General features: G+C 39.6%; 2 protein-coding genes and 1 long non-coding RNA gene across 4 annotated transcripts; 2 read left to right on the forward strand and 1 right to left on the reverse strand.

The window, feature by feature from the left end:
* Positions 1-9,646: 9,646 nt before the first annotated feature.
* Positions 9,647-11,153, forward strand: LOC134219827 (uncharacterized). The gene is made up of 4 exons (XM_062698697.1): positions 9,647-9,764; positions 9,822-9,915; positions 10,809-10,893; positions 10,952-11,153. The coding sequence occupies exons 1-4, from the start codon at positions 9,731-9,733 to the stop codon at positions 11,045-11,047; spliced, it is 309 nt and encodes a 102-aa protein (XP_062554681.1). The 5' UTR covers positions 9,647-9,730; the 3' UTR covers positions 11,048-11,153.
* Positions 11,154-18,746: 7,593 nt separating this feature from the next.
* LOC134219510 (uncharacterized) lies at positions 18,747-20,072 on the reverse strand. Of its 2 annotated transcripts, none has more exons than XR_009981590.1 (4): positions 19,828-20,072; positions 19,618-19,774; positions 19,413-19,517; positions 18,747-19,336 (listed from the first exon to the last, which is right to left on the reverse strand). It is a non-coding gene; the product is annotated as an uncharacterized LOC134219510 (long non-coding RNA). The 2 variants fall into 2 exon arrangements; XR_009981591.1 differs by having other exon boundaries at positions 19,413-19,520.
* Positions 20,073-20,240: 168 nt separating this feature from the next.
* On the forward strand, positions 20,241-20,992 carry LOC134219511 (perlucin-like). The gene is made up of 2 exons (XM_062698253.1): positions 20,241-20,366; positions 20,617-20,992. The coding sequence occupies exons 1-2, from the start codon at positions 20,283-20,285 to the stop codon at positions 20,989-20,991; spliced, it is 459 nt and encodes a 152-aa protein (XP_062554237.1). The 5' UTR covers positions 20,241-20,282; the 3' UTR covers position 20,992.
* Positions 20,993-72,089: the final 51,097 nt, after the last annotated feature.

The raw sequence follows: 72,089 nt of genomic DNA on the forward strand, positions 1-72,089 counted from the left end.
ACAGAACAAACACTTCGACATGTACATCTACCCGTTCACCACCATCACAATAATCGGCCGAAGCAAAGGAGGGGCCAAGTATCATCAGAAGGTACTGCGCGACAAAAGCCAGAGCATCACCAACCAACCATCCGTTGGCGGACTCGCTGTTGAAGGCTCTACGAAGAAACCTGCGGTGTGCTGAGTGTTCCAGGAAAATGTTATCCGGGACGCTATCACCTACACGAAGCACTTCAAGAGCAGAATGATCATCGCCATGGATGTCGTCTACGCACTGAAGTTGAGTGCGCAGGTTTACACCACCCAACAATAATCCAAAGGCCCTTTTTACGGCCACCAAAAACGTACCAAAGAAAAAAGAGGAGAAAGAGTGGGGGATGGGAGCCGTAGATATATTGCTACCAGATCAGGCCGATACTGATGTCATAATTTCACTACCGACGCAAAGCTATTATATTTGGTACTTTGAAAGATAATCTCAGAATATTGCTAGAACATTTCACTGGACGCCAAGAATTTACCGATCACTAGCGGTTGCATTTTTGGAAACTCTCTTCCCTATGTAATGATGGTCCTCAAAAGAACCGATTTATTATCAATGTCTCCAATCACCACTATTAGCAACCATCACAGCTTCACCATCGATGATGCCACCAATCGCTGCGGCAGCCGTTGTCACTGGAACCGTAGCATAACCGGACGAAAGTTTCACTTGATTATTCTGCCGTTCCGACCGCCGCTCCCCATCCTTGACTGCCTTCAACGACATTGCTATGGCAGCCGTTATCGCACTCGATGCATGCCATGTTCGACTCTCCGCCGTAGTGTGAGAGACAGATCAAACACATCCACCCATCCACCACCATTACAATAACCGGTCGTAGCAAGGGACTCGACAAAGAGGGGCCAAGCATAATTCCGGACTCATCTACTAGGAAACTTGCGGTATGCTGAATTGTGTTCCTGGGAAATATTGAACGGGACGCTGTCACCTACACGGAGCACTCCAAGCGCAGAATGATCACCGTCATGGATGTTGCTAAGCACTGAAATGCTAGGGTCGCACGCTGTACGGCTCCGGAGGTGAAGCGCGTCCGTCCACACCGACAATAATGCCACCATCACAATAATGATCGAGAGAAAAAGAGGGAGAGAAATGTTAGCCTTAGGTTTATCGTGGTTTTATAGCATAAAATTGTACAAATTTTCTGCAGCTACCACCTGCCAATGACCGCCGCTTGAACCGATACCGGGGCAGAAGCCATGAATAGAATTGCAAAACATGATATGGAATTGATTGATATAAGAGATAAAATAACAGGCAACAGTATCGAAAATTTGCACCGAAATATGATTTAAATATCAAAATGTGCTATGGATAAGAACAAGCTAATAGCACATGATATTAATCACTTCTTATAAATAACATAACTTGATCTCTTCATGATATTTTAGTGCAAAAAATACTGATATTATGGTCTGATCTTTCATCTCTTATATCAATCATATCCATATCTAACTTTGCTGTCTAATCAAGATTTGATATTATTGGGCTATTATCGTTTGCTCGAGTACGAACGCCGTGATTTCTTTACCCACGCCAAACGATTATGTTTGGTACCACTTTGAAAGCTGTTCGTCTCGGGTCAATTTTCCTTTGATAATATTATATAATTTTTCAAAAATATGCTTTTTAAATTACTAATAGCACATCCAAACTCAAATCATGCTAGAAACTTTTACTGGACTCCAAGAATTTCTCGGTCACTAGCGGTTGGTCTTTTGAAAAATCCTTTACGTCAAAAATATTTGCCGCGCTATCGTCTGTACCCATTCATCAGTATAAAGATCAATCTTTTCGGAAATTCAAGCATCAAATGGAAACACGGCAAATCAAACCTTTCTCTTTGCAAAGTAAATGGTCCAAGGGACCGATTTTTGAAATTGTGCTCCTTTGCAATTACTAACAGCATGTGAGCAACGAATTCACTCGAGTGATGTTCTTACTGACGACGAGTTTCCTTTTTTGGCCGCCATTGTTGTATGAAATTTCACTTTGATGGACATTTTCGGTAAACCAAATTCTCTACTGTATATAAGGGATCGTACACTTATTACGTAAGCACTTTTTCTGAGTTTTCGACCCTCCCTCCCCCCATGTAAGATTTTTTTCATACAAAAGATTTTTTATTTATATGGTGCATAAGAAAACGATAGACCCCCCTCCCCCCATAACTGCTTACGTAATATGTGTACGGCCCCTAACGGTGGTCCTAACAAAAGACCGATTAATTTTATTTGTACCATAACTGCCGTCCTATGATTCGTTGTTACGGACGCCGAATAGTACAACTGTGAATGATGCGCTGCTGCTGCTGCCACGATGGCCAAATACACCACCAAACGTCATTGCCACCGAGCCGTTGTTACCAGACAACTACCAGACAGTCCACGCTATAATGACACGACTCTTTTTATGTACAGAGAAAATGAAGAGGTGGGCCAAAAGGTCCGTACGTTACAGCAATCTGTTGTCCATGTTGGGGATGCATGTACGGAATTGGTTGATTCTGAAATTTTTCACCAAACGTAAAAGAAATAAAATTTTCAATAGTTTGTCGTTGATAATGAATAGTTTTAATACAACTAGCAAATTGGTGGAAAGTTTCCGAATTTATTAATAAGAAAATCTCGAAAATCCGTCGAAAGATAAAGTCATATAATCATATATGATTTGGAAATTTTCATTTTGCACCCTGCATCCGAGGCTTCCCCTTAGACGCAGTTTACGTCAAAAGATAGGCGTATTCTGATTGTCTCTCTTGGATTCATTTTCAAGTTCGACGATCGAACAAGTTGGCGCCAATTTCTGTGGCTTGATTTCGAAATTGCCATGTTCTTTTCCGAATTCAGATCGGACATATTTTTGTAACAAATCATTTTTCACAGGTGATCTCCGAATGAGAACTACTACGGCTCGTACCTTGCGGTAGCGTGAACGTCGTCAACGATGCTTACTTGTGCAAGAGTTCATTCATGCGCGTATTCAAATGCTGTAAGTGTTTTTTTGTACAGTGAATCTTAAGATGATATATATAGGTGAAAATTATTCGAGATTTTTTTATAGTGACAGCACAATTGGAAATACTGAAAATGCTGATATTTTCCGTCCCTAATACCGGTATTAACATACTTGATACTTGATGGGCAACAGCTCTTCGATGAACCTATGCCGAACGGAGTATCCTTCTCCACTGGACTCGATCCTGTGCCAATCGCTTCCAGCCGCCCTGAACATTGAGCGCCCTCAGGCCCTCTTCAACTGCAAAAAGCCAGCCTGTACGCGGCCTTCCACGAAGCCTGCGGCATCTTCCGGTTTCTCTACTAAATATTATCTTTGCTTGAAGTTCTTCCGGCATATGAACAACGTGACCAGTCCACCCTAGTCTGCCGTGTTGTGTACTCTTAATAATATCCAGGCATTTATACACCTGGTACAACTCGTGATTCATGCGACTCCGCCAGATACCGTTCTCCTGCTCACCGCCGAGTATTGTCCGCAGCACTTTACGCTCAAACACTCCAAAAGTTCTCCGATCAGCCTCCTTCAACGTTCATGTTTCACGGCCGTATAAAGCCACCGGAAGAATCAGAGTAGTATACAGCGCGAGTTTTGATTTCATTTGCAGACTACGGGACTTAAGCTGGTTACGAAGACCGTAATAAGCCCTATTTGCAGCTGCAATACATCTCACACCTCAAAATTTTCCCATCCAGCACCATTTCGCTACCATCACCACTAATGAACCCACGTTGATTGCCTCCCTCTTAAAAGGCACAAAAGCAACGACCTCGATAACAGAAATTGGAATAAACTAGCCTTGCATAAGAGGTAAAATACCGAAAAATAATACCAGAAACTTATATCCAGAATACTTGAGGCATAACATGGTTAGGTATTTCAATACCAAACATATAATAATTGATTATGCATTTGGTATTGAAATAGAATCTAAAAACAGAGTATGCATACATGTAGAGTATAACTTTTTGGTATTATTCCTTTGGTATTCTACCTCTTATGTAGGGCGAGTTCATAACAGAGTATGGATTCAATAACAGAATTAGGTATTATTTGGCCAATTTCTCTTGCTTGGGTCATTCCGTTTCACTGAAGCGTACGCCGCCTTGAAATGAATTAACAGATGATGTGTCTGCAAGTTGTACTCCCGGAATTTATCATGGATTTATCTCAGGGTAAACATTTGATCCCTCGTTGATCGGCTCTCACGAAAACCTGCTTGGTATTCGCCGACGAATGACTCTTCAAGCGGTCTCAATCTGTTCAACAGAATACGGAACATAATTGTGTACGCCGAATTAAGAAGGGTTATTCCTCGGTAATTGGCGCACTCCAGTCTGTGCCCTTTCTTAAAGAGAGGGCAAATGAGGCCGTCCAACCAGCTAGCAGGCATTTCCTCGTTTTCCCACATTTTCGACATAATATGGTGCAGCACTTCATAACGCTGCTCACTGCCATGTTTGAGAAGTTCAGCCGGGAGCTGGTCCTTCCTCGCAGCCTTATTGTTTTTCAGCTCTTAAACAGCTTTCTAACCTCATCTAGTGTGGGCGAATTCCACAGCTTGTCCATCGTCGCTAATATTTATTCTGCTCACCAATGCACCATCACTTTCACTATTCAACAACGTCTCGAAGTGTTGCTTCCACCTGGCAGCCACTTCGGTTTTATCTGTCAGGAAATTCCCTTCTTGATCGATATACGTGACGGGAGATGGCACTGTCTTTCTCCGCACGCCATTGACAGTCTCATCAAACCTCCGCATATCGTTCTGCTCCATTTTTTCCTGCGCCTCGCTAATCACTTGTTCTTTATATTCTTTCTTCTTCCTGCGGTGGCTTCGTTTTTCGGCTGCTCTTGCTTCCTTGTACCAATCTCTATTCGATCGGGTACCCGGCACCAACATCCGGCTTCTAGCAACGCTCTTCTCGTCTGTCACTCTCTGACACTCCACATCGAACCAACCCGTCCTGGGTCGCCTCTGTGCAGTGCCTACCACTTCTCGTGCTGTTGTGCTCACCGCTCCATGGATCGACTCCCATAGTTCGTCGATGTTGTCGCTAACGTTGATTGCACTTATCCGTTCGTCGAGCTTCTGGCGGTACTCAGCCGATACTCCTTCCGCCAATCGCTGGATATTGTAACGCATCGTTCGATGTGATCTTTCGTTCGATACAGTTGACAACCGTGATCGAATTTTACTGACAACGAGGTAGTGATCAGAGTCAATGTTCGGACCTCTGAATGTCCGCACATCGAAACTCTGAAAAATCATCTGAGAAGTGGCGCCCATCCACCAAAACATGGTCTATCTGGTTGCAAGTTTCACCATTTGAATGTCTCCAGGTGTGCTTTCGGATATTCCTCCATGCCAAATAGGTGCTACCGATGGCCAACCCAGTGGCAGCATCGAAATTTACTAGCCGTAGGCCGTTGTCATTGGTAGCGTTAGTAGCGGAGTGAAGGTTCTCCCTACCAATTATGGGACGAAAAAGTCCTCTCTTCCGACCTGAGCGTTAGCGCCTCCGATAACAATGCTTTATCAAGACTTTCATAAAACGTGTCCTTCACGTCGTCGGATTTATCGTTTGTTGGTGCGTAAACGTTGATGAGGCTGTAATTGAAGTATTTGCCCCGTATCCTCAACACACAGATTCGTTCGCTAATGGGTTTCCACCGCATCACTCGCTTCATCTGCTTGCCCATCACTACGAAGCCAAATCCATGCTCTGCTTTTCCGCCGCCGATATGATAGATGTTGTACTTGAATGCAGTGTTGGTCGTGGGGTCCACGGCTCGGAATTCACGTTCTCCGGATCTAGGCCATCGGACTTCTTGAATAGCGGCCACGTTCACTCGAACCTTTTACAGTTCACGAACCAGAAGGCTCACTCATCCAGGTTCATTTAGGTCCTGACATTCCAGGTACCGAGTTTCCAATCATAGTACTTATTTCGTTGTCGGGTCAGTTGCCAAAATTAACGTTCTCTTTTTCCTCTGTCTCAATTTTTCGTGGTATTTGAGAGGCTGCAGTAAGCTACCTTACCGGGGTCGCGTTACCTACATCGCGATGATGGGGCTGCCACTTTAGGTATAGCTGACGCGATACAGCATTTCGTTAATCAGCCGCTGGGTACCAGGCAGACGCTGTTTGAGCCGAACCTCCTGATGAACAGACGCTCGAGGGATACCTCCTGAAAAAAAAACAAAATCTTCATAAATAAATCAATGTTAGCAATAAAAAAAATTTCCAAAAAAAGATAAAAATTGTCCACGAAAAAAATTAAAAAAGAGCAATAAAAAAGTTTTTTTTTACAAAGAAATATGGAAAAGCAATAAAACTGAGCATTTTACAATAGAAGACCCCTTCTTTAAAAGCGTTCAAAGTTCCTGGAAAATTTTATTACTTTTTTATATATTTTTTCAAATATTTTTCAATTTTTTATGGAAAAAAAATTGTGGAAAACTTTGTAATTAAGCAAATATTTAAAACAAATTATGTCTACCCCACCTTCCCCCTTCCCCTGGACCTTTCGGAGAGCAGTGGAACAAACTTTTCAATTAAATATTTCTAAAGACCTTATTTATTGCTAATGTTGATTTATTTATGATAATTGTGTATTTTTTTCGTGGAATATTTTGATTTCTTTATGGATTTTGTAAAGGGCTAATTCATTTTTGTTTTGTGGAAAATTCTTAATTGTTTATGGAAATGCTGCATTATTTGTGGAAATTTAACATTTATTTATTGCCCATTCCTTGATTTCCTTACTGGCAAAGTCCTAATTTTCATGGGAAATTTTTTATTCCTCATGGAAATTTTATTTTTCTGCCGCAGGGTTTTGTCTTGTTGGTGCTAACAGGTGGTAGGATATAGTCCTACTTAGTGATTTACCTCCTAACACACCACGACAATGTGATGTATCCGGTAGACGGTAGCGCAATTTCTTCATCACATTTTGGACATTCTAGAAAATTTCCCTACTAATTGCTTCCTCGACTAATCTCCTGTTATACGAATAAAAAATAGCTTTTTATCCACGCAATATGTTCCGTTGTATCCCGCCACGTAGCTAATTAACGGCCTGTTCGTGGTAGTTAACGGTTGGAATGTTAGTGCATTATCCCAACCAGCAGCGCGTCGGATGTAGAGGAAATAAGGAAAAAGCTCACTTTGTTCATCGCTCTCCAGGGCAAAGCTGCGTGCTCTTTCTGGTGCGTCCTCGTCGATTCAAGTGTACTCAGTCAGATGAGAGCGAAAGTAATTACATCATCCCTTTACAGAATTACCTTCCCTAATCCTTCAGAGGAAATTGCTTTCTGTTGCCACCCACACAAGAGGCCCACACTCAGCCACATCTGCGGGTGGCTGTTGGAAGAATATGAAGAAACTTTACCAAACCGTCGTCGGTCGAAAATTTTCCAAACCTCCAGCACCACCGAAGGCATTCCGGTCCAACAAGTGCACCAGGGCGGCTGCAGTCGTAAATGATGACGAGTACAACAACGATGATGCAACCAACTGATACAATTAACACATTAAATTTACTCTCCACTAGAGTGTGTGGGCTTTGTGTGCGGTGCCGTGTGTATGAAAATGTAAAGAACAAGATATACATAAGCTATGCCTCGAAGTTGATGTTGCAGTTGAGGGCAGTAGTGCTTGTGTTTTATAGCTTTTCATGCTCCTTCTGTCACCCGTGTTACTCTGTCCGAAGGGGAAGTCAAACGTTTGTTGTTGGTCGCTTCGTTAGAGTGATCCAGTGCATCCAAATAGTTGCATAAACATTCACGCATTAGTATTCGCATATCATTATTTATTTAATTCAGTTTATTATGACCTTCCAGTTCTTTGAAATGATGAGTCGACCCAACGAATAATAACACAAATAACGAAGGAAAATGAATTAATGTTTGCAAAATTGTGCTAATTGATGTATACTGAGAAATTAATGAAATCAATCGACGTCGATAAAAAGCGACCCAACCAAACATTTTTCACAGGCACAACTTCCACAAAATGTCTGGAAAAATCAATTAGGCGATCACAAATGGTTTTACTTGAGTGTATTCCCTTATTTTCAAAGCTATTGATTTCATACATCAAACTCACCAACCGTCTTATATTCATACTTTCCCGAACCGATCCAGCCTATGAATGGTCGTTCCGCGACCAGCCAGCCCTTGGGGTGTTATGTGTGTGGTGCTTTCATTCGGACATAGTTTTGTCATGCTCAGTGTTGCTGCTTTCCTTACCAAACCTCCCTTATTAAACTATGAATGGAGGTCCTTCTAAGCAGCTGGCTTTTCGTTTCACATTTTTAGCAGGCTTTCCATGTTGAATAGTGGTCATTGCTCATGAGCAGAATATGACCACAGGAATATATGAGAATATGTAAAGGACCTACAGCTTGCATGATTGAGTTTAGAGCTTATGGCTATGCCAACACTGGTTATGTTCTGCGCTTTTTGGTAGCCAGCTTTTATATGCAGCTGGGCGTGTGTCCTTCCTGACAGTGCGGTAGAATGCTCAATGCAAAAGTTTATCATGGCTTTCTGACGACACCGACAGTAACAAAGACTTGAAGAGTGAAAACGAGTTTTAGTGTAGGGAGTGAGTGCATCAAAAACTTGTATTTTTATTATGACATCAAAAGAATGCCAGCAAATCCCGTAGGGCATTCCGAAAGAGTTGGAAACAATTTTGACAAACCAATTTTTGTAACTCAATGTCATTTGGTTGGTTTTGGAAACAATTGGATGAAATACACTAACAGTACTCAATCGCCTAAGACGAGTTAAGTAAGTTAAGTATTTCGACCACAACTGTGTGGTCGTCTTTAGTGTCTCGTACTTGACTCCACTAACTAACAGTACTGTTCTCGTGATGAATATTATAGAGTAATTTATCAAATATGTATCCATTTGGTTTCCTCGTACATCAAGGTGTAACTTGAAGGCTAGATCTTTACTTTATGAATATTTTTTAATATTTGATTCTCCTTGGGGCAGACTGGTTGTGTTTTTTTTATTCTTTATTAATGTGAATCCATTTGTTTTGTTCGTTTTGGTAATGGTTTGGTCGTTGTCTTTGCCACTTTTGCTGTTGAATAACATTCGAAATAATTTTCCATATACTTTGTATATAATCAGTCTGTGTTAATCCGCATAAAGCATCAAGTTCAGGGCTGATAGCGATCAATGCCGCTCAAAATAGTGACTTAAGTGACCAACGTTGACGAAAAAAGAGACCAAATAGACGAATTTCGCGCCAACCCTTCTATGTGGCTGGCAGCACCATCTCTGAATCGAATGAAACTTGGTGGGCATAAAGATATGGTATTTCTAAGCCACTCTGCATACTTAGGCTTTGTTCCAATTGGAGAATTAAACCAAAATTGCACTTAAAACTGACACTTCGAAAAAATTTTCCCCTCTATTTTCGAACTGTCAAAAATAAGTCTGCTGCAGAGGAGACTTATTTTTGACACCTAAAATCGATCAGCAGGCTGCTGGTTTTCACAAACTGTGTCGCTCGTTCTTGCATGAACAATTTTCGTATTTTTCTTCTAATTTTCCTAAAGTTGAAGTAAGGTTTCAAAGATTGCAAATTATATATCTGCGGGATACATCAAACAAATTTGACCTGCAATGAATCTGGAACAGAAAACCAAATCCAAGAAAAGTAAGTAGAATTTCAATACATATTCATTTATTATGGCGGAAATGCATTTCTTTGCAGTGACCACAGAACAAGTGAAGGAACTGATTGCAGCTCGTGTGCATTTCAATAACCTTTTCACCAGGAAATTTTTCGATAAAAAAGCGGCCTGGAGGTAAATACGCATTTAGTCTTATGATTTCATTTGAAATGTTCTTACAAGATTTTACCACACGCTGGGTTACAAAACCGTTTTCACTGCTTTATTTGCCTGATTTTCGTTTTCACTACACTATCCTTCAGCCTCGGATTTTTGGAAGATATGTCACCGTTTCCATTTCTTATTTTCCTAATACATACCTCTAGCATTACTATGAAACTCTCGGAAATGTAATCAGGAAATTTTTATATAAAAGTGCTGTCCAATGAGCAGCTCGAAGTAGCTCGAAGTTGTTCCCGCCCTGCTCGTTCTTTTTTGTCAACAAATGGGCATGAGCAGGACAGGGAGAAACTTCGAGCTACTTCAAGCTATCATTTGATAACACCCAGGACAGCACTATAGTATATTCAACTGTGTGGATATGTGATCTAGTAGCGATGGGTGAGCCATCCACAATGTAGTTTCACGGAAAGTGGGGGGGGGGGGGGTTTGCTTAAAATGTCTTCTTAAATTCCTCCTGAGGTTCGATGCCCACGTAGCGTCTTTTCAACGCTGCGTAAACTCAGCGTTAAAATAACGGAGGTGTGCATCGGCGCGGTGACGCTGCGTTAACGCTTTTTTTTATACACACCTGCGTCTTTTTAACTCCGTGTGCGCGCAGAGTTGAAAAGACGCTATGTGGACATCGAGCTCTACATTCCATCAGGATTCCTTCAGGAATCTTTTAATGTCCAGGACATTTGTTTTAATAGCTCCAAGTATTACTCCTCTAGTTGTTGATGCTATATTTCCGTCGGGTCGAAATTAGTACTAGACTGCTTTCGGTGAAAACGGTTAAAATCTGTTTGAAATTCCATGTCTACTATTTATAGCTCTTAGTTCCATTCAAATATTAATTCTATTTACAGGACTATACAAGACCATACGGGACTGTTCGAATTTACAGTGGAGCAGCTTAAAATAAAATGGGCTAACTTGACCAGGAAGTACAAGGTATTATGAAATTATGAAAATATACAAACGGAGAAACGAATGTTTTGTTTAATTTCAGCTACTTATCACCCCGCCCACTGGAGGTGCCACGGAGAATGGTGAGACAACACCAGGCGATTGGGAATATTTCGATCTACTCCACGAAAAAAAGTAGAATTAACTTCAAAAGCGTTCAGCTGTTCAACGAAAACAAACAAGTCAATATGTCACACCTTTCCCAGAATAAGGGCGTAGGTTACAAAGAGAATTTTTATCGTAATGTAAATAATCGTCTCTAGACATTTAGATCCCCTATCCTTGCCAGCAAAAGATGTTCCGGACAGCGACGAGAGCGACAATCTTTATCTGGTAACTAAAATATCTTTTGAACGTAGTCTAAAGCATAAATAAATCTTGTGTATTTAAAGGGAGATCTCTTGTGATTTACGCTCTTGTTCCTACAAAAGCTTGATATCTGAAGCGTTATTTGAATTGAATTGGACCTCGAAAAAAATAATTTTGACAGCTCGTTGATTTTTTGGAGGGGAAATTTTTTTCGAAGTGTCAGATTTAAGTGCAATTTTGGTTTAATTCTCCAATTGGAACAAAGCCTTAGTATTTCAAAAATTGTCAATAGTAACATTTGATAAGGATTTATTTTTTTTTTCATTGATTTTTAAAAAATCGATATAACTCTAAAATGACAAGACCTACAAAAAAGTGTTGTATGGCGGGCTGTCGTGAAATTCCCTGAAGTTTTTTTGGAAAAATATCCAAAAAATACAAAACCGATTTCTACACTGAAAAAAAATAGTTTAAAAAATTAAAATCAATATTACAAAAAAACCTCATCTCAGAAATCGGTGAAATTTTTTCTGCAGGTAGATATTTCAAATATCTAACTTTACTGGGAATAATGTTTTTGTTACATATTTAAGGAAAAAAAGTTTTTCTAACAAAAACTTTTTCCATGTCCATATTGAGTGAAAATTTATCAGCGTGTTTTATGCCTACAGCGCCAAATATAGGTTCAGCAGCCTATCATAAACCAACGACACATTTTGGACGTATACAAATTTGTTTAGGAAGCAATTTAGCATAATCTAACATATTTGTGGACCAACATTTGAAAAGGGTTTATATTTTCTTTGACTTTTTGTATCGAAGTAACTTAAAAACAATTGAGTTTACAAAAAAAAATAATTGCTTTGAAAACGGGCAAATGTTGCCGAAACGAAATTGAAGTGATATTTGATTGTAATACAAGTCGGACTCGATTATCCGGAGTATCGATTTTATTTTCACTCCGGATAATCGAATCCTCCGGATAACCGAATCACCAAAAAAAAATCAATTTTGCAATTAAATAACAAAAAACTTATGTTTTATTTTATTTGCAGAATTTATTTGAGAAAACATTGATTAATCTACCTAGCGGTATCGGTGACCTTCTGGTGTAAAATGGAAAAATAGTATTTTTGACAAAACTTTTGAGTCTATAGTCCGATTCAGTCTTGATGCATTGCAACTTGATGGTTGAGAATAGGTGCCAAGAAAATAGCTAGACTATTTAAGTTTTTGTGCAAAAAATGTTATGTTTGCCTTTATTTCTTTTGAGTCCATTATCCGATAAATGAAACTATCAATACAAAACAATATGCTTCAATAGGAAACAGGATTTCCCATTAAATGCAACCAGTTGGAAGCAAATAAGGATAAGGATGAGTACCGCAAAATGGGTTAGATTTTGTGCACTCAAAATCACAGACATCACCTCAATTCACCGATCATAGTCGGTCGGTATGTAATATTATGCATCTCCGAGCCATCTAAAATAATATTAAAAATATTAAAAATTTGAAATTATCTGAATGTTAAAAATTTAAAGATAATTTGGGAGATTTCCTCTGAAAGCTATACGGGGTCGCCGTGGTTACTACTAACAATTTGGTTTTGCTGAAGTTGTTAACTAAATCTAAACTCTGCTTACCTAAATGAACATCCATGAATTACATAAGTGTGACAATCCATACACAATTTTAAAATGATTGATATAAAAAGTTTGAAGGAGGGTTGGAGGAGAGGGTTGAAAATGGTCGATTTTTGCGTTACGAAATTAATGTGTAATTTCAATTCAAAACATGGCTTAGAAGCAGAATGGCACTTTTTTGCAACATCGCACGGAAAAGGCCCTTGCGAAGCTATTGGTGGCTCTCTCAAACGAATGGCAAAACGAGCAAGTCTTGCCAAAGATTATGGAAATACTATTAAGACTCCTCGGGAGTTGTACGAATGGGCAGTTACACAATCAGACAAAAATATCTCTATAAATTACATTTCTGTTATATCTCGAATGAGCAATACTCAACAATGGCAGAAGAGTTTGATGAACTATTCAAAAAAGTAAAAACTATAACTGGCACACAAAAGTTTCATTATTTTATACCAATCACTCATAATAAAATCCAGTCTAAAAAAAACTTAGTTGAAGACCCAAATGTCTTCAAATTGTTCGAGTAAATTTACAAATTAATGGATTTTTTTTTTGCTAAACCAATTTTAATCTTTACATTCATTGATTTATTTTCTCGGTGACCGAAACGCTTTTTTATGTTTTAGATTTTGCAGTTCAGACAAATTTACAATAGCCCATTGCCACCTAAAGTGTTTAATTTCCAGTGCCATAGTGATAATCAAGCCAAAGCCATCTTAAAGATATGAAGGAAGATATGAAGTGATCCAATCGGCGCATTTAAGAAGCATTCGGAACAAACTGACAGGACGCATCTGGTGCATTGTTGCTGTATCTTGGGCGCATACGTTTGGCATCATTGATGACTGCTTCTTCAGGATTCTAGTTGCTGAGTTGCTGCATTCGAAAGCGTTATTCGGGAGGATCAATGTGAAAGCACTATCAATTTTGATGAACTGAACCTGTTTAACTGCGGAAGCGAACCATTAATAGCTACCGAAACAGCTACGAACCCCACGAAAACCTTCGCAACTGCAAAATTGGTCACACAGGAGAAGAAGTGCCGTTGAAACTATGTCGTTTTCTCGGATATTCCTGATACGTCTCGAACAAAACTGGAACTATTTTGATAGTGGATGACCTCAACTGGTGAGCACGTTCCAATACATTCCTTCTTTCTTCCACTGATTTATGAATTTAAAAAAGTTAAAATTGAACACTAAATACGTACAGGGCATCGTTTGCTGCTATTGCCGCGGATACTGTGGGAGTCCCAGGTATCCGGTTCACGCTTTAGTCGGCAACGGTGGCTCTTCTCGACCTTCTATTCCCTGAGTAGTTAGTACGAATGAGGGCGTCCTTGTGAAGTTTTGCTGTACCTGTTAAGAACAACTAGTACATCCCGTTCCCTACACTTCCGGAAGAAACCTTTCTTGCTTCAGGAGTGATTCCTTTTTGTAGTACTAGTGTTCATAACAAAAAGGGCACCATTACGGAGCATGAGATATGATCAAATTATTCGTACTACTACTTGACCAACACCCCCAGCTGGGTGAGGGGTAGAGGATGACACACACACACAGACAAATTTACAATAGTCCATCAAACATCACAATTTAGTAAATCTGGTCATTTGTGTGTAGCATTGATATAAGAAATTTGGGAAAATATACGCCCTTTTCAAATGTTGGTCCACATTAATGTTAGAAATTGCTTCCTAAACAAATTTTTATACGTCCAAAATGTGTCGTTTGTTGATGATAGGCTGCTGAACCTATATTTGGCGCTGTATGCATAAAACACGCTGATAAATTTTCACTCAATATGGACATGAAAAAAGTTTTGTTAGAAAAACTTTTTTTTTCTTAAATATGTTACAGGAATATTATTCCCAGAAAAGTTAGATATTTGAAATACCTACCTGCAGTAAAAATTTCACCGATTTCTGAGATGAGGTTTTTTTTGTAATATCGATTTTAATTTTTAAAACTAATTTTGTTCAGTGTAGAAATCGTTTTTTTTATTTTTTGGATATTTTTCCAAAAAACTTCTGAGAATTTCACGACAGTCCGCCATACAACACTTTTTTTGTAGATCTTGTCATTTTAGAGTTATATCGATTTTTTAAAAATCAATGAAAAAAAATCCTAATCAAATGTTACTCTTGACAATTTTTGAAATACTAAGTATGCAGAGAAGCTTAGAAATACCATATCTTTATGCCCACCAAGTTTCATTCGATTCTGAGATGGAGCTGCCAACCGCTGGTCGAGTTGGCGCGAAATTCGTCAATAATGACTTCCAGTCAGTGTTGAGACAAATTCAAAATCTCAAATCGCAGTACGATTTGAATCAAGCACGAAATCGTGCGTTATCTTGACTAACCGTATTTTTTTTCTGTAAATGGGTGAAAACAGGTGATTTCGCAGGAAAAACTCAAGCGCGGTACTTTCCTTCAAATCAGTTTCCTCGGACGCATGGATTTGATGAATTTTTAAAATGATTTTTCCAATGACATTACTTTCAGTTGTAGAAAAGTAAGAACCAATTTGTAAAAGTAGAACCAATTTGTTTTCTAGATAAATTATGTACGCAAAAATTGTATCAGAAAAATGACAAGCTCGGGTGTCTAGTGACTACCGCTTCTGCCTTATGACCAGGAGCTCGTGGGTTCAATTCCAGGCTCGTTCCTTTCCTGCTTTATAATTCTATCTTAGTTTTTTTCTGTTTTTCACGTTCTATCAAAACGATTCCTACAGTTATAACCTTTCCACATAATCCCAAAACCTCTCGTGGCACCTATGAGAGGTCGTAGAGTTCTCTGCATCTTTCTTAAGTAGGTGTCCAACTAACCATCCTTCCACAGCATTCGCAAGGACGTGGTCAGAACAGATCGGAGAGTGCATTGCTTCAATCTAAGAGATAGTGATTAGTCCCGTACTGGTATGTACCACAAACAGCATCAATTCATCGGCGCAGGGCCTCGCATCAATAAGATTCCTCTAAACCTTTGATGGCATCCTCCGGTGTACCCTTGCTACTACCTCCACAAGCACCAAAGTTTAAGAAGTTTTACGTGAATCCGTTCGACCCTGCTACCACGGCTAAAGACCTCACCAATTATATCTGCAGCAGAACTGGTTGGAATCTAGGGGACTTCTCCTGTGATCGCCTAACCTCGGACTCCAATAGTCGTCGAAGAGTATTTGTCCCATTCAGAGTAACAACTATTGACATCCCCAGCTTTACTGAAATGATTAGGGATAAGTCTTTCTGGCCAGGTTTCGTAAGTATTGTGCCATTCAAGCCTAAGCATCGCAAGTAACTATTTGATTTAGCCGAGGGCGAATCTAGTTGTCTCTGTACCCAAAGTTGGCCTCCTCTGCATTCTAATGCAGAATCATCTAATGTGACAAAGGGTAATGTTCCCGATTCTCCACGCATTCTGATTTACCATCAATGGAAATGGATTAAATTTCTCTACATCGGACTACAAGTTGACATGTAGTGCTGCGTGCTACGATGTTTACGCTTTCACGGAAACATGGCTGAATTAAAGCACTCTTGAGCAAATGTGGGTGGCGGTCAGCTCGGGCAACTTTGCCAATAAGAAGAAGAAGGTTTAATGCATCTAAATGTTCAGTAATTTCATTCAGACGGAAACGATCACTTCACCATCATAACTATCGTTTGGAAGGAACCAATTTGAAACAGGAAACAACTATAAAAGACTTGGGTGTTATGATGGATTTCAAACTAACCTTCAAGGATCCCATCGCTTATATATTGTATCGAAGGCGTCATCACAGCTCGGTTTTATATTCCGTTTAGCAAAAAAGTTTAAGGATATTTACTGCCTGAAATCCTTTTTTTGTTCACTGGTATGCCCGATCCTTGAATACTGTGGCGTCGTTTGGGCTCCGTTCTACCAGAACGAAACCCAGCGAATAGAAGCAATCCAACGCAAGTTTATTCGTTTTGCCTTACGGCATCTAGGTTGGCGAGATCCGTTCAATCTTCCAAGCTATGTTAGTCGGTGCAAGCTCATCAATCTGCAGCAGCTTCAAACAAGAAGGGACATCGCCAAAGCCTGTTTTATTGCTGACCTCCTCCAATGTCACATTGATTGTTCTGCTTTCCAGCTGCGCCTAGCTGCTCTTCCGTTGGGAGTGTCACTTCAAGCTGCTGCGCGTAGTCTTGGGCTAGTCTACCGTCTTGTAGCCCCCAATGTTTAGCCGCGGCGGACGACTCCGACGCGCGTTGTACACCGTCGAGAGTTTTGAGCGCCGACATACTGTCGGATTCAATATTCGCACTGCGGTAAGTGCGTACGTTCGTGATGTCGGAGAAGTATTTACCGTCGATTAGAACGTGGTCGATTTGGTTTTCCGTTACTTGATTAGGTGATTTCCATGTGGCCTTGTGGATATTCTTGCGGGGGAAGAAAGTGCTTCGGACTACCATTCCGCGGGAGGCTGCAAAGTTTATGCATCGTTGGCCGTTGTCGTTCGATACGGTATGCAGACTATCCGGTCCGATGACCGGTCTACGCATTTCCTCCTTTCATACATGAGCGTTCATGTCACCGATAACGATTTTGACGTCCCGCAGTGGGCATCCATCGCTCCAGCTGTGCGTAGACCGTTTCTTTCTCGTCGTCGGGTCTCCATTCGTGTGGGCTGTGCACGTTGATGATGCTTTAGTTGAAGAATCGGCCTTTTATCCTCAGCTTGCACAGCTTGCTGCCACCCAATCACGCGTTGACGCATCTTTCCCATCACTATGAAGCCGGTTCCCAGCTCGTTCTTAGTGCCACAGCTTTGGTAGAAGGTAGCCGCTCGATGCCCGCTTTTCCACACTTTCTGTCCTGTCCATCAGATTTCCGGCGCTACGACGTCGAAGTTGCGGGGATGTAATTCATCTTTTATTATCCTGTCGCAACCTGCGAAGCCTAGCGACTTGCAGTTTCATGTTCCAAGCTTCCAATTGCGATCCTTTATTCGTCGCCTTGTCGATTGTATCGAGTCGTGTCAGGGCTGTTTAGCGTCTCACCTAACATCAGGACTTGGGCTCGTGCGCATTGAGCGGCACACGGTCGCTTTGGCGGAGCCTACTTGCGGATACATGCAGCTTTTTATAAAAGGTTAACAGGGCCCACTGTCAAACCCCACCCCACATCCTAGGCAGGCACCACACACTTAATTTTTTTCACCGATCTCGGCTAAAGTTCAATAGCTGAGATATCGGCTGATTTGACGTATGATTACAGCAAAACTCTTGAGTGCCGCAATGAGCAAATTACTTTTTCAACTAAGATATCAGCTAAAAGTCACGAACCGAGCGCTCGAGTGTGCGGATCTCGGTAAAAGTATCAAAAAATGCCGAGCTGAACTGAGTGTGCACAACTCGCAGATGGCCTGGGGAGGGATTGTTAAGCCCTTGGACATAGTCCCAGCTGTCTTCAATAGATAACGAACAACAAAAAAAAGGCAAACACCTCTTTGAATCTGAACAAGTCATGAAAACAAGTTTATCATAACTTGTATAAAAGTGCGATTAAAACAATCGGATTGGCCGCTTGGTTCTTGCTCATTTTGCATTGGGTGGCATATTTGTCCGGCACTCCCTTTTTACGCTGTCAATTTTGGAAGATTATGGGATGGCACTGCGGCGCACTCCGTTGAGACTTCTCTTAAGAAGGAAGTTGGTCTGCATAAAATAGCTAACGAATACTTGACTACACTATGGTGCAGATCGCCGATACGCTTGATTCTAGACCGACCTCTGTTGTCTTTATCAGATGACCCTACTAAATGTGTAGTCCTCATAGTAGCGAGTAAGTTTCAATCGAGTGGAGCTACTTAAAAATAATATTTTCTCCTAAATAAAATTGTTTGTAATGTTTAATCACATAAAAAGGAATCATATACACTTATGACTTATACTGAGTAGGGAATAAACTCAACAGCTAACTAAACTCGAACTTACTAAGCTAACTTGCAACAAAGTTATTTTCTAGATTTGAAAGATTTTTGACAGATGATTTGCTAGAACTTCTTGCGTTCGAAGGTGTCACGTGATATAATATAATCCGGTGAGCACTCATCTGCTCCTAAAATTCGGAATTTGTCAATCACAATCTTTTATTTTCTCACACGCAACATTCGATTCACGTTGACATCTCCAATCATCCCATTCAAAGATCCTGTTTTCGGAATAAACTAAGTGTACGCAATTCTCATTCCTGCCGCGTTTGTTAGGCGCCGTGGGACCCCAGTTGCTGTACTGAACTGCCGTTCCCGTTGGCTGCCATACAAAGTGGCCCTCGGTTTCCCGGTCGTTTGCTCCAATCCACACGGTGGTGTATTTTTTGCTGAATATCGGAGAACCAACGATGGCTTGTTCAAGTAATTTTTGTTTTTCCAGCGTATCAACCACGGCTAGTCGCATTTCGTAGCATTTGCAATACTCGATGGCACTGACCCATGATTTCTTCGTAGGGAGAAAATAGAAAATTCATAGACTGTTATATTGTTAAGTTTATCAACTAATTTGTTCGTTGTCATACCTTTACACGTGAAATGTGAAATACTGTACTTTGTACAACATTTCCTATCACTATTACGAGGAAAACTATCCAACAACCCCACATCACATTAATTTGAATACACTGCTGCTAGAAATAAGTATTCACACTGGTTAAATATGGATCATTGTTTACACGATAGAATATTTGCTTTCAAAACACAATTACTACATTGGAATAAGCTTACAAATGACTAAATGGTTTATGAAGCAGCTTTGGCTTTCCAGTACCCTCAAGGTCCTTTCTTCAGTCACTTACGCAGTTCCGCATATGTTATTTTCAAGAAGGTGATCGTTAATTAATGACGGTTTGATTTTTTGTTCCTTGGTAACATTTAGATTCACCTTGAAAAGAATTATTCAAAAGACTTGTTTACAAGACGTTACAAAAATATTACCTGATTTTTTCTCTCATTTGTCCAAAAAAACAAGAAATGGAAGCAAAATTAGATTAGAATTAGAGAAACACCCCTAGACCAATTTTCTGGCTACGCCAAAGTTGACTACTGTTCATTAATAAGAAAACCAAAAAAAAATTTCGGCAAAGTGCAATCATATAAGCACTCAATTTAGGAACTTGATATTATTTTTACTAATAATAGAACAGCTACTCGAAAGATTAAAAAAAATCTGAACATTTGTAAGGCTGCAGAAACCTTACAATCGAGTGCAAGTTAGAATGCATTTTCAAGCGCTCACAGAAAAATTTCAATTTCCTGTTCAATGTTTGTTTATCTCAAGCTTGTTTTCAGTTTTAAATGGTATTTAAGCATTCAGTAAACAAAGATGCCTATTTAATCGTCAACTGTTGGGAAAACCTACTTTCAGTATGACTAGTGTTTGAAGTAGCAAGATGAGCGTTGGATGGATTGTTTTTCTCTTTCTTGCGTTTGGAGCTGTAGCACATTGCATAGTGTATCACATATCACGTGCAAAGGTTGGTTAGTAGGAACCAGAAGCTCTAAGTTGGCTTCACGATGTCTTTCACGTGCCGAGAAAAGGGTTTTGTTCTAAAATCCATATTATTCGGTTGAAGCTTATCAATTAAACGGGTAATACCGTTCTTTATGCATTATTTGCGAGTCAAGAAGTTAACGTTGAAGAAGAAAAGTAGAGTTCGGGCAGCCCACTCCGTTATTAAAATATAAGCCAAAAACACTAAATCTATCCATTTCATCTCCCATTAGAAAACATGGACCGCTGCTATTGAGTATTGTAAATGCTACGGAATGCGGCTGGCTGTGGTGGATACACGGGAAAAGCAAAAGGCACTTGAACAGGCCCTCATAAAATCGCCAATATTCAACAAATTCTTCACATCCGTATGGATTGGGGCAAGCGACAGGGAACGAGAGGGTGTCTTCGTGTGGCAGCCAACGGCAGTACGAATTAAATACAGCAAATGGGAGAAAAGAATGCCGGACAATGGATATGGCGGGGAAGATTGCGTTCACGTATTTTCGGCCAACTATACCTCTCTGGAATGGTTGTGGAATGACTGGGGGTGTAATGGCGTTTCCAATATTGCATGTGAAAAAATCGAAAATCACAAAAAATGTTAATATGTTATTTGTCTTTTACTTAAACGGATTGAAACTCTTATCCATTCACCTTCACAACACTCTGCTTTATACCAAATGTGAAAAATGTATGTTTGTCAAATTTTGAGCTTGTTATGTCAATCATATTAAATGATCTCATACTCAACAAGCCTCAGTTCAGGAGGATTTGCGTGCTGTGACTAGCACGTTGCTTTATTTCGCACGATGAAGTCACTCAAAAAAATATATATTGATGCTATTAGACACTTACACTGCCTATGATCTAAGCATATGCGGTATTTCGAAAAAAAATCGTTTTAGGGCATTCGAAACGAAATTCCGCGGAATTTGAGTATGGCGAAATCCGATTTTCTAATTTCGTTTCGTATCGTTAAATTTAAAAAAATTCGACAGAAAAATCATTCTTTTAACGAAATTTAACGGAATTTCGCGGAATTCCGAAATTAATTTTGAATAATTCCAATTTCCATATCATAAAAATTAGGCTGCACCGCTTAATAAAGCCATTAAAACTCTACTCAATATTTTTTATATATAAATTCTTTCACTAAATCTCACTACGTAATACAATTCTGTATCTTCAACAGAAACGCGTTTAGTATGCGACTTGAAATTTTTTTCGATGTTTTGTTAAAAGTGTTCAAGTTTAAAACGTAATGCATATTTGTTAATTTAAATAAAATTGTTCAGTGAAGTAAAAATAATTTGCAGATCTCATCGCTTGGTATGCTATATTTTTATTTAAGTTTAAATGAGTTGTGTTTGTGTATGTAAGATGTAATGTACTATGAGGCGTTTGTTCGATTTGTGTTCTTCTAGTTGTGGAAACTCTTCGATAAGCGAAATAATCCTCCGTGGACTACTGAGTATTGTCCGTTTTCCGTTGTTTTTTGAAAGTATTCAGTTTGAACAACCATTATTTGAAAGCAATAAAATGGAGATGGTGACGTTTCAGAAGTTTTCCTAGTTTAGTAGATTGTTAGATCTTTGCAGATTTAAGAATGCTCCAGATTTGACGCAATCTCTGATATCTCATTTATTTCGGATTCTGGAACTGGAATATTGAAAATTGGCTGAATCGGACTATGGACTCAAAAGTTAAGGCAAAAATACTGTTTTCCATAATACACCAGAAAGTCACCGATGCCGCAGGTGGATTATTCAGGGTTTTTTTTTCTAAATAATAGACTACACCACTGCAAGTAAAATAAAACAAAGATTTTTTAATTGCAGATTTTTTTTATGGTGATTCTATTATCCGGAGGATTTTATCCATCGATACCTACAAATAGGCAGTCTCGATTGAAATATTATATAATGTCCTAGCTCTCTTTTTATTGCTAAAATCAACAAATAACCGTATTTTTTACGGAAATTTGTTTTTCATTTTGCTGAGCTCCAGAAATAACGGCTTTGCAGATTCATCATGGAATTCGAAACATTTTCCGGGGCACTAGGAAATGCGAGGCAGGTGGACTGTTCCACATAATCCGGGGCGGATTATGCCTAAGGAGTGGGTCATTTGACATAAAAGCCATATGGCATAACGGTCATTTGGCATAACGGACATTTGGCATAATTTTTGTTTGTTCATAAAATAAATTACAAGGCTCAGTGGTGCTGTAAAAACCCTGAAATAGTGAATATAACATAATAAAATACGCAATCCTTTCGAAGAAAGCATGCATTAGCCGAGTATGGAGCGCTTGCTCGGAATAAAGAAATGGTGGATGCAATCTTTTTTTTTAAGTAGGCCTTTGCTCAGATTAACGCAATGGACAATTTGAATTTCGTTCCGTTTCATTTCCACCAGTAGCATTTCTAATTTCGTTTCGTTTCGTTTCGTCAGGAAAAATTGTGTTATCGTATACCCTTACTATGATCACATATCAGTCCCATATGAATTTTCGTCGTTTTCGAATTAGAACCTGTAATGGTCATATGCAACTGTTAAATAAGAATGTTTGTTCAGGAAATGTCGAAAAAAAAATCAAGCCAATTTGTCCCAGATGGAAAATGACCGCATATGAGTACCTTTTTCTAAGACACTGAACGACAAAATTAGAAAAACTGCCTATTTTCGTGCAGCTATTTTACACTGGACGAGAAAATTATAAAATTGCTTTGAGAAAATATGAGATTTAATGGTTTAAAAATATGGGAGATTTTCGAATGTGAATTTTCCTTGGCATTGGAGTTATTTGTTTATTAAAGTTTAAACACGTAACATTTTAGGTTTTATGATTCACTACAAGAGTTTTTAATTCCTACTAAAATATAACCCTAGTCAAGGTAGTTGCTTCTTCATCGCTTACACCAAAACCTCTTGAAGAGCCGTATCTGCCTAGTTGGCCCACCCTTGAAATGGTTTTGATGAGTAAATATAATATATGACAAAGCATGAACTCGAACTCGGCATTGAAAACCTTTCGAAATCGAATTGAAAACTACTTTAAAAGTAAGTTGGTATTACTTAAAACCATTTCTAAGCTACTTGATTTTGATGCATGCGGAATTCTCTAGATCTAGATTTATTAATTCCGCATGCATCAAGATCAAGTAGCTTAGAAATGGTTTTAAGTAATACCAACTTATTTTTAAAGAAGCTTTCAAATCGATTTCGAAAGCTTTTCAATGCCGAGTTCGAGTTCATGCTTTGTCATATATTAACAATCACATAGGAAAATAAAATACGTTCAGTCTTAGCAAAATGAATTATAGTTTATTATCTACGAAACCAAAAATGGCATAACCAAATATGCAAATGATACATAATTAACCATCGATACAAATTACTGAAACAGAGTATATGTATGGTGACTCGATTTTCAATGCCGAATTAGATTTATTGTATTATATCTATATAATTGATGCGCTTTCAGTAAATCCCATTTTAACAATTAGTTTTCGATAAAACGAATTTATATATTGTGAAATTAGCGACTGTAGCTTTCATAAAACAACGTATATAACCATGAATCTAATGCAGTTCAAATAGATATTTAAATTAAAAATCTCTTCTATTGTAGAGAAATAAATATGGCGATGGCATTCGAGATGATTTTTCACGATCCATCTGTGCTAAATATTTTGCATCGATGAAATCAACTTTGAAATCATAATAATTAGATATGACATTCATGAAGATCGACTGGCTGTTATAAATGCCAGTTGGCCATTTTTCAACTCATATGATGAACATAATTAGAGGAAATTTGACAGTTCAAGTACATCAGAATAAAACAAAGGGCATGGATAGGTGTTATGGATTGCGGCATCTAATTGGTCAGTTATTACACGTAAGTAAAATATTACGTACTCCCCTATTTATCGTTTGTGTCGGCTACAAAAATGCACATTGGCCGATTGCCGTGTCACCGTTAATGCAAAAGTTTAAGATGACTAGGGCGGGTCTACGCACCATGAAATTTCCTCTTTGTTAAGACTATGCAATTTTTCACTTCGCAATTTTGGAATTGCAAATTTCGATATGAACATGATTATTGTAGCTGGAAATGTGTCAGCATATACATTGTGAGTAAGTACGCAGCTTCATTATATCTCAAGGCTACATATATATGGTAAGAATAAAGTTTTCAGCTCTTACTTAATTGTTGGGTGAATCTATTTTTGTTTTTTTTTCTATTTAATTTAAAGTTTGCGTATAATGAAACTTTTTTTGCAGCAATCATAAATGCCAATCAAGCTCAGGTTAAGCTAATTTGTTCGAAGGTAACTTTCATTGTTACAAAACGATTTTAAGAATTCTTTCATAGTGACAAATAAAACAAACATCAAAGGGCTTTATTGTTATTTCCCCGATGGGTTTAATCAAGGCATGGATTGCCCTAATAAAACCATGTTCAAAGTTTTATAGTATCAAGAATGTATAACCTGCTTCAAAAGGTTTTAACAACAGCTAGAAGATCAATAATAATTTATGCGTGTTAAATGTCTTTTCTAAACTGAAGAGCGTAACTATTGCCGCAATAAAACCACAAAAAATAACTTCGAATGCCAAAGAGTTGTGAGAATGTTACTTATGCGGCTTTCTAGACGACGGGATCGGTAGGGATATTAAGGCTCCCCTGGACATAAGCGATTTCATCGCTGCGACGGGGACAACTAGGCGTTGCGATTCTATCGCTGGGTCGCTGCAGACATTTACGCCATTTACGCTTAAATATCATCGGCGATAGAATTGCGTCGCGGTTGTCACATCGCGTGTGTTTGGGGGAAGCTTTAAAAAAGTGCATAATCATAATATTATAAGTATAAGCATATATGGAGACGCATGGTACATTTATGTATTGGAGCACTTGCTGGGCGAATTCTACCCCGCAGAAAAAGTAGATTATGAAAACATCAAAATATCTCGTCTCGTAGAAAATGTTCTCATTTCACTAAATGAGATTTAGCGGTTACACATTATTATTGCTTTACGTAAAAAATACTCACAGTGTATGCCAAAGATAAATACCCTACACACCAAGTTTTTTTTACGGTATACGGTAAAATTTTTACTGATTTTCAAACAGCTGAACATTCAGTAATCAGTTCAGTACAAATCAGTTACAAATCATCGTTAGTAAACAAATTTACAACAAACAAACAAAAAATTGAAACTTAATATATGAATCGAATGCAGGATAAAACAAAGCAATAGATTTATTAGCTTTTGAGTAGTAACACTTTGATGGAAAACTTATTTTCGATACAGTCTTTAATGTAAATATATTAAAAGAATTCAAATGCGTTTCATATACACCCCATTTGTTCAATTTGTTCTTCAATGCAAAATTGATTTCTGGCACTAATACTTTTTCAGAAGCAAAGGCATTATTACGACGATGGATGAGTCATTTCCCAGATTTGCGTACCATATATTCCATATGGAAATGTAGCCTGCCTGAATATTTATTTACTCCTCTGGCATATGACTATCTGACGTTTATCATCTTTCTATTAGCCGCGCACAGACGGGATCGAAATCGGCAAAAAGCAATACTGTGCAAGTTTTGCGGACAGTACACAAGCGTCGCTCCATAATGTTGAGCAACCAAACAAGGAAAGTTACATCAAATTTTGAACCTTTTGTATTTTGCTATTTTCTTCCATTATGTAATAAAAAAATACTTCCCCATTCGTATAGTATGATGGTCTTACGATTTTTTAAAGGTACTATCTGAGTTTTTGACCATAGATAATTATAGTTTTCTAGAAATCAAGAGGAGGCTTTTTTGGCCAGGGGGAGGAGGGCGCATTATACTGTCTTACACTAGTGGTTCAAGTGATGCAGTTTATTTATACGTTTATCGAAGCGAGAACAGAACATGTCTTGGAAAAATGAATGTGCTCGTGTCCTAATCATTACAATGTGTTTGCTATCCTCTGGTAGCATGTCTTCCCAGTCAACATTTTTATACCTATTGCTATTGATATAGGTCATTATATACACATAAGATATTATGTATATAATGCACCGAATCGCTATATACCTACTAAAGTGGAGGCCATATACGGGCTGAATAACGACTTTCTCGAGTTTCCATGTACATTTATACGACTTAGTGAATATTTGGAAAAATAAATGGTAACAACCCTGTCTCGAACATTTGACCTCTGTAACTAAAGGCTGATGCTCTACCCTTGCGCTACTCAGCAACTCTTGAAAAGCAGCAAAATTTTGACAATCATAATATAGATGGTGATTTAATTGACAAGAGCTTCAGTGTACGATATGAACTACATTGAAACGATTCGGATCCCTTGTTGTTGTGCGTAAAAATGTGGCTTGAATCGTATATGATAAAAACTTATGATTATTCTGATAATGTTCGTACATAACAACGATTGCGCATCATTCCAATCGATTCAAGCCACGTATAAACGATTATGAAATGTCAGCATCAGTCTTTCATCGTGTTTACTCTCGAACTGTGTTTACAACTTAATTACATTTTAGTTGTTGGATAAATTGTTAGTGCAGATCAGTGGCGTAGCCAGAAAATTGGTCTGGGGGGGGTTTTCTGAACATTTTTTTTTTCGAAAAAAAAAATTTCTTCCAAAAATTTTGTCTTTGGGGGGGGTTTTATACCCAAAACCACCCCCGTGGCTACGCCACTGGTGCAGATATTGAGCGATACTGGTTGGAAGTGAAAAAGTACACAGGCAATAATCGGAATTTTGGCAGATCGGAAGGAATGAAGTAAGTAATTTTGAAATTAATTCAATCGGTAAGGTTCAGTGGCTCAGTGCTCAACGCGCAGAAGGTGGAAGCTCTATACGTACAACGCACATCGGTATATGATATTTGTATACATAAACGATATTTCCGATTTGATCCGATAAAACTGATATTGTTTATATAGCACTATGGTCCAGGATACAGATTTACGCGGAAAGATTTTTCATTTCTCACGAATGTCATCTTCTGAAGACTTTTGAGGCTTTTCAAAACGCGTGTTTTGCTATAAGAATATCGTCTGTATCTTTTTCCGTTGTCGAGTTATATTAATTTATTTGAAAAAACATGATTTTAGTAAAATTGGTAAAACTTGAGATAAAAAAATAACATATCCCCAATTTTTTGACATAATAAAGAATATTAATTTATCTTTCAAATGCCGTGTAAACATATTTTTTTGGTCTGCCCTAACTGGAGATATCAACTTATGAAAAAAATGTAATTTTGACACAAAAACGATTATAACTTTTGATCGGAAAAAGATATTGTGCATATTTACCCATCAAAAGTTGCATTTTTCGAGCTTTAAAAGTCACCTGAAGACGACTTTTTCGAGAAATCTAAAACAAAAAAATTAGATCAAAAATACTGTTTTTTTGAGGTACACCCTAATCCAATTAGGTAAAATTGCTCTAAATCAGCCAACTTAAGAGCTACAGAAAATTTTTTTTAGCAAAATTGATTGGAATAAGCTACGCTACAACTTTGTAGAACATAACATGTCAATATTCCAAGAAATAAAAAAAAAATCTATTTTTTTTTATATGATGGGCCACCCTATTTTTTGGTAAAACCATAATGATGGTCTTACTATTTCGAACAATTTTGTAGAACAACAGTTTTTTCTAAAATATATAGTTTTGGCGTAAAATTCATCTTTCCGCGTAAATCTGTATCCTGGACCATAGTGTATGGGTTTATGACTTCCATAAACGCAATCGTAAATATTGCTTACACTGGTATTATATAAAATAATATTCATATTTTAGCCATCTATATAAGCAGTTATATACGAATGTCAAAGAAAATAGCGATATATGCGATACAATTTATCATATCATATACGATATGTGGTTTACTGGGCTCGAATAAAAATGGAAACTGTCGTAGCAATAGAAAATGTTGAGCGGCAGTTTGTCTCATTTTATGTTTTTCAGGAATTGGCAGCATGTCAGCTGTAATATTTGCTGATGGCCGATGATCTACGTACCTATAGCGGAAAAAAGCAGCCTAAGTAGCACAATATTGCACAAAAGTTTCGGTGACCCATATGCATCCAAATTGAGTCAAATTTCAGTTGATGCAACCAAATCGGTCTAGATTGTGCTGCTACGGATTACGATTATTGATGAATTCTTAGGTGAATTGCAGATTTCTTTGTTTATTTAAAACATACTTAAAGTTAGTTGAATGGTCAGCGGCATAACTCCATCTGCTAAATCCGCAAAGCTTTGAATTTTTGGGTTCATCTAAGGTACATCCATTTGCCTCAAATTCGCATTCAGATGACCTTATCTTTAAATCTCTTACCGCTTGTAATTTTTTGTCGTACCTTTAAACTGTTCGATCGGGATATTTGATGTCAGGTTTTTTTTATGAAATGCTGACCGAGGAATTGTGCAAACCCTACAACAATAATTTGCTCCTGGGCCAAGTAGCCCAAACACTTCATGCGCCGCCAGTGTATCTCCGCAAAATAGAGTAACAGTAGCTCGTAGCTTAAATTTTTCGGTTCCGTAATATATCATAACACCTTGTTATAGGGGTGGTAGGGGTAAAACTGACAAGGGTCCCGCTTGAGCAAAAACCATACATATTTTGCACTCTGTCAAGTGGATCTTATTGCTTGTTTCAAATTATGAGTCCAACATGTTTTACTACATTCAAATAATGAAAATAATTGTATAAGAATCAAGAAATGTATTGTTAAACTTGATTTCGGCTCCGTAACGCTTCAAATAAATTTCAACGCTAAATTCAAAATTTCAACGCTAAATGAAAATAATTCTGTTTATTAAAGATGTGAAAAAACTAGCCGAGAAATTATGAAGGTTAGGCAAAAAAAAGTGTCGAAATGAAAGATAGGAAAACCGAAATGTTCCCCATTTCCATGAAACATCTAACATTTCGGAGAGGCAAAACGCCCTTGGGGGACTAACCTAAAATGCACTGTGCGTCTCCACCCATTGTCCATACCAGAATGCTGATTCACCGGCGCGAGGTGCATTGTTCCCAAAGAGCTGCCAGTTAGAAGGCGTTTTGTCTCATGAGTTTTCCCGCAACGAAATATCAGCACTATTTTGATATGTGAATATAATCAATATGATTGAGATTTTCTACAAACTTTAAGTGGCATCAGCTAGCAATATTGTTGAACTGTTGCATGAGGTAAAAATACCCATGAAAATCGTTACAGCTCATACATAAAAGCAGTCTTTGCCTTAGCTAGGGAATTTTAAGCTTTTAAAACAGAAATCGGCAAACTAATCCGCATGATCCTCGAAGTTCTCAAAATTAATCTATTCAAAAATTGTGTATGGGTTAAATTGATAATTTATCTCAAAATTAGATTTTTTGATTTTTTTAAAGAAATTGGATCCTGGTAGCACATGGTGGGGTAAAACGGACACGTTCTGGTGCATACATTTTTTTCAACAAACATTTTATTTTGAAAAGTTAGTATTGTTCACCTCCGAAACGCCAAGCATTCATTAGGTAATTCGAATTTCCGAGTTTTGTTCAGACCAATGACATTTTAAGTGATTCTTATTGTTGTAACTGTGGAGTTTAATCTGAATGTAGGCAAGCGGGAGCCACTTTGGACACCTTATGGCATTTGATGGTTCACTACATGTCTATCGAAATATAGCCCGATTGCTTTGATTAATAATAATGTGACCATCGGTAGTGGTTCACATTAGGCCTACTTTGATGGTTTAGAAACATTTGAATATTTGCTTTGTATAGTAAAAGGCAAGTGCTGTTTAACTGCCACACAGTAACATGCTTTTTTTGGTAAAATCATTTTAAGTGTCCAATATATCAATTATTATACAAAACAAATTTCATATTTTCAAGAGACACATTTAATAGATGCTAAATTTCCTTTCCTTTCCTTTCCATTTCCTAATAGATGCTAATTCCCTTCTTCGCCTTGCAATCTAAATCTTAGATCTTGCCACTAACTTAGCTGCAACATAAGAACAACATTCCGCCAGTATGGCAGTGCTAAAGTTTGACGTGTTGTATTTTATATTGTTTCATAACTGTTCGTCCTCGCTTGGTTGAAGTCCCGTCTCCTTGTTTGCACTGTGCTGCTCTGATGGTGTACAACGGAGCAGAATTTCCTTCCGGAGAGCTCATCCTGATTGCATGAATAGTATCATTCCGTGCGACTTTAGCCAGTGCTCAAGTTCTTTGTCATCTTCCCCGTTCCAGCCATCCCCGTTCTTAGCCATTTTTAGGCTGCTGCGGCATCATTTTGGCTGGTAGCGCTACCAACTGGGGTGGGGGTTGTAGTGTTGTGTAGTTTTATGTTCCGGCGTCGTCGTACTTTTTCCGCTATCTTTCTTTGCACTTTGTGTTTGGTTCCGATGCTTCCCGCCGGCGGCTGTTATAGTTTATATCAACTGCTCGACATACTGCACTCCTCTAATTTGTCACCATTCGGGTTGAAGTCACGTACCGAAAGCTCATTAAATTTCGTCATATCTGCTTTCCCTTCCTTTCGTTTCCCTTTAATGGCTGACTTTATTTTTCCCTTGTTTGTTTTGGCTGCGTTTTACGACTAAAGTTTCTTCGGATTCAGACACTTTCTAATATGTACAGAACGAACATTTATCCGGAGGAAAACACATAGGAAAACGTTGCAATAATAGATGGAAGGAAACTGCTGCTTTATTCCCTTGTTTCAAACGTCTTGATAAATTCAATTATTAACATTCCAAAGCACTCATATTTGTTTTTTAGTCTTCTGATAATCTAAGGTTTGAGGCTTGTTGAAAATAATATATACTGGAAAGCTTTTAAGTAAATAAAAACTCTTATGAAAAATTGAGCACATTGAAGACTTCGGGCATGTATTATTGAAGACAGAAATACAGAAAACGAGAAATAGGCATGATGAATACCACGCGTTGCAGTAGTCCTTTGGAGAAACACGATCATTTGTCATTTGAATTCAACTGAGTTATTTAATTCACTTGCCCTATCATAACGCAGCATTAAAATAAATCTTGCAAGATTGTTTATAAGGAACCGTATGAGTGAAAATATCATTTGAATCGACACTTTAGACATCCTAAACATTTCTAGTAAACTAAGAGATCGTGGAACAGAAAACAAATTTCCTAAAACTTTGGTTCTATCGCATGTAAAAGTATGGTAAGGCTGCAGAAGTCACGTTACGATGGTCTTTAGTTTCCTGTTTGAAGGCACAGCCGTGTCATGTCGTCTCGTGTCAATACATTCCAAGATGTTTCATTCCATCCGAAAACTAAACACAAAGGGATTGCTCCACCTAACAGGAACCGTCACGAACTGCTGCCTTCTGGTTGTTGCAAACTGTTCATTAATAGCAAATGCGATGAGCTAACAAAAACCGGAGGAACCAAGTCATCCACAAGCAACAGCATCGGCCCCACCCCGCCGTCCTGTGTCCATTCGCACAAGCTGGAAGGTCCTCACAGCAATCGTCGAAACGAGAAACATCAGCGTCATCCGAGTGGAATTTTGTGTGTCACAGATCAAAGCGATAGAGCACACCAGCAGCTGGTTCTCGTTTGTTGTCATGCATCGGGCAGTTCTATTTTAGTGTCGCTCCAGGAGTCCCGGAAGAGCGTGGGATGGTCGTTTCCTCAGTTTCATTTCGCCAGCCTTCGGAATTTCTTTGTTTTTTGCTTGTTTAGTGGGCTGCTTGAGGCAAAGTTGATACATTTTTAAAATCATTAAATTTTGCTTCACGAGCTTTTTCTTCATGTGCTGCGATGGGGTTTGTTTGCAGAGAGGAAGTTTGATCAGCGTTTTTGTTTGTGCTTGCAGGAACATTAGGTTAAGCACAAAGCTTTATAAATTCACAACGGTTGCAGCAAACAGGATGGCATGTAATATACAAGCAGTCAGTGACCTAAGCAATTCCGTTCTAGAGGAAATTTCTGAATTATGTATAAGAATCTTGCAAAACCTATATAAAATGCTCGCAAACAGTTTTTTTTTGCTTTTATACAAATACTGTAGAAAAACTTCTAAGTGTTAGTAATATACCACATGGAACATCGTGAAACAAAGAAATACATCACCAATTTCTTGGCTTCTTTTTTTTTTTGCATGTTTTCACTGCAGGAAAAATCACAAAAATAAGAAGCAAATCAAATTCTTTTTCATTCCCTTGTTTTTATGGCATCAATATCAGAGCTATGAGATGAAGTCCAGGAGCAGTAACCCTATTCAATTTTCGACGAGAAATGCTCAATGTAAAAATCAGCCAGGAAGAAACCTCGCTTTTTTTTTTGATTGGGGTTGTTATGGATTTTTTTTATCCTTCCAAAATATATTTTGTAGAATTTTAAAACATAATTTTTTTTAGTCAAAATGTTGGTCAGCAATATGATATAAAAATAACGATATAATAACACATAATTATTTTTTCTTTTGTAACACGTCAACCTTGGAAACCTCTATAAACTTGGTTTTTCAGGGTTCTGACTTTCAAGGTTTTACATTTTTCTAATTACATTTTTAGACTAAAGGGTTTTTGGATTTTATGTCAGATTTCCATACCTTAAAATTTTAAAAGACCTGTGCGCAGAATGAAATATTGTCGGCGGTATCCAGCGACGAGTTAGCTAAGGGCTCCAAGTCTCGCTAATAAAGACAAAATAATAATTGTCGGCGGTCTGCGGCGTTATTTGGCGGTGTTACTCCGTTTGCAATCGTCAGCGGCTTGCATATGATTGAATTTGAGAAATGATGAATGTTGAAATTAACAAATGACTTCAGTTGGTTAGGGTAGTGGTAACAAAAACAACAGTGGTGATATAAGAGAAATTAGTATGAGATAGAAAAGACAATAATATGAAAAATAGATAGCTTTACTTAATGTGACCAGACGTCCCGCGTTTCGCGGGACGCTGCATTTTTCAACTTCGTTTTACGAATTTATTAAAATTCATACAGCCTTGTAAATATTTTTTCAATTTTTTTGGGCCAAAATCTATGGGAAATGCGCTTTTGGAGGATCAATTTTCAAACCAGTGACGCAATTCAGATAGGCGTCCCGCGTTTCGTAGGACACTTGCTGGTCACATTAGCTTTACTGCTCCTGGAATTCATCTCATAGCACTTATCTTCTTCCTATGGAAAACAAAACAATGAAAAGTAAAAGGAATTTGATTTGTTTCTCATTTTTGTGATTTTCTTCGGCAAGAGGAAAAGATGAAATTTGTGTTTTATTTCTGTGCTTCGCGATGAGATGGAAAACAGAACAGTGTCGTTTGACCGAACAGGTCATATGACCGAAAACGCCGTTTCGCCTAAAATGTCGTTTGGCAGGAAAGGCTACTGTGAAAAGTAAGAAGTGCGAATTGAGCTTAGCTTAGCTTAGCTTAGACTGACTGTACATATCAATGGTGTTGCTACTCCGTGATTGATCGGAGCTGGTGCGAATGGCACTTCGATCCAATTGAATTGTGGTTTGGATTTACCTTCTTGAAGTGCACGTTCCAGCAGCTCGCAAATGTTGATCAATAACGGCGCCGGCCAAGTTCTTACAGTCAGTTGAGAAGGAAGGGAAGTTTAGTGTGTGGTTATTGTTGTTACTAGAGACCAAAAATACCTCTGCATCTCCACAATTACCACGGGAAGGAAGTTGTGTTAGTTGGGTGAGGTAATCAGAAACATAGATCAGGATTCACCATGGAAAGTGATGTGACCTATGCAATTTCTATTTAACTAATTGGCACGGATATTGATATTTTTATTTACAACAGTATTAGCATTTTCTTATCAGATCTTTTAGAATATGTGTTCAATTCAACCGTCTAAGACGAATTAAGTACTCTCCATTTTATTCCACTAGTTAATTAACTAGTGGAATTAAATGGAGAGTACATACTTAATTCGTCTTAGATGGTTGAATACATTCCACTAAAAGAGCTTTATATATTTTTCTGAAGATGTGTTCATTTGTTCATCAATCGTAAGGATAAACAATAAATCACTCAAAGTGAACGATTGTTGATTTCAATTTGGACTAAAACGCCAACGCCATCATTATTGCTTTGACGCTCACTGCGAAGGGGCGACAATATAAGAATGAGTTTTTTTTTAGATTATGCAAAAAAAAATCATCAACAAAAGTAAGGCAAGCAACTCCATCCAGAATTGGATTATTTATTCTGTTACAACTGTTTCTGTTAGCTTTCGAAATTATATACAACATGTAGAAAGGACGTGTCTGGTATGGAAGGATAATAAAGAGTTGAATTCACGGATTTTTTGCTGCCAGCACTTATGCAAGCCATGTGCAATCTATGATTAAAATGAATTTAATAGTGCACAATAATTCCTAAAAAGCTTAACATTCAATCAAGTTATAAAAGTGAATTTAATTAATATTAATTATTAACGTAGATCGCAGCATAAGCACACAGCGCCGTAACGTGTGGTTGGCCGGGTTGTCCCCCTCCAAGGGCGCCAGCCCTCAGGGGGCACCGGAATCAAGAATTACGACTTGAGAAACAGAACAATTTGATTAGTTAAAGGGCCAATTAAAAACAAACCGACCACAAAGTCCTAAGGATGAAATTTCAAACCAGCATGTCAAATGGTTTTGTCTTAGTTTTAACTGCTATTTTGGTTTCACTGAAACTTCCGGAACCGGTAACAAGAGGCCAAGAAAAAGTTTAAACATCTGTTATTTAGTTTTTTTTTTAAAGTTGTGGATGGGATTATTTTTATTTTATTTTATTTAAAATTATAATAATGACCGCATTTGACCCGGCGGCAAACCAGAAACTTATATCAATGATAGAAAGGGAAAACTGTTGAATATACGATGGATAGAGATAATATATTTACCTTGCTAAAACACCTACTTTGGTTATCATTTCTCAAGGCTATCGAAGTATTCATCGCCTCACTTCGCCGCGTGGTCCTTCTGCTTCCGACCACTTAAAAGTTGGATTTTATTGACTCAATGAAGTACAACAGTGACAGACCCATTCCTAAATTTGATGCTTCTTGATTTAAATAGATCCGATAGCGATTTCGACCATCAATCGATTCATTTTAGTGTGGAAATTTCTTGACTCAACAATCTTTTGAAATTTGCATAAGATTCCTCCAATTGAGTGCTAGGACGTTATGGACCGTATAAGTTGCAAGGAATCAGAAATCAACCTTCTACAATTTTCAAGAACTTTCAGTCCATTCTGGATGTTTGTGCAAGGTTCTGAACATATTCCACCAAATTTACGAAATGTAAAAAAATGTAAAAAAAAATCAAAGAAATATTGGGGGATACCGCTGAATACTGCTTGGTGTTTGAAGCATCTTCAATTCACTAAACTTTTTAATCTTACTTTTAGATGAAATACAACATATTTGATTGTAAAATATTGCTAATTTTTTACTTTCTAAAAGAGGGGTGCCCAAAAAAGGTTTCGTCAAGGGCGCCGGGAATCCACACTACGGCTCTGTAGTCGGTATGCACATAGAACAATAGTCTACATAAAGGGTATATAGTAGGTGTTGTATTTACTCACTTTCGAGTGAGTTCAAATAAGTTTGTACATTCGATATTAATAACGCGATCGCCGAATGGTATAAATCGCATTCAAAGAAGTTACACATACATGTAAACAAACCAGTTTAAATAGGATGGCAATAAACCATGTGAGAACAGTTGATGCTGAAAACCTGAACCTATATCTAGTGTTTTTAATATCGTGCTCCGGACTCTACAAATTTGGCGACGAGAAAAAAAAAAAGTTATAAATTTTCTAGTGAATATAGTGACCCAGGAAGAAAATAACCTGGCTGTTTTGCTACGAACTTCGGCGTTAAAAGAGACCAAGCAGACCGAGAAAGGAACGACCGAACGGATCGAAGACCATCCACGTTTTCCAGTACGGAAAATTTGTTCACCCGACGGCCGCCATCTTTTTCATCAGTACGGACACTTACTCGAAGCGGATTACAGGATTGTGCGGTTTTTCCGGTGGAAATCCGTAAGTAGAGTGGATAATGTGGAAAATTGAAAAGGATTGAGAAAGTAACTCGGATTTGCGTATTTTTCTATTTTTTTTTCGACTGAATAAGTGAAAGGGTTGTGCATAATCCCTATTGTTGCTGAACAAAAGATAACAATTGTCAAGAAAAACAATTGTTCAGTAAACAATAAAAAAAAAAATCATTATATTCGCATTCTAAAAGTGTTTCTTTTTCTTTCATGATTATAGGACCGGGTGTGCTTTTCCCAGAACTTTTCCATTCTGTGACAAAACGGTCGGTTAGTGGAGTTTTTACCGGTAATCCGGACCATATCGTTGTAAATTCGGAAGCCGGAAATCCGAGCAAGCGCGGTAAAGAAATTGGAAGCCGGAAATCCGAGCAACAGCAGTTGTGGTGAGTCATTTCTTTTTATTTGGCATTTATCGTACTGTGGCGCTCCTTGAACACAATTAAAACTATTGTGCAATTTGTAAGTGTAAATCATCACGAACTTCGATACAGAAATAATCATAATTTTATTTGGCTGTTATACAAGAGTGGTGAAGTAAGCATGAGTTCTTCCGGTATTGCTTGTTCAATGGAGCCTTATAGGAGAAGCATGAGCTTTAATGATTGGTATACCCGTATGAAATACATTTTCTTGGTCAATAAAATCAAAGACGAGGACAAAATGGCTTACTTTATCACCCTAGGGGGGCCAATTATATTTGAAGAATTGAAATTGCTTTACCCAACTGGAAACTATGAAGAGGTGCCTTTTGAGGATTTAATAGCGAAGTTAAAAAACCGTCTGGACAAAATTGATCCCGATTTGGTCCAGAGGTACAAATTTAGCACCCGTGTTCAGAATCCAGACGAAACTACGGAGGATTTTGTACTGGCCTTGAAACTTCAAGCAGAGTTTTGTTCGTTTTCCAATTTCAAAGAGGTTGCGGTTGTAGATAGGATTATTGCAGGCTTACGGGACAAAAATTTGAGACAAAAGCTTCTGGGTGAAGAGAAACTAACATTGGCCAATGCCGAAAAAATTATTGCTACATGGGAAGTGGCACGAATGAATGCGGGCACAACAGATAATCAGCAAAATAATGTTTCAGGACAGATTGCTGCTATGCATTCAGGGTCGCATTATGGAGTAGCACATAGTAAGCTAGTACAAGCTTTAAATTTTGCTAGGAATTACCAGGGTGAAAGTTCTAACCAGGTGGGCGAAGGTAGTAGTAGAGCTCCTGTCAAAACACGGTTAGGGTGGCAACCGTATAATAAAACACACTATGATAGAAATGAAGGGAGAACAACACAGCCAATAAAAAGGAACCACCATAATTCTGTACAACGATACCAAAATGGACAACGACCGGATTATTCCCAAACCATTTGTAACTTTTGTGGGGTTAAAGGGCATATAAAGAAAAGTGCTTTAAATTAAAAACCTACGGCGAGATGCAGTAAACTTGGTGGATTCCTATAAACCGGGACCTTCGGCGGACAGACATATCAGTGAGCTTCTAGAACGGATGAGGACAGATGATTCAGATGGCGAAGAAAGTGACTCAGGTGATTTACAGTGTATGTTAGTTTCGTCCATTAATAAAATTAGTAACCCTTGCTTATTACAAACGACTGTTGAAGGACAATTACTAGAAATGGAGATAGATTGTGGATCCTCTGTTTCTGTGATTAGTAAAGGGAGATATATGTCTAAGTTTGGAAATCCATTGAAGAAATATGAAAAGTCATTGATGGTAGTTAATGGTTCTAAGTTGAGAATAGAAGGAGAAACTATGGTCAAAGTTAAAATCAATAATAAGGAAGCCTTAATGCAACTGATAGTGCTGGATTGTGAAAACGACTTTTTCCTTTGTTAGGCAGAACTTGGTTAGACGAATTCTACCTGAATTGGAGGAATTTTTTACAGGTGGAGCAACGGTAAATAGTTTGAACGATGCATCCAACTCAAATGTTGTCCAAACTCTCAGGCATCAATTTAGACAAGTTTTTGTCAAGGATTTTCTCAGCCGATAAAAGGGTTTAAAGCAGAGTTAATTTTAAAAGACACCACACCAATTTTCAAAAGGCCTATGATGTTCCATACAGGTTAAGAGATCAAGTTGCGGAGTATTTAGATAAACTGGAGAAGGAAAAGGTGATTTCACCGATAGATACCAGTGAATGGGCATCTCAATAATAATTGTAATGAAAAAAAATAATGAAATTAGGCTGGTTATTGATTGCAAAGTTTCAATCAATAAAACTATTATCCCAAATACATATCCTTTGCCAACTGCGCAAGACATTTTTGCTAATTTGTCCGGTTGTAAATGTTTTTGCGCTCTTGATCTTGAAGGCGCCTATACTCAATTAGAGCTTACGGAGAGATCAAAGAAGTTTGTGGTAATCAATACAATGAAAGGTATATATACCTATAATCGATTACCTCAGGGGGCTTCATCCAGTGCTTCTATTTTTCAACAGGTTATGGACAAAGTGTTGGAGAACATTGAAAATGTAACTTGTTATTTGGACGATGTATTAATAGCTGGGAAAAATTTAGAAGACTGCAAAAGCAAACTCATTACCGTACTAGAGAGACTAGCCAATGCTAATATTAAGGTGAATTGGGATAAGTGTAAATTTTTCGTCTCAGAGCTTCTCTTTTTAGGGCATATTCTTAGTGACAAAGGGTTGAGGCCCTGCCCGGATAAAGTATCTACCATCGAAAATGCAAATGCACCAAAAAACGAGACAGAGCTTAAATCGTTTTTGGGATTAATAAATTATTACCATAAATTCATACCACGTTTGTCTTCCAAATTGTACCACTTATATAACCTATTGAAAAATAACGTAAAGTATACCTGGGATGACAACTGTCAAAGGGCGTTCGATGAAAGCAAAACGTTGCTAATAAATACAGGGTTTTTAGAGTTTTTTGACCCAAAAAAGCCAATCGTTGTTGTATCAGACGCTTCAGGATATGGGCTGGGTGGGCTAATAGCACACGTAATTGATGAAGTCGAGAAGCCAATTTGCTTCACGTCGTTTTCCCTTAATTCGGCTCAAAAAAAATATCCTATATTGCACTTAGAAGCATTGGCATTGGTATGTACTATTAAAAAATTTCACAAATATCTTTATGGACAGCATTTTACAGTTTACACCGACCATAAACCATTAGTAGGAATTTTTGGTAAAGCGGGGAGAAATTCTATTTATGTAACCAGAATACAACGATACGTGTTGGACTTAGCAATTTATGATTTTGATATTATTTATAGATGTTCAAGCAAATTAGCAAATGCTGATTTTTGTTCGAGGTTTCCGTTGAAACAAAACGTTCCCGATGAATTGGATGAGGATAATATAAATAGCATAAATTTTGTTCAAAATTGTCCAATTGACTCAAAAAAGATAGCAGAGGAAACAAAAAAAGATGATTTTTTACAACAAATTATATTTTACATGCGCCATGGATGGCCCCAGAAAGTTCATAGGTCTTACATGGATGTTTATGCTAACCAAAAGGACTTAGAAATTGTGGATGAATGTCTATTATACCAAAGTAGGGTGGTAGTACCATCGCTGTTGAAGAAAGATTTACTAAAGCTTTTGCATGCTAACCATGCAGGAATTGTCAAAATGAAGCAATTGGCCAGACGAATGGTTTACTGGTTCAGGGATAGATTCGGACATTGAAAAATATGTTAACAGTTGTTATGCATGTGGTAGTATGGCTATTTCCTATAAAAATAACACTTCGTCTAAGTGGACACCCACAGTTAGGCCGTTTAGCAGAATACATATAGATTTCTTTCATTTTGAGCATAATACTTTCCTACTGATTGTCGATAGCTTCTCCAAATGGATTGAGATAGAATGGATGAAACAGGGTACGGATGCCACGAAAGTTTTAAGAAAATTAGTTACCTTTTTTGCGAGGTTTGGACTACCGGACGTAGTTGTGTCGGACAATGGTCCACCTTTTAGTTCGTATTCGTTTGTTAACTTTTTGGAAAAACAAGGAATAAAGGTGCTCAAAAGTCCTCCGTATAACCCATCCAGCAATGGACAAGCTGAGCGATTAGTGAGAACAACAAAAGAAGTACTTAAAAGATTCCTCATTGAACCTGAATTATCTACTCTAGACTTGGAAGATCAATTGAATCTTTTCCTAATTAACTTTAGAAATTATAATATGACAAAAGACGTTATATTTCCGGCGGGAAAGGTTTTCTCCTACGAACCCAAAACGTTATTGGACCTATTGAATCCAAAGAAACATTATAAAAAACAATTATCCTTACCACAAGAACCCCATAATGATGAAAATAAACAAAGAAAAATAAGGAATTTCCCGAATCCTGCAAATGATCCACTAGATAATCTGAATGAGGGCGAGGAATTGTGGTATAAAAATCATAATCCGCATATTCAGGCACGATGGTTAAGAGCCACTTTTGTAAAAAAGTTTTCTCCTAATACATTCCAGGTACTAATTGGAAACGCCAGCGCAATGGCGCATAAGAACCAATTGCGAGTGATGAAGGATTCTGGGTGGCAACCACGGGTAGTACTAACCCGCGGCGAACCAGATAGTACAGTAGAAGATCAGACAACTGTCGAAAGGGAACACGCTATGGATTTTGGAAACGTTGACGATTATTCGGAAGATCCTAGGGGATCATCGACGAACCGCAAAAGAAGACATCATGAAGGCTCGGATAAACTAGAAATGACTTCGAACGGTCTCCGAAGGTCGAAACGTCGACGCAAAGAGAAGAAGGACAGTGATTATATTTATGAGTGAAGTTACACTTTTCTGAAGTTTCTCGATTAATTAATCGATTCCAATATTATATTTTTTGTTTTGCAAATATTTGGTTACTAAAGAAATACGATTAAATGAATTAATTTTGAAAAGGATAAGGAATTGTTGTATTTACTCACTTTCGAGTGAGTTCAAATAAGTTTGTACATTCGATATTAATAACGCGATCGCCGAATGGTATAAATCGCATTCAAAGAAGTTACACATACATGTAAACAAACCAGTTTAAATAGGATGGCAATAAACCATGTGAGAACAGTTGATGCTGAAAACCTGAACCTATATCTAGTGTTTTTAATATCGTGCTCCGGACTCTACAGTAGGGTGTCCCAAAAAAAATCGATGTTCGAAAAGTCATGGTGCTCAACCCTCAAATGAAAGATATACCTGTCTGGATAATTTTTGTAGAACAAACTGAATCAAAACTAATAAAGAGATCATAGTAAACCTGATTAGTTGTTTATTGCTATATATTAACTGTTGGATGTGATATCATTTTATAACTGGCTCCATCCATATACTCCGACCAAATCCTGTAATTCAGGTAACCAACTCCATCGGAAATAAAAAAAGCTATGTTACCTGGAAAATATTCCCATTTATTTGCTTTTGAATTGTTGTTAATTTAAATTAAATTATTGGTGCAACTTGATGAAATTATAACATGTAAAGAAAAAGTACCGAATTTGTACACTTTTTGACTATTTACTAAAACTGCAATATCTCAGCCCCAGAACAACATTTCTTGGATCTTTATACTCCCTATAAATAGCTCTTTGTAGTATGTAAGTTTTTCTGAACGAAAAAAAAAATTTTTTTGTGTGTGAAATAACTTCGAAAATTAGTCATAAAAATGTGCTTTTTTCGATTTTTAAACAGTTCTGCAGATTGTAAACACGTATAATACCAAAAACTAATTCATGGAGAATATGGGCAAAGATCCACAGAAAAATAAAAAAATATAAAACGAATGGGAGACTCTGAAAAAAAATTGTGAAAGGACCCAATATTTGATTTTTGACCTAAAAAAAGCTCATTTTTCAAAAATCGATCTGGCGCGACCTCTAAACGATTTTTTAGAAATTCAGTTTGTTCTACAAAAATTATCCAGACAGGTATATCTTTCATTTCAGGGTTGAGCACCATGACTTTTCAAACATCGATTTTTTTTGGGACACCCTAGTATATAGTATTTACCCTAAACGCTCGAAACCTAAGTTTGTAAGTAGCATAAAACATAACAAATGATATCTTTCAAATAAATATAACAGTTTAAAGCTGTTTATCACCTAAGCCAGAAATTTGAAACTGAACCTTTACTGCATGCTTAGATAAGACGTTTGAAGGTTTTTCTCCTCACCTTGTTGGAAAACCTGATATTACCCATGTGGGGTTCACAACACAAAAATTCCTTACTATAGAGTTAGGTAATTTGTGAAAAGACCGCCACTTCAAACTCACTTATTATGCCAATGCGTGTGTATGCTCCGAAGATTTTGCAAGATAAGGCTGGTCTGGCAGCGGAAAAATGTCAACGTTACGTCCAAACTTCTGGTCTTCAAATCCTTCGTCCGGGCGCAAACTCTCACCAACTAGATCAGCTGGTCATACTGTCGCGGGAAGTATTTGCTTTGAGCCATCCAATAATTCGTCCAATGCGATATTCTATCACTTTTCACCTTTTCTTCCAAAAATACTGGGAATTGACTAGGAATTGGTAGCAAGAAAAAAATCAACCCGTTGATCTTCCGATGAAAAGTAAGAAGTGCGAATTGAGAAATAAAAAGTGAGAAATTATGACTTCTCACTCCTTACTCCTCACTTCTCACTCCATATTTCTCACTTCTAAACACAATTACAATCAGACGTAAGAAATGATTAGTAGGAAGTAGGCGTCTCACTACTAATTTTTACCGTGAGTATTGAGAAGCGAGAAATGAGGAGTGAGATTTTTCATTTCACTTTCTTCCTTTCTCATTTCCCATTGCTCAATTTTAACTTCGCGCTGCACACTTTTCTCATTGGGGTGTGAAAAATTACGAGTGAGAAGTGAGACGTCACATTTTTTACTTTCACTCATCATTTTGCTCTTCTCATCTCTCATTTCTCACTTTGCACGTCTTTCTTTTCACAGTGGTCGTTTATGCCAAACGACGATTTAGGCCAAAAGACGTTTTCGGCCAAATGGCCTATTCGACCAATCGACCTTTTCGACCACATGACCTATTCGGCGGAACGACATCTTCGGCTATATGACACGCTCGTCCAAATGACGTTTCGGCCATATGTCCTATTTGGCAAATTGGTTCGTTCTGCCAAACGACTATACTGACCTTTTTGGCTAAATGACATTTTCAGCCAAATTACCTTTTCGATCAAATGACCTATTTGGCCGTATGATCCGTTTGACCAAATGTATTTCGGAGTTAAGGTGTTGGGCCGAATGGCTTCCTGCCAAATGATTCTTCCCTTAGAATGGGAGGCAGTCAATTCGACCTCCTCAAAGGACTCTTCTTTCACGATCATCTTTACATCGTCGGCGAATTCCACTACCTATAGTTTGGCCTTTGTCGGGAGCATTACCCTGCTTGAACCATTATCAATCACGTTTCACAGCAGTAGAACTGATACTCCCTGCCGAAGTAATGAGTTAGCTATCTCTGCCCAGCAGGCACCATAGAAAGCATTGTACTGGTCAAGTGTTATCACCCAGTATCAGATACCGCGCCGCTTATCAGATCTGATAACAACTTAGGTAGTGTGAACCACCAATTTGAAGGCGCCAGTAGCGCCTTATGCTATCCATCAGGTAGATTGATCTCTACACCGAAGGGTCTCCAGGTGATTTAAAGGGTTCCGGTAACAGGTCCACACGCTGTCTCTCCCATTTATTTATAAATGAATGTCTGTTCATCCAGGCACCTCTGTCTAGCTGACCTGCACATGTTCGGATTTTTATTAAAATTGCCTTGTTCGGGATTCCGTACGTACCGGATTCTTTACTAGGATCACGCGAGTTTGCCACCTCTTCGTCGGCAGCATATAAAAGTGGTGGCTTTATAATTGTTTTCAAATGAAGCCTGACTTTTTTTTTGTAAACACGCATATAAATAACAATCATTGATTGAAGATTAAGGTCATGATGGGAGACAAAATATTTCTTATTCCAATTGAAAGAAATAGATATTTCAATCCTCAAACATGACTATTTGCACGGTAATCAGCGCTGGTGTTATAATTGTTTCCGGGGTGTACACGACATTGTAGTATGGTAGGCTAACAAGCGAGGTCTAGTGCCAAATATTTTCCTACAGCGTAATTTCCAGTTTTTAATGACAAAAATCCAATGCTGGAAACATCCTTGCCATAGAGGACTAGACCAGACTAATTGCATTGCATAAATATCCTCTGACGAGGTTCTGCACGTCGTTGTCATTAAATAGAGGATTCAAACCGGGAAAGGGTCGTTTGGCCGAAGTCCATTCGGCCGAAAGTCATTTGACCGTATGCTACTAGGCCGAACAAACCATCAGCCTGTAACGCGTCTGGCCGAAAGTCATTTGGCCGAACGGGTCATTTGGCCGAATGAGATATTTGGCCGAAAGGGCCATTAGGAAGAAAGGGTAATTTTGCCGAAAGGGTCATTAGGCCGAAAGGGTCATTTGAGGCGTCCCACATCTCATTCCTCATTTCTTACTTTTCGTTGTCAAAAGTGAGAAGCGCGAAGTGAGTAGTGAGATGTCTCACTAATCATTCGCGCTCCTCTTTTTTTAACAGTGACAAGTGAGGGCCCTCCTTAGCCGTGCGGTAAGATGCGCGACTACAAAGCAAGACCATGCTGAGGGTGGCTGGGTTCGATTCCCGGTGCCGGTCTAGACAATTTCGGATTGGAAATTGTCTCGACTTCCCTGGGCATAAAAGTATCATCGTGTTAGCCTCATGATATACGAATGCAGAAATGGTAACTTGGCTTAGAAACCTCACAGTTAATAACTGTGTAAGTGCTTAATGAACACTAAGCTGCGAGCCGGCAATGTCTCAGTGGGGGAATGTAATGCCAATGGAGAAGAAGAAGAAGACAAGTGAGAAATGAGCCTTTCGGCCAAATGACTCATTCGGCCAAATGGCTTTCGGCCGAATGGGTTTCGGCCAAACGACGCTTCCCCGATTTAACTGGACACGGTAGAAGAGAAGGAATTACTTGTTAAGGTACCCCGGGGCAAGTGGGAACTAAAAAAACGCTAGTTCAACAAAATAGCTAACGCATACTTAGAAAACAGTGTATTTCAGGACATTAACCACGGATACATCATTATATGCTTCCGTTGTTGAAGTGTAGACGTGTTGTAAGCCATTTATTCAGTTAAAAAATATTGGTAGTGACATAAAAAAATTACCTGTGGGACCCACTTACCCCTTCAAACGGGGCAAGTGGGACCTATTCTGCTCTATACTGTCAAACGAAACTAATTTGAAGAATGTAGATATAATGTTCATGTAATTTCTGAGTCGTAGTATTTCAGATCATGGATGGAGGTTTATTGCTTGTCAGACTTTTGTTTTTGGCAAAAGAAAGGGATTACAATGTTAGCAGATATAAAAACAAGACAACAGCCGGTTTACTGTTTAATTGTCTGTTGTCTGGCTTTACATTAGCTTACTTTCTTACCAAATGTGTTAGATGGAAGAGATAAGCAAATCTTTGTTCACTTTACAAATGAATGTTTCTCTGTTTAACACGAATTATTACATAAATTAGAACTTCAAAAGGAAGTTTTTATTCAGGCGGTGTTGTAAATTTGTAATAGAACAAAATGGCCAATTTATGTCTTAAGCATTTTATTTATCTGAAAATCTGTTAATCTGATGCAAAGTTTAAAAATCAAAAGTTTAAAACACAAGACAAAACCTGTTGATCTATTGTAGAATAAATAGAGTGTTTGCACTATAAACGGAAAATTTTGCATAGTTATAACCATTGCTCTTTTCCATGAGGGAGATAATTTTCAGAAAGTAAAATACACAATTGGTAAATCAACTGTACACTACTTCTTCACAACTAAACCAACGATATCAACTGCATTTGATTCAGATCCATAGGATATATTAGTGTCGAAGTTATTTTCCACTAGAAAACAATCTAAAAACAGCTAAAATGACTCTATCGAAAATGTTGTTCAAATATGTCCCACTTGCCCCATGTATGTTAAAAATCAAGAGAAAGTGAAAATTGCAGATTTTGGCTTTAATTAAAACTTTCAAATCGTTTTTGATGTCACACAATTATTTAATTGCTCAAAATATTCCACATCAATGATGAATTTAGAAATAAAAGTATTAGATTTTGCCGGTAGTTTAAAGACATGATTAAACAATAACATTAGTATGGTGTCGCAAATGGTTTTGATTCCAATTTTTTTTTGTGTCAGGCGAATTCGTTGATAATTCTGTTTTATCTTTCTAGAACATTGTTACCATTAAAAACGTTCACCGATTAATCGGCAGCCATAGTACCCACTTACCCCGTTTTTTCACTTGCCCCGGGGTACCTTAACATAAAATGTACTTTAATTGTCACGTGGAAATAACATGTAGATTTGTTTGCGTGTATGCACAGGAGATGTGAGCTATATGCAACAAAATTCGTCATTAAAAGCATGTTTCGAATATGAATATGTACGAAATGAGAATGACAAAGAAGGCCGATGGACTTCACCAAAAATATTCGATTATTTAAAGCTCTGCTCACGCTCCTCTAATGTGAACATGTACTATACACATGTGGAAGTGTTGGCTTGAGAAATGGATTGCGAGTGATTTGACTATGCGTCCAATTTGGGAATCTCGAGCTCGTTTATTTTACGTTTATTACGTTTATTTTACCACTTATTAAACCTTAAGAATATAAACATAATGCAAAAACATATTCAATAAAAATTCCGTGGAAAAAAATAAAAATTTCGTTTTGTTCCGTCAACGAATCAAATGCAACTTTGATTTCGAATCGTTTGGAAATCAAGGAACAAATCTATATTTCGTTTCGAACCAACATAAACATTTAAAATTTCGTTTCGTTTCGTTTCGAAAAAGTTTGTTACCGCATACCCTTAGCAAGCTTAAAAACGAACGAATTCAACATCTTATGGAATAATTACACGAATAAAGATAAATTGGCCATTTAAAAGCAAGTGATCGGAATATGAGTCATGTTCGAAATTTGAATTAAAACGGTACACACATATATACACCCATGCACATTTTTTAAATACTTAAGCGCACTCAATCACACTCACATAAATCAGCATCAGCATAATTCGATGAGCGGTAGGATCTCATAGCCTTTCGCTATACTTAGTATAAGAGAAAGGTAAAAATATGTTATTCATATCCATTGCCCTCCAAAGGTACAAAAAATTGTGGAAATAAAGTGGATATATCCGAAGCTCTAGTGCTAAAAAAGTGGGTTGGAGGGGGACTGAAATCGTGACAAAGAATTCATATTTAAAACACGACATATATGTCAATTGCTATAATGAAGATGTTGAACGCTCGAATATGCTCATTCACACCTGTTAGTGTGAGATACGATTGTTGTTGTTTTAAATGTTTTAACAGGAAAATGTAATGTTTTTTCTCGTTTCGTTATAATCATAAATTGGCATTTGAAATAGTTTAAAAAACATGTTAGTACATTTTTTACCCATTGAATATTATTCTTATCAAACCATATTGTAAATGCAAGAATTTCGAAAGAAAATTTGCTAAAAGGTATAACAGCAAACAATCTTATTAGGGAAGGTCCATTAATTACGTAACGCAAAAATTTGACTTTTTCAACCCCCCTCCCCCTATGACACACTTTTTGTATGAAGCATCTGAAAATTTTGTATGAATCGTCACACTTTACTTAACCCCCCTTCCCCTCTAAGCGTTACGTAATTTATGGACGTTCTCTTACAGTTCCAGTTCTTTGATCGACAAATCAAGACAAAATTTTCAAAACGACTTATCTGCTTTTGTAACCAAAGATTCAAACGACGATTTGACGAATCTGATAGCCCTCCCACGCAAACGAACACCGCCAATAGGTAGGTAAAGGTTTCCGCTACCTGTTGATGGTGTTGGTTAGCGTGGGAGGGCTATCAGATTCGTCAAATCGTCGTTTGAATCTTTGTTTACAAAAGTAGATAAGTCGTTTTGAAAATTTTGTCTTGAAATATAATTTGTACAACATAACAACAATAAAAAAAAATTGCTTTTTAAAATTTAGATATTTTTTTTTTAAACTTGTGTTTGCTTTATTATTTATCATCAGACTAAGGCCGGAGTGGCCTGTGCTGCACATAAAAGACTTCTCCATTCAGCTCGGTTCATGGCTGCACTTCGCCAACCACGCAGTCTGCGGAGGGTCCGCAAGTCGTCCTCCACCTGATCGATCCACCTTGCCCGCTGTGCACCTCGCCTTCTTGTTCCCGTCGGATCGTTGTCGAGAACCATTTTCACCGGATTACTGTCCGACATTCTGGCTACGTGCCCGGCCCACCGCAGTCTTCCGATTTTCGCGGTGTGAACGATGGATGGTTCTCCCAACAACTGATGCAACTCGTGGTTCATTCGCCTCCTCCACGTATTGTCCGCCATCTGCAACCCACCATAGATGGTACGCAACACTTTCCTTTTGAAAACTCCCAGTGCGCGTTGGTCCTCCACGAGCATCGTCCAGGTCTCGTGTCCGTAGAGAACTACTGGTCTTATAAGCGTTTTGTAGATAGTCAGTTTGGTACGGTGGCGAACTCTATTCGATCGAAGCGTCTTGCGGAGTCCAAAGTACGTACGATTTCCAGCCACTATGCGTCTCCGAATTTCTCTGCTGGTATCGTTATCGGCGGTCCCTAGCAGCACACATGTTCCACGTAAGACACTGCAACTTATATGTGACCAGATTTAGTCACAATCAAGTTGCTGCAACCATTTTTGCCTGTTTTGTGCTGCTCGGGGTCACCCAAGTACACGAATTCTTCAACCACCTCGATTTCGTCACCACTGATAGAAACTCGTGGTGTGTGGCTCACATTGACCTCTCTTGAGCCTCTTCCTATCATGTACTTCGTCTTCGACGTGTTGATGACTAGTCCAATCCGTTTAGCTTCGCTTTTCAGTCTGATGTAGGCTTCCTCCATCCTCTCAAAATTACGTGCCATGATATCAAGGTCGTCGGCGAAACCAAATAACTGGACAGACTTCGTGAAAATCGTACCACTCGTGTCAATCCCTGCCCTTCGTATTACTCCCTCCAAAGCGATGTTGAATAGTAGACACGAAAGACCATCACCTTGCCGTAACCCTCTACGGGTTTCGAAGGGACTCGAGAATGCCCCTGAAACTCGAACTACGCACATCACCCGATCCATCGTCGCCTTGATCAACCGTATCAGTTTATCCGGAAATCCGTTTTCGTGCATTAGCTGCCATAGCTCGTCCCGATCGATTGTAACATATGCGGCTTTGAAGTCGATAAATAGATGATGTGTGGGCACGTTGTATTCGCGGCATTTCTGCAATACCTGACGTATGGCGAACACCTGGTCTGTGGTAGAGCGTTCACCCATAAATCCCGCCTGGTACTGCCCCACGAACTCTCTTGCAATTGGTGTTAGTCGACGGCATAAAATTTAGGAGAGTACCTTGTAAGCGGCGTTCAGCAATGTGATTGCGCGGTAGTTGCTACAATCCAGCTTATCGCCCTTTTTGTGGAAGGGACACACAACACTTCCATCCACTCCTGCGGCAGAACCTCATCCTCCCAAACCTTGGTAATCACCCAATGCAGCGCTCTAGCCAGTGCTTCACCACCGTGTTTAAACAGCTTTCCTGGTAGTTGGTCAACTCCAGGGGCTTTATTGTTTTCAGCCGGCCAATCTCCTCCTGGATTTCCTGGAGATTCGGAGCCGGAAGTCGCATGTCCTGTGCGCGTGCTCTTAGGTTCATTACCATACCGCCACCGTTGTCTGCCATATCGCCATTCAGGTGCTATTCGTAGTGCTGCCGCCACATTTTGATCACCTCACGCTCGTTTGTAAGAAGGTTACCGTTTATGTCCTTACACATATCGGGCTGTGGCACGTGGCCCTTACGTGAACGGTTCAACTTCTCATAGAACTTTCGTGTGTTATTAGCGTGGTACAGTTCCTCCGTCTCTTCACGGTCTCGATCTTCCTGCTGGCGCTTTTTCCTCCGGAAAATCGAGTTTTGTCTGTTCCGCGCCCGTTTGTATCGTGCCTCGTTCGCCCTCGTGCGATGTTGCAGCAATATCGCCCATGCTGCATTCTTCTCCTCAACTAACTGCTCACATTCGCCGTCATACCAGTCGTTTCTCTGATCCGGAGCCACCGTGCCTAGTGCAGCGGTTGCGGTGCTTCCAATGGCGGATCGAATATCTCTCCAGCCATCTTCAAGAGATGCTGCGCCTACCTGCTCTTCCTTGGAGTGCCACTTCCAGCTGCTGCGCGTAGTCTTGTGCTAGTCTACCGTCTTGTAGCCGCCCAATGTTAAGCCGCGGCGGACGACTCCGACGCGTGTTGATCACCATCGAAAGTTTTGAGCGCAGACATACTGCGACGAGGTAGTGGTCGGATTCAATATTCGCACTGCGGTAAGTGCGTACGTTCGTGATGTCGGAGAAGAATTTACCGTTGATTAGAACGTGGTCGATTTGGTTTTCCGTTACTTGATTAGGTGATTTCCATGTGGCCTTGTGGATATTCTTACGGGGGAAGAAAGTGCTTCGGACTACCATTCCGCGGGAGGCTGCAAAGTTTATGCATCGTTGGCCGTTGTCGTTCGATACGGTATGCAGACTATCCGGTCCGATGACCGGTCTATACATTTCCTCCCTTCCTACCTGAGCGTTCATGTCACCAATGTCGATTTTGACGTCCCGCAGTGGGCATCCATCGTATGTCTGCTCCAGCTGCGCATATAACGCTTCTTTCTCGTCGTCGGATCTCCCTTCGTGTGGGCAGTGCACGTTGATGATGCTATAGTTGAAGAAACGGCCTTTTATCCGCAGCTTGCACATCCTTGCGTTGATTGGCTGCCACCCAATCACGCGTTGGCGCATCTTTCCCAGCACTATGAAGCCGGTTCCCAGCTCGTTGGTGGTGCCACAGCTTTGGTAGAAGGTAGCCGCTAGATGCCCGCTTTTCCACACTTTCTGTCCTGTCCAGCAGATTTCCTGCAGCGCTACGACATCGAAGTTGCGGGGATGTAATTCATCGTAGATTATCCTATCGCAACCTGCGAAGCCCTAGCGACTTGCAGTTCCATGTTCCAAGCTTCTAATCGTGATCCTTTATTCGTCGCCTAGGTCGTTGCCGATTGTATCGAGTCGTATTATCTTCTATGTCGTTCGTAATAGTTGTTTTTAAAGGCGGCTTATTGGGCCTGCGCAAACCTCCTGTCTCGTCGGAGGGCCGTCGTGTCAGGGCTGTTTAGCGTCCCACCTAACACCAGGACTTGGGCTTGTGCGTTTTGAGCGGCACACGGTCGCTTTGGCGGAGCCTACTTGCGGATACATGCAGCTTTTTATAGAGGTTTAACAGGGCCCACTGTCAAACCCCACCACATCCTAGGCAGGCGCCACAACTCGCTTGTGTTTGCTAGGTTTGTTTAATTTTGTCTGAACCTTAACGGTTGATATTTGGTAGATTCATACTTAATAAGAAGCCGGAAAAACTTTCAAGTGATTCAATCATAGTTTTATATCAGGTGAAATGGGTATGCAATAATAATTTATACATGCGAGATTTCACAACGCTTCACAATGGTTGGACTTACTGCAATTTGCGACAAAAACCGAAAAATTAAGTGACATTCATCGCTCTCGACGTCACCTCTCCTAAGACATGTTTACTACTATTCCATTTAATTCCACCACATTTCATGATCTTTACAGATTTCGACCTTAACTGAAAGGGCGTCTTCAGTGTCTCGTACTTGACGCGACTCGAGTCAAGCATTACAGTTATGGTACCTACTAACGAATGTAGATTAAGAACTCATAATTTTTGTCGCCGAGTTGAACAAAACCGTTCATTGTGCGGCCTCTAGTGGCTCAGGCCTCCGCTTTTCCTCGGTATTCGTCATTATTGTTGTTGTGCGAGCAAGCGAAATTGATCAGGGATATTATTATAATATTTTTTTGCGCATTCTGACGTTTCCAACGCCAACATTTTCAACCTGGCATGGTGGTGCAAAGTTGAATGAAGTATTAATTTTACCGTAATCAAACTTGCAGCTTCGGAGTGCGTCGAAAATATTATAATTAATGGAAATGGTTAATTTATGAGATGGCATGAAGAATGTAATATTAATTAATTTAATTATTTTTGTACGCTTGAAGTGCTGAAGGCTATCAGCCAACCAACCAACCGTTCTCGTTTTTTTATTTCATGTGAAACTAGGTATGTGCTATGTATTTGGTTTACCGTTCATTTGGCTGCAAATGCGCTACGTGTTGCCAACACATTATCTGATGGCTATTATTGGAAATGTACGAATTTCTTTTAGGTCAGACGGAATTAATGATACTTTATGTCACCTGTATCAGAAGAATATGCTTGTGGTTTTGTTTGTTTATTGAAGAAGCATTTATACTGATCGTAACGGTAAAACATTCTGTGTTCTACGAGGTTTGGCTGAAGCACTTCATTCAGATTTTTACGGCGTGCCTCATTGGAAAGATGTGCAAATTTTCCCTGCTTTGCTGTGGAAAATGTTTCATCCCAAGTAACATTTCTAGTTTTACACCCAGTTCTTTTTTTGCCTGGGTGGTTTTTAGTCGACTAAGACGTTTAGCGTTAATGAAACTATGAGTTAACCCCATGGAAAAATTCACAAAAAATCAAAGAAAATTCAAGTGGCATTTGAAAAGCTGGGAAAAATCAGGTTAACCGGGAAATTAAAGAATACCAACCGTGTAAAAAAAATATTGGGTGTATTTCGCTCTCGGAACGGTTTTCAAGATCAAATATAAGAATAAACAATAAAACCCATTATTACATGGCAGCCTTCTGATGATCCCTATAAGAGTAAGACATGACCAAGTGGACCCCTCTCGATAACCACTATAAAGCTGTTATAAGAGTATTCAGAAACTCTTTTTGAACTTCTCGCAAAAAAGGGAATTGGCTGCGGCAGCTGTCAAAAATGTTGCTTAGAAAAAAAGAGAAAATACTTTACCAAAAAAATAAAATTAAAAAGGATTGTTGTAGTTCGGGAAAATAAATTGGAAATGATTAAGACAAAAATATTGCAAATCTCCACTGAATCGGTCGATACTCTCGCCCAAAATATTTTTGTAGTTATGATAATTTACCACATTTACACGAAGAACAATTTTAATGATAAATTTTACTATGAATATGCTTCGCAGTTTTCAGTATGTCCATCATGAATTCGATCAGGGAAATGTTGCACTTGTTGAAAACCGTTATAAACTCTTTGCAATGTAAATATTCTTATTACGGCTATCAATTTGACCACATTATGACCAAAAACGGTAGCTTTATTCGAGTGTTGAAAATAGGATTTATTACGTTCTTCACAACCGTACATCTGTTCATAAGGTCAATAGGAATTTGACGTTTGACGCCTTTTCAGCAGATTTATGAGAGGTTTATTGATAGCAATAAGGGGGCTAATTGAACTGGGAAGATGGCGGTGTTGATTGTTTTCATGAATTCACAATAAGAAATAAATAAATCTAAGAAACAAGGAAATGGAATAGGTAAGTAGCTACATACTTGGGATGTGCCTATTCGTATCAGTTATTTCACGTACTGAGTCGTTCCCGTAAAATCAGTCATTATTATATTGCCGGATTCTCCGACAAAGTGATGTTTCAAATCATTACAGGGGATATTTTGGAAAAGAAACTTAAGTGTTAGATTCAATAGCTGCTGGCGAGATTTTTGAAGCAGATCACGATTTTTCTGTACAAGCGAAACTTCGTACACACTTAAATTTTTTCACCGATCTCGGCTGTGCAAATCTCGGTTTAAGTTTGTTTGCTGAAATATCGGCTAAACAGATGTATGATTACGGCGGCTCCCTTGAGTGCCGCAGTAAACAAATCACCTTTTCAGCTGATTTATTAGCAGAAAGTCTCGAACTGAGTGCTCGGCTGTGCGGATCTCGACAAAAGAATGAAAAAAAGCCGAGCTGAACTGAGTGTGTAGGTGAATCTGGGATTGCATAACGTATATTTGATGGCACCCGAAATTTAAAAATTCAATTTGTGTCTTATAAAATGAAAAATATCCTATTATATTGAATGAACCCGTACAACGATGCTGCTAGAGTTATCCGCATTAGTGGTCGCTTTTGTTTCTATTCTAACGTAAGATTGTATATGGGAGAATAACTTCGACTCTTGCTGTCGTCCGTGACGAGATTTGATCACTGAATGGTCGACCAACCAACCAACGATTGGACAGACCAATCGAAAGACCAGCTGGTCTAGATTATTATATTCCTCAATCCCAGAAAAAAATACAATTAATACTGTACTCAAAAAGATAGAAAGATGTAATCCCGTCCGTAAACCTTTTCAAATGACCCACATTTCGGCACAATTCCTAATGTAAAGCAGGATGTATACAATACATACGAAGGGTCTTGATTTAAAGTATGATTTTGTACTCTTCCCCAAGCTGACGTTCAAGATATAAGAATCAACCATCTCGGGCTTTTTTTTCGTTGAAATCTATTTTATTTTTGCATGTTAGTGTTTACAAATATTTTTGCACATACAATCAAACTAATAAACTTCATGGTTTTCATTTTTGTGCAAATTTCAGTTTTTTTACTATAATAAGTTTGTTTTTCGTATATAATGATCCCATATTTTAATCAGTAGGTTTCGATTTAGTTCAATGATTAACTTAAATCTACACCTGTCATAAGACGAGTTTATACAATCCCATTGAATTCCACCACTTAATTGTATCTTGACAGATACGTATTTCGACCTCAACAGTAAGGCCGTCTTCAGTGTCTCTCAAGTACGAGACACTGAAGACGGCCTTACTGTTGAGGTCGAAATACGTATCTGTCAAGATACAATTAAGTGGTGGAATTAAATGGGATTGTATAAACTCGTCTTATGACAGGTGAAAACATTCCACTACAAAGCTCAAAATAATTTTCTTATTAAATCTACAGTTTTATAACCTATCTTCATATTTACACTATAATTTGATACCGTAATTTGCTATAAGCGCACGAATAGCTGCCTTGTTCGAATGTAAGTTACGGTCCCTAAACGGGTGGTGTTTGAATAAGTTATGTTGAGGATCCGAAACTTATTTTGAACTCATTAAAGTTTCAGCTCTGCCAGACCGACATGCCTCGGATACGGCCTCGGACACAGGTAGGATGATTTGCTTGTAGACAGTAAGCAAGCAACCGACGAAGTTGCTTCGTTTCGTTGACTCATTTCACTGTCGTGTCATCAAAGGCAAATTTACAATCCTCAGGCGGAAATTTCGAGCGTTCTGATAACCCTACCTTTGCAGCCGATGATATGATCTGCGAATTGAGACAAAATTCCACCTTCGGAAGATTCTGGCATGTCGGAGGTAAACGGGTTGAACAGCAGAGGCCCGAGGGTACTGTCTTGGGGGACGCCTACGATGATGTCGTGCGCATTGGAACTCGCTCCACTGATTGATACCCAGAATGTCCTTGCGCACTGGTAATTGTTGATGATTATCACCAAGTAGTTGAGAAGATTTTAGCGTTCTGGTTTGAATACCAGGCCATCACATCATACGTTGTCGAACGCCTTCTCGACATCGAGTACGACCATGACGGATGTATTAGAGACAGACACATTCCGTCTGACGGGGCAGCAGGGACTATGTCCAAGGGCTTGACGATCCCTCCCCAGGCCATCTGCGAGATGTGGCGCCTGCCTAGGATGTGGTGGGGTTTGACAGTGGGCCCTGTTAAACCTCTATAAAAAGCTGAATGTATCCGCAAGTAGGCCCCACCAAAGCGACCGTGTGCCGCTCAAAGCGCACAAGCCCAAGTCCTGGTGTTAGGTGGGACGCTAAACAGCCCTGACACGACGGCTCTCCGACGAGACAGGAGGTTTGCGCTGGCCCAATAAGCCGTCTGGAAAACCAATAATTACGAACAATATAAGAGATAATGCGACTCGATATAATCGGCAAAGACCTAGGCGACGAATAAAGGATCACGATTGGAAGCTTGGAACATGGAACTGCAAGTCGCTAGGTTTCGCAGGTTGCGACAGGATGATCTACGATGAATTACATCCCCGCAACTTCGACGTCGTGGCGCTGCAGGAGATTTGCTGGACAGGACAGAAAGTGTGGAAAAGCGGGCATCGAGCGGCTACCTTCTATCAAAGTTGTGGCACCACCAACGAGCTGAGAACCGGCTTCATAGTGCTGGATGCGCCAACGCGTGATTGGGTGGCAGCCAATTAACGCAAGGATGTGCAAGCTGAGGATTAGAGGCCGTTTCTTCAACTATGGCATCATCAACGTGCACTGCCTACACGAAGGGAGACCCGACGACGAGAAAGAAGCGTTCTACGCACAGCCGGAGTAGACATACGTTGGATGCCCACTGCGGGACGTCAAAATCGTCATCGGTGACATGGACGTACAGGTAGGAAGGGAGGAAATGTATAGACCGGTCATCGGACCGGATAGTCTGCACACCGTATCGAATGACAATGGCCAACGATGCATAAACTTTGCAGCCTCCCGCGGAATGGTAGTCCGAAGCACTTTCTTCCCCCGCAAGAATATCCACAAGGCCACATGGAAATCACCTTATCGGAAAGTAACGGAAAACCAAATCGACCACGTTCTAATCGACGGTAAATTCTTCTCCGACATCACGAACGTACGCACTTACCGCAGTGCGAATATTGAATCCGACCACTACCTCGTTGCAGTATGCCTGCGCTAAAAACTCTCGACGGTGTACAACACGCGTCGGAGTCGTCCGCCGCGGCTAAACATTGGGCGGCTACAAAACGGTAGACTAGCTCAAGACTACGCGCAGCAGCTGGAAGTGGCACTCCCAACGGAAGAGCAGCTAGGCGCAGCATCTCTTGAAGATGGCTGGAGAGATATTCGACCCGCCATTGGAAGCACCGCAACCGCTGCACCTGGCACGGTGGCTTCGGATCTGAGAAACTACTAGTATGACGGCGAATGTGAGCAGTTAGTTGAGGAGAAGAATGCAGCATGGGCGAGATTGCTGCAACACCGCACGAGGGCCAACGAGGCACGATACAAACGGGCGCGGAACAGACAAAACACGATTTTTCGGAGGAAAAAGCGCCAGCAGGAAGATCGAGACCGTGAAGAGACGGAGCAGCTGTACTGCGCTAATAACACACGAAAGTTCTATGAGAAGTTAAACCGTTCACGTAAGGGCCACGTGCAAAAGCCTGATATGTGTAAAGACATAAACGGGAACCTTCTTACGAACGAGCGTGAGGTGATCCAAAGGTGGTGGCAGCACTACGAAGAACACCTGAACCCAAGTAACATTTCAAGTTTTATTCCGCTCTAGGAATGGTTTTCAAGATCGAATTACAAGAACTGACAATAAAACCCATTACTACAGGATTACCTTCTGATGACCACTATAAGAGTAAGATATGTCCAAATGGCCCTCTCTGGATTACCACTATAAACCTCTTATAAGAGTATATAAAAATCCGTTTCAAGCCGCCCGCAAAAAAGGGAATTTGGCTGCACCAGCTGTCAAAAATGTTGCTTTGAAAAAAGAGAAACAAAACCTTGCAAACAAATAATAACAAACTAAAGTGTTGATGAAAATCATGATGAGGATTAATGGCGATGTGGCAGACGAAGATGGCGGTATGGTGATGGACCTGGGAGAACGTGCGCAGGACATAATTTTACCGGCTCCGGATCTCCAGTAAATCCAGGAGGAGATTGGCCAGCAGAAGAACAACAAAGCCCCTGGGGTTGACCAACTACCAGGAGAGCTATTTAAACACGGTGGTGAGGCACTGGCTAGAGCGCTGCACTGGGTCATTACCAAGATTTGGGAGGAGGCAGTTTTGCCGCAGGGGTGGATGGAAGGTGTCGTGTGTCCCATCTACAAAAAGGGCGATAAGCTGGATTGTAGCAACTCCCGCGCAATCACATTGCTGAACGCCGCCTACAAGGTACTCTCCCAAATTTTATGCCGTCGACTAGCACCAATTGCAAAGGAGTTCGTGGGGCAGTACCAGGCGGGTTTTATGGGCGAGTGGTACAATTTTCAATAAGTTCGTCCAGTTATTTGGCTTATGGCACGTAACTTTGAGAAGATGGAGGAAGCCTACATCAGACTGAGGAGGGAAGCTAAGCGGTCAACACGTCGAAGACGAAGTACATGATAGGAAGAGGTTCAAGAGTAGACAATGTGAGCGACCCACCGCGAGTTTGCATCGTTGGTGACGAAATCGAGGTGGTAGAAGAATTTGTGTACTTTGGCTCACTGGCTCACTAACAATCTACAAAACGCTCTTTAGACCGGTAGTCCTCTACGGACACGAGACCTGGACGACGCTCGTGGAGGACCAACGCGCACTGGGAGTATTCGAAAGGAAAGTGCTGCATACCATCTATGGTGGGGTGCAGATGGCGGACGGTACGTGGAGGAGGCGAATGTACCACGAGTTGCATGAGCTGTTGGGAGACCCTTCCATCGTTCACACTGCGAAAATCGGACGACTGCGGTGGGCCGGGCACGTAGCCAGAATGTCGGAAAGTAACCCGGTGAAAATGGTTCTCGACAACGATTCGACGGGCAAAAGAAGGCGAGGTGCGCAGCGGGCAAGGTGGATCGATCAGGTGGAAGATGACTTGCGGACCCTCCGTAGACTGCGTGGTTGGCGACGTGTAGCCATGGACCGAGGCCTCCATTCGGCTCTTATATACCGCACAGGCTACTTCGGCCTTAGTCTGAATAAATAATAATAATTAGATAACCCTGCGATAAGGCTGATGAGACGATAGCTTTTTGGAGGGATGACTTCCGCTGACTTCCAAGATGATGGGAAGTAGTCAAGACGGAGACACTGATTAAAGCAGAGCGTCCCAATAAACGGGCCGAAGCGTAGGGTAGTGCGAGTATGGACCCATTTGTGTTTCTTGGACAGGGTGATAATTTCCTAATATTGTGACCCTCGACGAGCGCTTTTGATTCTGCTACCTACGGCAACATTCTGCCAAAACCAAGCGATTAAGTTTTGCATTTTGAAGACAATTCGTCTTAGCTCAACCTTATCTGGTATGAAATGGTGGTCCTGAAAGAAACCGATTTTTTTTCATTTCATCGTCGCATCGCAGCGTCTCCTTCACCTTCGCGCTTGTGATTCTGCTCCCGATGGCATTTTTCTGGCGTCGCCAAGCGATTAAGTCTTTGCTTTGTATGAAATTGATTTATTTTGTATAATATCCACTACCAAAAAAAAATCAAAACCGCGGTCGCCATCTTGGAAAACTTAACGGTTCAAATTTTTTTCTAATTACTAGTGGCTGTACTTTGAAAATAATCATCTCAAATAAAATTTCTTTCGAATGCAATGGTGGTCTCGAAAAGAATCTTTTTCTTTCCAATAATGCGTCTTTCCATTAACTACAGCAACCACTCCATAGTTTCAATCTTGCGGAAAAATTGTGACTTGAGGACAGGTTCTTTTGATGCCACCGTTGCAAAAATGTAACGACTGCCACACACGTTATCGTAGCGAAAAACGCTTTGCTAGCACCACCAATACCATCGCTGTGGCAGCCGTTGCCCCTGGAAGCGATGCCGGACGCTCGCGCGAAATTAGGGAATGTTTATGCCCAGCGAAAATGAAGCGGTGGACATAAAGGCTTGAAACTTACATCAGTTTAATATAAGTATGATGTCCGTGTTGGGACTGCATGAACGGGAATGATTGGTTCTGAAATTTTTACTGGGTATGACAAGAATGAATATTTTCAATAGTTTTTCGTAAATAATCTATAGTTTCAATTAAACTGATAAATTGGTGGAGAGTTTTCCAGTTGAATGTAAATTGTTAATCTCTAAAATCTATCGTAAGATAAATGCGCTACAACGTTCAGAATCTTACATAATTTCGTGACGATCCCCAATTGTAGATTCTGATTTGACACCCATTACGTTTGAAGGGTAAGACGTCGTCCAACGTCAAAACGAACGAAGACATTGGTGCGAGTTGAAATGAAACAAAAAGCGTACCTAGTTATCTTTTTGTAGAAAATTAGATCCCATCACATCACCCAAAATGGTCGATTTGTAATTTACGGAAGTTTCTTTGATCAGTAGTGTGAGATTGAAACTCATCATTATCAGTAGTAAAGTAGCGAAAGCAAGTGCATTTATTTCGAAATTTCATAGACCTTCGAGGCGAATTTCTCACACATTTCTGAAATGATTAACTTTGGCTATATTTATGAATACTTTTTGTGAACTCAACCAACATCGTTTTGCTTATTCCAGATGCATTTTTTCTCTGGTTTTCACAAGCACTGAAAAACCACAACCATAGGATTGAATGGGAAGGATGATAATCGTAGCCACCGAACGAACAAGAGATACAGTTGCCTGGTTCCGGTATATAACAGAATAAAATTCAAATTATCCCGGTTGATTGTTCTTGCAGCATGATAATCGTAGTTCTTTTTTTATTATCTTGTTTCACTCTCGACGCCGTTTTCAACAGACCGAGCCACTTTAAACGAAAAGCTAGGTAGCTTGAACATTATGTGTTTAAATAAACATTGTTTTTTTTTTATTTCTATTCAAAATAGTTAAGTTACAACAATTTTACCCATTAGCGCTTCGAATAGTTGAGTTAGTTTGTTCGGAAAACCATTCGCATAACTGAGCTCAACTTTGTGTAGCGTAACTATTATTTCTTTGCTACCTTTTTCATCCTACCATAAACAATAGGACAGAGAGAACAAGGATTAATTTTTTTTACATCTCTCATTTTACAGAAAATACCACTTGAATATCGTAAAAAGCCATTCAACATACTTTGACTTTAGTTTTTAGTTAAAACTCATTTTGACACACAATGTATTCACCGGAAAACGAAAATCTTTCTAGGCAATAGCTGGCGAGAGGATCGGTACAATGCCCATTTTGTATGGCGCAACGATTGCACCAAACAAAATGCGTGTCTGCGCCAAAGGCGGACTCCAAATAAATTAAAACTGTCCTCTCCGTTCCGACTTGGATTAGTGAAATGTGCATAACTTTCCGGAATTTATAATTAAAATTAATAATTAAAGCAAGCATTTTTTCGCCCGGCCTCCAAAAACTGCGTTCATTTCGTGTTATTGTTGGCGGCCGGGAACACTACGCTTTCGGGCACAATTGACAGTCTGCGGTGGAGCCGTGGATGAGATGTAGCGTGAGGAGTGACGCCAGCCAGGGCTCTGGCCAGCAGTTGTTGCCAAAAATTAAATCCCAGTTTTGTGGCCTGACAAGAACGTACGCGAGCATGAAATTTGGGGAACTGTACCGTAGTGTAGGCAGTGAAAATATGGTCTAAAATGCGGCACAAGAACAGAAAACGAAAGGATTTTTACCCAAAGTGGATGTTGCTAAATATTCTGAAAACATGTAAATATGATTTCTAAACCAAAAAATCCCACTCAGTGGGTTGAGCCTTTGTGACTACTTCTGTTACGATGTTCTGCTGAGTTGCAGCATGTTTGCATAGATCCCCTTAATAAAGTATGATGGTCAACCAAACGCTACATCCGTTCCAGAATTAAATTTGTCATCGGCTTCTGGTGACACCGACATTAAGACTCGTTGTTGGCGACCCAGTTGGTTGAGTGAAAAACACCTACACCCAAGTGTTCTTCACTGATACAAATCAAGTTTCATTGACATGTAGCAGCACAGTTACAAACTGCAATAAAGATTCGGATTTCGGTACATTAATCAATCAATGTTCCTTTATATGTCAGCTTGGGCGTTCATTAGCCTAGCGATCAGATTCGCGGCTACCATGTAAAACCATGTCATGCTGAAGAAAGTTGAATCCGATTCCCAGTCCGGTCTAGGAAATGTACAGGATTTCTGTAATTCTTCTAGGTCAGTTTCAAAGAAATTTCATATGCTTTAGGAGCAGTAAGTTGTTAGCGCATGGTTTCCTATCCAAAAATTAGTGCAATGTTATGTAATGAAGAGGAAATCTAAAAATTTCAAATAAAATCTAGACTTGATTAGTTAGTAATTATGTACAGTTGTAGCAGAGTGTACAAACAACGGAAAACAAATTATTAGGAAAGGTACAATTGTTTCATCCTCCCCGAACATTTGAGTGAGCGAACAAAAAAAAATGTGCCGAAAGCGAAAGGGGATGACGAGCTGAAAATTGGCGCACCATAAAAAAGGGCAAACAATATTTTGCATACCGGAAGAACTTTGCCGATGTTATGCTTTTGTGTGCAATAGGTTGGACAGGAAACGGGGGCCTTGAGCAAAACATGACAATACACAGATAAAATATGGAAATTTACTCCGCTGCCAGGTCGTTGCTGTCCAAAGGGTTTGCAACCGACTCCGCACTTGGTCTCATTAACATATCATTGTTTTTGGTGCTTGGGCTCCTAATGGTTCGTAAAATTTATTTGCTGATTATACTGGACGAATCAGAAACTGCTGTTTGGTAGTTTTTTGCTTTTCAATGTTTGACTTGGACGATATTATGTTTAAATTTAAATACGCTGCGTATATTTTTACATTGTTGCTTAAAAAAATCGTTAAAGAGATATGATACTACAATTTGCGGTAACCGTTCCTTGATAAATTTACAAACAGTTGTGTGGCATTTTTCCTTTTTGTTCACCACAGAATTCGTTTTTCACCACAGCACATCTGTACGATAGTTTCAGCTAACCAAATTCTCATGTTCGAGGTATTCTCCTGTCAGCTTGCAAGTTCTACCGCAGCACAATAAATAATCGATTGTACCGTAAATTGCTTTGCTATCCCCCCGCACAATGCAAGAAAATCCCACAAAAAAAAAGCTGCTAACCCGAAATACGAAAATTGTGCTGAGTAACGGAAAGCTGCAAGTTTCGTTTTACCCACAAAATAGCAAACCAGCTCATGAACACGTTCTCATCGACACAGCGAAAACGATACACTCCATAAAACGGCTACATCGAAAAGGAGGCGTTCGGCCATTGCCGGCAGACGGAGAGAAAATAAATAATTCCTGCCCACTTTATCGGGGGGCTGGTAGGTTGGGGATATAAATGCATTTTCAGGCGAGCATGGTGTGGTGAATTGCAGATGCTGCGACACAATGTTTTTATCGCAAATGCCTTTTTCAAGATACTGAAAAATAAACTCTTTTGAAGCGACTAGAAGTTTTGCTTTAATCAATTCTCAATTGGTTAAGAATCTGATTAAAACATTTTCTGCATGGGAAACGTAAAAGCTATAGAATCACTTCAAGTACGAATTTCTTATGGAAGCCCTGGTGATCCGTTGTGTCATTTACCAATCGATTAAGTTTGATGATTTGATGTGATGTTTGCCTGTCCGTTTGTGTACACATATGTGCAAACATTTTACCCATTACTCTATGCCGATTCACTAAGAACAAGTTGTATTCGAACAATAATTGATCTCCTGCCCAAAAATACTCTACTGCCAACTTGATGACATCTTTCCGGAAAGCCGCCGATTACCGTCACTAGTCACTGGCAACGGATACCAACACCAACTGTTGGGAATTGTCACCGGGTAGATGTACAGACTTTCAGCAGCTATACTTAAGCACAGTTTAAAGCTAGAAATATATTGATTTCAATTATCAAATTAAGTTGTATGACAATTCTACTCTAAATGTGTTATGTGCCTTACATTTCAGTATACATACTTCTTCTACCTGACGATGACGGTGGTGACTATCTGTGTGTAGAGTTCCCAGATAATCATCTAATTATGACATACATTAGTAAAAAGTCCACACCCCATAGCTTGGGCTTATTACATTCTACAAATTCAGCTTCAGCTAGACCAACTAACCACCAACCATCAGCTGCTCAATAAGTAACCCTAAACAGATATTGAGCCGTCAGAAATACTGCATTTGATCATTTCGTATAATCTTTCCACAAACCTGTGTCTCAACCGCAAACCAAAACAAAATTCCAACCATAAACTTTTCCCCTCTCCAATTAAGACAAGACACGATAAACAAGAGTTTAAATACTTAAATAACTATAATAACTTTCAGCCGATAACATTCGTTTCAGATTTCTAACACTTTGGTCAGCTTCAGTGGTTTCCACTACATGCTCCCTCTCGTGTAGCACCGTGATGTTAGGAACTGTCTGCTGTACCAACGTCTAACAAAGCTATATTCACCGCTGCACGTGTTAGTAAGCATATGCGGTATTTCGAAAAATTTCGTTTCAGGTGGTTCGAAACGAAATTCCGCGGAATTTCGCGGAATTTGAGCATGGCGAAATCTGATTTTTTGATTTCGTTTCGTTTCGTACAATTACAAAAATTTGGCTAGAAAAAACTAGCTTTTAACGAAATTTAACGGAATTCCGCGAAATTTCGAAACAAATTTAAACTTAAACCATACTTTATTTCATCAAAAATTTTGGCTGCGCCGCTAAACAAAATCGTAAAGTTGTTTTCAAAACTTAAGGTTATATAAATTTTTCTACTAAAGCTTACTACATAATTCCATTCTGACTCGACAAACACGTATGCAGTTTTCTTCTATAAAACTTCTTCAGTGTTTCCATGATTCAAATTTAAATTTTGTGATATTTTTTTATTATTTGCACAATATGAATGTGGAATCCATCGTGTTGCTGCTGGTCATGAGACGACAGCTAGTCCGGGAGAACGTGAAGTGAAAAAAATCTTCCTCGCTTAGCAGACATTTGTTTAACCAGTGTGCAATCGATCATCGATCGATCACGCCAGCTAGTATAGGAGAACGCGAAGTGATAAAAATAATGTCTGCGTCGAAGAGCACAAAATTATTTAGTGCGGAATCGATCGTGTTATAGAAGATTATTAAACGAAGCACATTGATCTTGAATTGGATTGATTTGAAACACAGTTTTCGTCTTCTTGTTTACAAAATAAGGCCGTTACAAATATTTAATTGACTTTTTGTCTAACTGGTCTCCGAAAGGTCAAGGGGGGGGGGGGGGGGGGCTGGGGATAATCTATATAATAAAAATGAAATGGTCTGTGTTCGTATCCGCATAACTCGAAAACGGCTCTTCATTCCTTCAGCAAATATGTTCGTTATCGTTTCCGACGGGTTTATATGATATTTCCTCATGTGAAAATGATATGTAAAGTTGAGAGAATCGTGAAAAAACTCAAACAAAGATTTGTATGAGAATTCCGCATAGGCAATTCGCAACGTGCATTTTCGCCTACTATGCAGGACAACGTCTGCCGGGTCGGTAAAAAATAAATATTGAAACGAAAAAAATAAAAAAAAAACTCCTCGGATTTGTTAAAACTCCTCGGATTGTCCGAATTTTATTTTGTTGCCCCCTCAAAATATTATTTTTTGGCAAAAAAAATCCGAGGGGGAGGGAGACAAAATGGATTTTTAATATTTGTATCGGCCTAACTTCGTATATAATAAATATTTTGTCGCTTACCAAGAGGTTTCACATGAATTACCTTCTCAACTAACCAACGATTCCTTTCCTGTAGTGCTCAGCTATTGAGGAAATGGAGGAAGCCTACATCAGACTGAAGAGACAAACTAAGCGGTTCGGATTAGTCATCAACACGTCGAAGACGAAGTACATGATAGGAAATGGTTCAAGAGAAGACAATGCAATGTGAGCCACCCACCCATCGGTGGTGACGAAATCGAGGTGGTAGAAGAATTTGTGTACTTGGGCTCACTGGTGACTGCCGAAAATGATACCAGCAGAGAAATTCGGAGATTATCCAGTAATATCAATTTTCTATCAACTTATAAGCCTGGCAGATGAGGATACATAATTGAGTATCCCACTAAATAAAAAAATCTAAGCATTATTTTTTTAAATTTAACTAAGTCAGTACTGTAAAACCACGCTAATACTTAAGGTTTTGAACGAAATTTGAATCCGTATATGGAAAATCCCACAATTTCTTTATTTTTATATAGTTACTGATATAAAATTGTTCAGATTCGTGAGCACACGCTCCACGATGAATTCCTTTGAAAGCGGCACTAATGTTGGGGTATTGCCTTATCGCCAATGGTATATACGGCGAGAATGTGGCGATTTATCACAGATTGCCTCTTCTGATATTATAACAAAAACAGTTATATGACTTCGAAAAAGTGAAATCAGAATTGCGTACATAATGTAAAACCAATTTAATAAAAATTCCGCGAAAAAAAAATTAAAATTTCGTTTCGTTTCGAAAAATTTCGAATTAAATGAACCTTGATTTCGTATCGTTTCGAAGTATCGAAAGAAATCTATATTTCGTTTCGTTTCGATCCGAATCAACATATACATTTTAAATTTCGTTTCGTTTCGTTTCGTTAGGAAAAAGTGTGTTATCGCATACCCTTACGTGTTAGTATTCCATTAGGTTTGCATTATTTCTCTATGCACCTGACCAAGTTTTTTTATGTACAGGTTATTCGACTTCGTCAGTAGATGGGAATAACCAGCGGGGAGGGGGGCCAATAATGTTCAGTGCAAAACGTAAACAAACGTGCATAAATTCTATACAAAATTCCAAGATGACTGAGTTGGGGATATGGACAAGTTAGAACACCCCCCAATAAATGCATCCTTCACCTGACCATCTTTGCTTTTCGTTACGTCTAGTATCCTACCTCTTTCCCATTCTTTTTATCTGGTTTCGTCGAAGACTATGACTACTTTCCCTACTTTTAACGGTATTACTGGTTGATGCCATTTGGTGCGTCTTGTTAGTTCCGGCAAATACTCGCGGATCCACCTTCTCCAGAATTTGTCCACTAGGCTCTTTGTCAATTTCCAACTATCTCGCATTTAAAGAAATTTCTGGATACCCATTTTATTAAATTTCGTACTTCTGGGATGTGAAACCACTGTCTCATCTCGTTGATCACTGTCTCGTTGTTAGCGTTAAGATACCGATGCTGATAGTCGTCAAGTGTAAGCTGTGTTACATAGTGGTGATTCGGTGAAATTATTGGGTACCTACTTGGTTTTAAACGCGACGAAACACAGTGGCGGAAATCCGGACAAAAAAATTTTATGAAATTTGGACACAATATTCTTTGGCATGCAAAGAACGTTTAGGCCAAATTTGAGCCTAGTCAGTCATAAAAAACCCTGTCAATAATAGAACAAAACCTGCCAAAGCCGTCATTCCCCCTATATATTGAATGAGGTAGTTCCAACATTTTTTTAATGTAGCTTGTTGTTGAAGTTCATTCCGTAAAGTGTCTCCCGAACAAATATGTATAGGAAAATGAAATTTGGCTACACTTTTTTGGGAAAAATTCGAAAAGATCTGGTATTATGTTTTTACTTACTTATGGGTCCTGTACACCCCCGGTGGTCCAGCTATCGCTTTAACCTGTTGCCAGGTTAGATTTCGGTCGACTTCTTTTATTTCTTTATTGAGGCTTCGCCGTCATGAGCCTCTGGGTCTGCCTCTGCTGTGATGTCCCGCTGGGTTCCAGTCTAATGCTTGTTTACAGATTTCGTTTCCGCCCCTACGTAGAGTGTGGCCGACCCAGCCCCACTTCCGATCCCGAATTTCTGTTGCTATCGGCCTCTGGTGACAACGACGATGGAGCTCATTGTTTGAGATCCAGTTGTGAGGCCACCAGGCCCGAATTATATACCGCAGGCATCTGTTAATGAACACCTGCAGCCGTTGAGTGTTCTCCACTGATACACACCATGTTTCGCTAGCGTATAACAGTACAGACTACAGATTACACGTTAGAGTTGAATATTCGTATTTTTGTGCGTTCACTTAGCTGCCTGTTTTTCCAGATATTTCTTAAACTCGCAAAGGCAGCCCTTGCTTTCTTGATCCGTGCGCCTATGTCGATCTTGGTTTTGCCGTCTGACGCCATTTGGCTACCAAGATATTGGAAGCTTTCAACATTCTCCACTGGTTGCCCGGCTACTGTGAAACTGGAAGGAGTCACCGTGTTTAAATCCAACAATTTGGTTTTGTTGACGTTGATGACTAAACCTGCCGAAGAGGAGCGCTCGGCAAGGTCCTTGAGCTTACTCTGCATATCAGAGCGCCGTTGCGCGAGCAGTGCAACATCATCAGCCTATTCGAAGTCGTTTAGGTGCTCCATGGTTATAGGCTACCATAACAGCCCGCGGTTTTGTTCACGGTCAATCGCACCTACCAGAATCTCGTCGATTACGATGAGGAACAGTAACGGTGATAGAATACTTCCTTGCCTCACACCAGCTACGACCCGGATAGGATAATTGCGGTGTCCCAAATATTACGAAATAAACGATGCAGTAGTTGAGCGGATGTTATGGGGTCAGTTTTGAGCATTTCGGCTGATATGCGATCGACCCCTGGGGCTTTATTCGATTTCATGCTTTGGATGGCTGTTTGAATCTCTAGCAGTGATGGAGCTTCGGTATTGGCGCGTGTTATACGTCGGATCCTAGGCAGATCATGCCGAGATGGTGGTTGCCTGGCTGGCACTTGAAAAAATTGTTCGAAATGCTTGAACGAACGTTTCAGCTGGTCAGTTGAGTCCGTCAATAACTGATCATTCGCGTCTTTTACAGGCATCGTTGCATTCATCTTCGCCCCGCTTAAACGTTGTAAGATATCGCAGAGGAGGTGATTGTCCCCGGCTCTCTCTTGTGACCTTCAAGTTGTCTTGTTGTGTAAGGGTTATCACGCCTTTCTAGAGAGTAGGAGGTTGAAGGATCGAGTCCCTCCAAGACACGTGGAATCTTTTCGAAAATTTCATATCAATTTGTCCATTTCAAAACATATACTGTGCATAGCCAAGACACCTTGCAAAAAAAAATCGGGTCCGGAAGCCGTATGTCCTGCGTGCGTGCTCCCAGGTCTATTGCAATACAGCCACCGTTGTCTCCCATATCGCCATTCATGTGCTTTTCGTAGTGCTGCTGCCACCTTTGGATCACCTCACGCTAGTTTGTAAGAAGGTTCCCGTTTATGTCCTTACACAAATCGGGCTGTGGCACGTGGCCCTTACGTGAACGGTTTAACTTCTCATAGAACTTTCGTGCGTTATTAGCGCGGAACAGCTGCTTCGTCTGGTCACGATTTCGATATTCCTGCTGGCGATTTTTCCACCGAAAAATCTAGTTTTGTCTGTTCCGCGCTAGTTTGTATCGTACCTCGTTCGCCCTCGTGTGTGTTGCAGCAATCTCGCCCATGCTGCATTCTTCTCCTCAACTAACTGCTCACATTCGCCGTCATACCAGTCGTTTCTCTGATCCGGGGTCACCGTGCCAAGTGCAGCGGTTGCGGTGCTACCAATGGCGGATCGAATATCTCTCCAGCCATCTTCAAGAGACGCTGCGCCTAGCTGCTCTTCCGTTGGGAGTGCCACTTCCAGCTGTTGCCGGTATTCTTGGGCTAGTCTACCGTTTACTAGCCGCCCAATGTTAAGCCGCGTCATCCGACTTCGACGCGTGTTGTACACCGTCGAGAGCTTTGAGCGCAGGCATACTGCAACGAGGTAGTGGTCGGATTTAATATTCGTACTGCGGTAGGTGCGGACGTTCGTGATATCGGAGAAGAATTTACCGTCGATTAGAACGTGATCGATTTGGTTTTCCGTTTCTTGGTTAGGTGATCTCCATGTGGCCTTGTGGATATTTTTGCGGGGAAAGAAGGTGCTTCGGACTACCATTACCATATTGCATCGTTGACCATTGTCATTCGATACGGTGTGCAGACTATCCGGTCCGATGACCGGTCTATACATTTCCTCCCTTCCTACCTGTGCGTCCATGTCATCGATGACGATTTTGACGTCCCGCAGTGGGCATCCAACGTATGTCTACTCCAGCTGTGCGTAGAACGCTTCTTTCTCGTTGTCGGGTCTCCCTTCGTGTGGGCAGTGCACGTTGATGATGCCATAGTTGAAGAAACGGCCTCTAATCCTCAGCTTGCACACCATTGCGTTGATTGGCTGCCACCCAATCACGCGTTGGCGCATCTTACCCAGCACTATGAAGTCGGTTCCCAGCTCGTGGTGGTGCCACAGCTTTGGTAGAAGGTAGCCGCTCGATTTCCGCTTTTCCACACTTTCTGTCCTGTCCAGCAAATCTCCTGCAGCGCTACGACGTCGAAGTTGCGGGGATGTAATTCATCGTCGACGTGCAGTTCCATGTTCCAAGCTTCCAATCGTGATCCTTTATTCGTCGCCTAGGTCTTTGCCGATTATATCGAGTCACATTATCTCTTATATTGTTCGTATTGGTTTTCCAGGTGGCTTATTGGGCCTGCGCCAACCTCCTGTCTCGTCGGAGGGCCGTCGTGTCAGGGCTGTTCAGCGTCCCACCTAACACCATGACTTGGGCTTGTGCGCTTTGAGCGGCACACGGTCGCTTTGGTGGGGCCTACTTGCGGATACATGCAGCTTTTTATAGAGGTTTAACAGGGCCCACTGACAAACCCCACCACATCCTAGGCAAGCCCCACAACTCGCAGATGGCCTGGGGAGGGATCGTCAAGCCCTTGGACATAGTCCCTGCTGCCCGCAAAGCTTTGAAAGTATTGGTACAATAAAAACTGTCATATACTGTAGTAGTATTGGTGTCGTATTTATAAAAAAAAGAATATTAGTAGGGTGGTTCAAAAAACGACCACACTCCACCACGCTCACCCGATTCCGTCCCATGCTCCGAGTGTCATCCAAAAGCCGAATTGAACAAAAACTGGTTGAGCACAAGCCGGTTCAAGTCTGTATTAAAACTAGTATGGGAAACTAAACCTTTCATTACGCTGGCTACAGCACCTTCTTTCCAAACGCTGGCGAAAAAAGAACCTACATAGCTAAAAGCAACATTCCAGAGACTTCACTGAACGAAAACCGCACCGCAGGAATGATCCATTGATTACGTAACGCAAAAAATAGCATTTTATACCCCGCTCACCACCATGTCACACTTTTTGTATGAAGTATCTGCCCCTGGTGTGGAAGTATCACATACAAGTTCTGGCTATTTTTTTTATTTACTCCACAGACAAACAGACGTAACAGTTTGAACATTTTTCGGAAAAAATCATCGCCCAACTCCTCTACTACCATCTGCATGTTACAAGGAACCAAAGTTTTGTACGACATTGCACAGTGGTCCAGGTAGCATACAAAGCGGTAATGAGTTGTTCAAGCCGAAAATAGCAGAGATAGAAAAAAAACTTTGTTCTACAAAGTTGCTCCTAACGGCAAGGGGCTTATTGAGGTTTTCATAAAAATTAGGGTGGGCCTCATTTGAAAAAAATGAAAAATAAAACTTTTTCATTTGCAGAGATACGGATATACAATGTTCCGCGAAGTTGTAGTTCAGCCAGATTCCAAGAATTTTGCTCAAAAAATTATTTCTGTAGCTCTTAAATTGACTGATTTAGAGCAATTTTCCCAAGTTTACTTAGGGTGACCCTTTAAAAAACAGTTTTTTTGCTCTAACTTTTTTGTTTCAAATTTCTCAGCAATGTGATGTTCAGACCACTTTT

This window comes from Armigeres subalbatus, chromosome 3, assembly GCF_024139115.2.
Source record: "Armigeres subalbatus isolate Guangzhou_Male chromosome 3, GZ_Asu_2, whole genome shotgun sequence".
NCBI classification, from domain to species: domain Eukaryota; kingdom Metazoa; phylum Arthropoda; class Insecta; order Diptera; family Culicidae; genus Armigeres; species Armigeres subalbatus.

Excerpts from the sequence above, each read along its gene's own strand:
- LOC134219511 (XM_062698253.1), top strand. The coding sequence starts at position 20,283 with ATGAGCGTTGGATGGATTGTTTTTCTCTTTCTTGCGTTTGGAGCTGTA. Across the intron at positions 20,367-20,616 it reads ATCACATATCACGTGCAAAG|AAAACATGGACCGCTGCTAT; the intron begins GTTGGTTAGTAG and ends ATCTCCCATTAG.
- LOC134219827 (XM_062698697.1), top strand. The coding sequence starts at position 9,731 with ATGAATCTGGAACAGAAAACCAAATCCAAGAAAA. Across the intron at positions 9,765-9,821 it reads GAAAACCAAATCCAAGAAAA|TGACCACAGAACAAGTGAAG; the intron begins GTAAGTAGAATT and ends ATTTCTTTGCAG. Across the intron at positions 10,894-10,951 it reads ACTTGACCAGGAAGTACAAG|CTACTTATCACCCCGCCCAC; the intron begins GTATTATGAAAT and ends GTTTAATTTCAG.